This window comes from Cupressus sempervirens, chromosome 3 (assembly GCF_028749045.1).
Source record: "Cupressus sempervirens isolate cs-2001-9-10 chromosome 3, ASM2874904v1, whole genome shotgun sequence".
Taxonomy (NCBI): Eukaryota; Viridiplantae; Streptophyta; class Pinopsida; order Cupressales; family Cupressaceae; genus Cupressus; species Cupressus sempervirens.
In genome coordinates this window covers 994,666,910-994,738,998 of record NC_143120.1, presented here as the reverse complement: position 1 = coordinate 994,738,998, position 72,089 = coordinate 994,666,910, and the positions used below count along the sequence as shown (strand labels likewise).

Here is a 72,089-nt window from a genome sequence, read left to right as displayed (position 1 = left end):
TTTTGTAAGGCATTTGATTTTGTACCTAAAGTTTCCCTTTTTTAGAGGCTCAGAGACATTGGGATATCAAAGATTCTTTGATGACCATTATTAGACTCTATGAGTAGGTCAAGGGTAGATTCAAGACTCCTATGGGGTTCTCTGATCCTATTAAGAGCACTATTGGGGTGAAGCAGGGGTGCCCCCTTTCCTCTACTCTTTTTGGCATCTAAATTGACGAGTGTGAGGGATTTATCAGAGACTCATCCCTTCCAGGTGATGGTTGTTACTTACATCAAGTTTTAGTCTCCATCCTTCTTTTTGTGGATGATGTGATTCTTCTTGCCTCCTCACCCGAGAGCTTCCAAAGAACTCTTGACAACTTAGCCTCCTTTTGTGACTTGAGACAACTTGTGGTTAACTTAGGGAAGACTCGGGTCATGATTTTTCAATTGCTTGAAGACCTCACACTTACATTTCTACTTCCAAGGTCAGGAGATTGAGATCGCCTCCTCATACACTTACCTCAAGGTCAAGTTTTCTAATCCTCATTTTAGTTTGAGATCTACCATTCAACTTAGGATCAGCAAAGGGATGGGTTCCCTTGCCATGTTTGAGAGACAATGCTTTAGACACCATTTCTAGGAAACCTCGTCCAAGGTGTCCCTCTTAGACTCTCTGGTCAAACCTACTATTCTATATGGTTCAGTCATTTAGGGAACATTGTTGCTTGATTCATATTGGGCCTCCATTGAGCATATTCAGACTCTTTCTTCAATAGATTATCAGATGTCATTGCTCCATTTCCCACAATATCATTCTAGCTGAATTTGGAGCTCATCCCTTTAAGTTGGGGGTTATTTTTGACCTAATATGGTTTCTTCACCATCTTCGTTGCTTTGCAAACTCCATAGATGGACAAGATAGATACTCTTACCTTGCATACTACTCTCAATTGTGCTTGCTAGATCTAACACCTCTGTGAGAGCTCGTTGCTGGTATGCTCAGGCCACAACTCTTCCAAGCTCCATCTGGATTCACATTGATTGTTTGCCCTCTTTTGATTCTCATTAGATGCTCCTGTTCATATTCTCCCTTCCAGACAAGAGTTGAACAAGCAAATCAGACTTGACATCTGTAGACAGTACCTCATTACGACTTGGACTAACCCACTTGGGGGGTTAAGTCTGAGGACGGTTTTCTATGATGAGCACTTTTTGGTTTGTAAGAGCACTCATGACTTGGTGGTTGGAATTTTTGAGGGGAGACTTTGGTTTGGTTTAGGAAACTCTTAAACTTGCTTAGGGAATGTGACAACATTAGGGGGTGGATTAGGCTTGGGTTTAGGATTAGATTAGGGATGTTAGAGATGTGCAAGTGGATGGCATTAATGAGGGTGGGTGAGTTAGTGGCTAAGTTTGGTTAGTATGGGTGGATGGGGTGGATTAGGCTAAATGGAGGATTAGGGATAAGTTAGGGGTTTTTAGATTTGAGGATTTTATTTATCAAATAGATTTATTTATTAAATGGGGATTTTTGGAATTAGATAGAACAATAGGATTTAATTGATAAATAATAGGTTATTTGATTTATCAATTAGGACTATAGATGATTAATTAAATTAATAAACTAGGGATGGCAAAGGATTAATTAAATAAAAATTTAATTAATGATGCCTTTAGAGATAACTAAATAGGATTACTAAAGCAGTGTAATCAAATTTAGGTGTCTACATTTTGCCCCTCTTTGACATAGTGTTGAGACAACACTATTTCAAAGAAGTTCAAATGAAGACGACACGAGGAAGATGTTTTAGCAACGAGGTTGCCCCAGTCTCAGATAAGAAGAAGAGAGATTAGACTTAGATGATGCCCCAGAAGGTGGCGAGGAGAGAAATGAGGCTCGACGACTTCTTGAAAAGTACAAGAATTTAAGACGAGCTGAGATGCAGGTTGGCGAAGAGAAGGGGCTGAATTAGCTCAAACTCTCACTACGGGAGAATGATAAAGGGAAATCAGAGGCACAAAAGTAAAGCAAGCTTAAGACTTTCCAAGATTGGGGGGGAGGATGGAGGAGTGGAGCGCTATAAAAGGAATCCATGGTATGGAGATGGATGATGGAATGATAAAGCTAATGCAACGGGATTTCAAAAGAGTCAGATTGGTGGAAGATGGGTTTTAGAGATCCCTAGGACTAGGATTGTGGATCTCGAAAGATGAGGCTTGGTGGATTGATTTGATTGGTGGATCCCTAAGACTAGGATTGTGGATCCTTAAAGCTAAGCGCGAGGAGTGATTCAAAGAGATACTAATGCATAAGCTGGGATAGGTGCTGGATATGGATGGTGGATAATGGAGATGAAGGGAATCCATTGAAGCTTTTTTGAGCAGGGGGATACTTCAAAGAGAAGTACCACCATGTAGTTGAGCACTAAATTTGCTATAGGACTATTGGTTAATTGCCAAGGTTACCAAGAACATCAAGGCCTTTTCACCAACCGTCTAGAGGACTGACGAACTGACTCAAAACAAACATGCAAGGATTGCCCCAGTATCACACATGAATCCTAGAGGAAGCAGTGTGGAAATGACACTAGGTAACCCACAAGCAAAAAAAGAAAACAAGAAAAAGACATGATCAAGACCTTACACTCTGATTGCCCCATTCGCAGCATACCATGATATGGAAGATCGTGGCAACCTTGAGGAGGGAACAAGGAGATTGCTTGGAAAAGATATTTTCAAGACCCAAAAGGGAAGATCCCCAAATCAAAAGAAAGTGAAAATCCAAAAGAGAACCATTTGCCAACGAGATGGGTAGGACGAGGTACTAACGGACCAAGGTCAGACATGAGGAAAGCTATATCCTGCAAGGACCTATCGGAGAGCACCTAAGCTGGTGGATTTGGATGAGTGATGCGTCTAGAAAGCTGAACTAAGAAGGATAACACTTTGGTGATAGGAGATCTAGCTAAAGGATGCATTGGAATAGCTAACCAAGATGTGTGATGTGTGCAAGATGCTGATCAATGATGAACTGACATGAACGTTGGATAGATACAATGGTACTAAGCTAAAGAGGATGTACAAGCTGACGGACCAAGATATGTTACAGATGTACAAGTTTGTATATATTTTTGATTTTGTGAGATGGAAATTTTCGTGAAGGGTGGGATGTTAGTAATAGCTGAGAGGTGGATAGGTAGATGGTTTGCAAAAAGCTTAAGTGAAAATGGGGTCCTTTGTGTGCATGTGATAGGATAAAAGTTAGGATACAAGATTATTTACAAGCGGGAATATGCTACAAGCTTTGGACAAGATTCGGATATACAAGGTATGGTACAAGATTTACAAGGTATAATACAAGCTTTGGTACAAGATTTTACAAGCTGAGGTACAAGATTTTACAAGCTGTACAGGAGGTATTTACAAGCTCCATTAGATTTTGGATATTTGGTTGGAACACCAAGGGAACAAGCAAGTGTTTTATGGCAATGGTGGGTGGATGGATGAGGGATAGGATAGTGATAGATAATGGATTAGTCTTTAGTACACAAGGCACCTGAATTACCAGGTTTTCACCAAGGTACCTATCCAAGGCGCTTGAATTGCCAAGTTTTCACCATTGGACGCTTATTTCTCTTTACTATTTTTTTTTGTATTTTTCAAAAGTTGGGTATACCAAGGAGCTTCAAGCATAAAACTTCTTGAGATGAATGATGTTAGTGGGATCATTCAAGAGTTCTCCTTCTGGTGTAGATAACTGATAGGCTCCAGAGCCAAAGGATGCAGTGACAACATAAGGACCAAGCCATGTAGGTTCAAACTTGCCTTTCTTTTCTCGATCTGCTTGGACTTTCATGTTTTCTTTGAGGACCATGTCACCTGGCTAAAAGCTTCGTGGGAGCACCTTCTTGTTGAAATTTCTTTTGAGATGAGTTTGGTAGACTGTGAGATGGTCATAGGCTTGTTGTCTCTTCTCGTCTAAGAGATATAGCTGGGTGAGCCGAGCTACTCTGTATTCTTCATCTGATATTTGCCCTCGCAAAGATATGCGTAGTGAGGGAAGTTCAACTTCTATAAGTAACACTACTTCGGCACCATAGACTAGGGAGTATGGATTTGTTCCTGTGGATGTACGGAAGGAGGTTCGATAGGCCCATAGAGCCAGATTTATTTGTAGGTGCCAATCACGGTCGGAATCATTGACAACTTTCTTTAGGATTTTGAGGAGGGTTTTGTTAGTTGCCTCTGTCTAGCCATTACCTTGTCGGAAATATGGGCTAGAAAAGTGGTGATGGATGCGGAGGGAAGTGTATAATTCTTCCATGTTGAGATTTTCAAAGTTACCTCTGTGGTCAGTGAAGATGGTGGATGGGATGCTGAAGCGGTAAACAATGTGGTACAAGATGAACTTGGAGACCTGAACTCCTGTAGCTAAGACTAGGGGGACTGCTTCCACCCATTTAGTGAAATAGTCTGTAGCTGTTATTATCCATTTATGTCCATCAGATGAGAGAGGTGTGATAGTTCCAACTAGATCAAGGCCCCAACAAGCGAAAGGCCAAGGTGGTGCAATAGGCTGTAGATCCTGTGTTGGAGCGTGCACAAGATTTGCATGCTGCTGACATGGGAGACACTTCCTGAAAAAGTCACAGGAGTCTTCTTCAATGGTAGGCCAATAGTAGCCTACTCTAAGGATTTTTCATGCTAGGACAATACCACTCGTGTGGGCACCGCAAAGTCTAGAGTGTACTTCTTTTAATGCCATCGTGGCCTCATTTTCATCTAAACATTGAGAGAGAGTATCGTGATAACCCCGACGATATAGGGTATTGGTTATGATAACATAGCAGGATGATTTTTGGATGAGGTTCTGGCGTTGGGTACGTGTGAGGTAAGGGGATATGATACCATCATTAAGGTAAGCGTGAATTTCATGGTACCAAGGGGATTGGGGACCAACCAAGATACAAACACGGTTTGAATCCTCATTCGCATAAGCGGGTGTGAGGAGCTGCTCAACTAAAAACTCATACTGCATAGCTTCTTGGGGAATTTCCAAGAGTGAGCCGATAGTGGCCATGGCGTTTGCTGCCTTGTTCTGTATTCGTGGCACTTGTGTAAACTGAAGCTTTGTAAAATGCTGGGTCAGCTAATCAACTAGCTCTTTGTAGGGTAATAGCTTTTCATCTTTGGTTTGATATTCATTTAGGACTTGCTTGATGATGAGCTGAGAATCACCAAAGATTTGTAACTCAGTGATATTCCATTCCGCGGCTATCTTTAATCCTGCTACAAGAGCTTCATATTCTGCTATATTGTTGGTACTAGGGAATTGTAGCTTGAAGGCTTTTGGAATATAATCTCCTTGAGATGTAACCAACAATATTCCTACCCCTGATCCATGAGATGTGTATGAGCCATCAAAATAAAGCTTCCATGGGGGTTGTTCTTCAATTAGGCAGATATGCTCATCTAGAAATTTGGTGAGCAAAGGATATGCATCTACTAGAGGTGCATCAGCTAGGTGATTTGCTATAGCTTGCCCTTTGATTGCCTTTCTGTCCACATACTCGATGTCAAACTCACTTAGCAGCATAACCCATTTTGCTAACTGACCTATGAGTGTTGTTCTAGAGAGCATATACTTGAGAGGATCAATTTTGGATACGAGTTGGATGGTATGACTTAGCATGTAGTGGCAAAGCTTTTGAGTTGAGAAAACAATTGCCAAACAAGCTTTTTCCATAGGAGTATAATTGAGTTCATAACCAACTAGGGTTCTACTGATGTAGTAGATGGCTCTTTCTCTACCATAGTCATCAAGTTGTGCTAGAAGTGCCCCTAGAGCAGTAGGAGTTGCTGATATGTACAAGATCAAGGGACGACCAGGAACTAGTGGAACCAAGATAGGGGGATTGGTGAGATACTACTTGAGCTGATCGAAGCTACGCTAACATAAAGGATCCCACTTGAAGTTCTCATCCTTCTTTAGTAAATGTGAAAATGGTGTACACTTATCTGCAAGCTGGGAGATGAAGCGTTAGACGGATTGAAGCTTTCCCTCAAGAGAGCGAAGTTGTCGCAGTGTTTGGGGAGGAGGCATGTCTAAGATAGCCTTGAGCCTTTTGGGGTTGATCTCTATACCTTGTTTAGAAACTATGAAGCCCAGAAGCTTGCCAGATGTAACCCCAAAGACACACTTCTTGGGATTTAGCATGAGATGATATTGGGCTAACCTATCAAAGACTTTCTCTAGGTCAGCGAGATGATCCATGAAGGTGTGAGATTTGACTAGGATATCATCCACATAATCCTCCAAAATGCTATGGATAAGATCATGGAAAATGGTTGTCATAGCTCTTTGATAGGTAGCCCCAGCATTCTTTAGGCCAAAAGGCATCATGGTGTAGCAAAAGGTTCCCCAAGGGGTAGTGAATGTTGTCTTATGTTGATCCTCTTCTGCAATCTTGATCTGATTATACCCAGAAAATCCATCCATAAGGGACAAAATTTCATGTCCAGCTATAAGATCTACAATCATATCTATGTTGGGTAAGGGAAAATCATCTTTTGGGCAAGCTTTGTTTAGATCTCTAAAATCAGTGCAGATTCTGATGTCACCGGAAGGCTTAGTGACAGGGACCATGTTGGAGATCCACTCTGAGTAGTCGATAGTTCGGATAACCTTAGCAGCTAACATTCTTTCTAATTCAGCTTTGACCAGTAATGCCACCTTGGGGTGCATTTTTCTAAGCTTTTGTCTGACGGACTTGATCTTTGGATCGACTGCAAGATGGTGAACTACAAGCTTTGGATCCAACCCTGGCATGTCCTGATATGACCATGCAAATCGGCCAATGTTCTCTCTTAAGACCTCAAAGAGGAGATCAGCTTGGTCTTGTGATAGGGATGCAGCAATGTGAACAAGTTTGGGGATCTTTGAAGAACTGATGTTGACTTCTCTAGTATCCTTTATTAGAATAGATGACACCTCTGGTCGATTATCTTGAGGAGGCAATACTAAATCCTGATGTTCTACTTGTGGCTCTGGATTTTCTTGCTGAGGGGTTCTCTTCACTACCTTAGCTAGTCCCAGATTCACCTTAGTTCCAGTTTTGGGTGTATCGGAACTAGGTTGGAGATTTTCTCCAAAATACCCCTTGGGATCTAGCTTATAGATATAGGCAGAATCTGGGTTTGTTTGCTTATGAGGAGTTTCGGCCCCCATGAATCTCAGAAGTGCTTCCTCTGATGTGAACTCATCAATGTGTATGATGCTTGGTTGGTCCCAATCTATGAGTTGTGGATGGGCGAGTGGTAGGTCAATGAGGTGGATGGATAGTTCTTGGAGAACAAAGTCTCCTAGGAAGATTTGGTCTAGGATATTGTCGTAGGATCTCTTTTCAACTTCCTCAGGAATGTCTTTGATTTCGACAAGGTTGCGGTGGATGTTCAAATAAGCGTGACCATTCTCGTTGGTGCCCCTAGTTGTGGGTATGCCAAAGCCAAGACCTAACTTCGTTTCCCACTTATGTGCTTCGATGGGACATTGCATGCCCCTTTCTTCTGGTCCTAGACCACCACCTTGATAGTTCCATTTTTCAGTGATGAGCTTATGTTCTTGGGGATACGTCTAGCTAAAGTGATCAAGGCGTGCTTGATTTCTTGGAGGTGCATCCTTATGTAACCAATTGTTGATATTTGGAGTGAGCTCTTCATGAAGAGGGGCTTTTGAGGACACAAAGGTGGTTGGGCCAAATTGTTTGTATCGAGGAGGTGGAATCTCCTTAGCTTTGTGATATTTCGGTCGTCCATGGGTATGTGGATCAAGTGGGATTGCTCCAACAACAAATGCATCTGATAGACTATATTCTCCATAGCCTTTGTTGTTGATCTTTACAGTAGATAGGGTGGAGGCGAGGATGATTTTTGCATCATTACAAGTGTGGGATGAGCTGGCGATGGTTGTATCGATGTCTATTCCAGGGCAATGATTTGTATATGAAGCTTCAACTACATTGCAGTAAGCAAAGGGTTCTAGATCGGCATGGATGGTCACCTCAGTGCCCTGATGCAGAAATTTGATGCACTGATGGTAGGTGGATGGAATGGCCTTCATAGCATGAATCCATGGGCGACCGAGGAGGATGTTAAATGGTAGGTTTAGATCAACAACATGGCAAACTGTCTCTTGGATGACCGGCCCAACCTTGATTGGTAGCAAAATAGTCCACTCTGTGGTTCTTTCCAAGTTGTCATAAGCTTTGATGGTGATAACTTCACTTATCATATCTGCCTCAGTATACCCAGCTTGTTTTATGAATTTTAGGGTGCAAATGTTCAAGGCTGATCCATTATCTATCATTACTCTTTTCATGGCAAAATTGGATACCATAATGGCTATGCGAAGCGGAAGGGTGTGATCTGGCTCGACCGCGGGTATGTCGGTGGGTTTGAATCATAGGGAACATGAGGAGGATAGGTGTCCAACAAGATTACAAAAATTAGTAGCGTTGATATCTGAAGGGACACGAGATTCTATGAGAGCACTGTCAAGGATGTCTTTGTATACAGGACTAGTACAGAGAAGGTCTAAAATGGAGATTTGGGCTGGCATGTTCCCAAGGTGTTCCAAGATATTGTACCAGCTTTTTGATGGAGCTGATGGTGCTGATGAAACAGGTGGGCCTGCGATGTTAAATCGCGCTCTTCGAGTGGTGACTGCACACTCATTGTCTGGTCCTCGGATATTGATAACATTGACAGAAGGCTCTTTCTCGGATATACAACCTATAAGGCTACCATAGTCTATATAGGATGAAGTGTGGTCATTGTTCTTCCCATGTTGTTGGTTTGGCTAGCGGTTGTTGGTGTTGTTTTGGATAGGTTCTTTTCCAGGATTTTGGTTGTTGTGTGGAGGAAAAGCATTTTGATAAATTTGAGAGCCTGCATTGGGAGAGGTTTGGGCACCAACAATGATTTCTTTTTGATCAATGAGGTCCTGCACATAATCTTTCAGTTTCATGCATCTGAGGGCGGTGTGACCATTTACCCTATGGAACTTGCAATACTCATTGTCCTTGTGCCGTGCAGCTTTGGATTGGCTTGGATCAATTTGCTGGGTAGGAGAAAATTTGATGAGGTTTTCCTTTGCCAATTTCTCAAAAATGACATCCAATGGCTCACCAAGGGGTGTATAGTTTCTAGGTGTGGGTTGGAATCTAGGTTTTTGCCCTGCAGCTACATTGATGGCATTAGCTTGATTGTTAGACCCTTGAAAGTTGGGTCTTGTATTGTGGTTTTGATAGCTTTGGTTATTTTGCTATTGGTAATTGATAGCTTGTTGGTTGTTTGGTTGATATGATGGGTTAGACTGGTTTTGAGAAGGACCAACAATATTCACATGTCTAGTGTCAGTAACCCCATCTATTGCAACATGCTTGTTTTTTTCCAATACCTAGACTTGTCATTGGAATGTGGTTGATTTTGGTTGGCCTCTTTGTAAATCTTGACCACACCATCATTAATGAGTCCTTGTTCAAGGATCATTCCTTTCTCTTTGATATCTTTATAGGTCTGCAAACAGTTCATGGTCATGTGGTGAGCCAAGTTGGGATGGGCATTATCAATAAACATTTTCACCACATGGCGTTCTGGCAAGGTGCAGGATATGCGAGTGGTAAGAGTTTGCCATCTTTGTAGGTATTCGGCAAGGCTTTCTCCACCTTTTTGCTTGGTGTGGACAAGATCAACTATTGATAGCTCTATTTCAACAAGATGGGCATATTGGGCTACGAATGCCTCAGATAATTTAGCAAAGCTTTTAATTGCGCCATAGGGGATTCTGCAAAACCATTCAAGAGTTGGTCCAACCAAGCTTTTGGGAAAAAGATGCAAGAGGAAGATATCATTGTATGCCACGTCTTGGCAGTGCATGTAAAATTCTTTGATATGTGTGACAGGGTCTCCTTTTCCTCTAAATTTGTCAAATTTGGGTACCTCAAAGTGTTTGGGAAATGGTGTCATGGTAATGGCTCTGTCAAATGGGTAAGGACACACATTCTCAAACTTGAATGTCTTCGGATCATTCCCTTCTTGGATGGCTTTCAGAGCTGTCTTCATTTCCTCCCATTCTAAATTGATAGGTGATGGCTGGGGTGCCCCCAATGTAGGAGTGCCTTGAGGTAGGTATGCACTAGATGGGGCCACTGAATATGGATGGCTGTGAGGGATTTGCTGATAGGGATTGTACATTGTTTGGGCAGCTGCATGGTGGATGGCGGGTTGCTGAGGGGGAGGTGGCGCATATTGTTGCATGTGCTGCGAGGCTTGCTGTTGATATGGGATTTGAGGTTGGGATTGAGGAACATAAGCTGGCTGTGGGATAAATGGATTTCTTTGTGGAGGTAAGGTATAAGATGGTTGTGAGGCTTGGGGAAAGGATCGGGGGGCTTGTGGGGTTTGACGAATATATGTGGGTTGTGCCCCCATTTGGGATGGTATCTGCAAATAATTGGTGGTTGGCTGGGGTGGTGGATTACCTCCTAGAAGTGGCATTGAAAAGTAGTTGGTAATAGGAGGTGATGGATTAGTTGGTGGTGGAGGTGGTGGGAATTGAAAGCTTGGGAATGGAATTGATGGGGTTTGATAGCTTGGTGGCTAGATTTGGAAGCTTGGTAGAGTGGTGGCGGGAGCTGGGGTCACTTGGGAGCTTGGCAAAAAATTGGCAGTAGCTTGTGGGATTTGATTGCTTTATGGAGTGAAGGTAGTAGCTTGTGGATTTGTGGCTGATGGTATTGAGCTCCCAAGACCTAATGGAAATGATGGGATTGTGCTTTGGGCTATGGTGAACAAGCTGGGGGTGATGAAAGGTTGATTACTTGGCTCCATGGGCGGCATCCCTGTTGTATATTGCTAAGGTTGGCCAAAGATGCTAGCACTGATTTGGGAGATGGGTGGATTTGGAAGGCTGGGTTGGGGAGCAGCAGCAGCAATAGTGAAGGGGGTGAATGGTGAGGTGTTTTGGGTAAAGGGGGTTTGGAGCAGAGAGGTATGAACCAAGGATGGAGTGGTGGTGGCTGGGTTGGCTTGCGGCATGGCAATTTCAACTTGGGTGGATGATGGTATGTTTGGGTCTGTTGGATCATATGGATTGGCTGGAGGCTCTTCTTTTGGCATATATTGAGGATAATTTGGATCATAAGAGCCTATGGGTGGTGGCAGCTGCCCAAACAATGGGTGAGATGGATCTGATAATGGAGGGGGTCTTCCAAAGTCAAAGGTTCCTACATTGTCCCTTCAAAAATTAGCCATGATTGTCTCTTTGTTCTTGTCTATAATGGTGTTTACCAATACTGCATTTCCTGGTTGGTTCATGAAAGCTTCAATGTTAGTAGGTGATGGCATAGCTTTCTCTGGGCTGAAGGATGGTTGAGTGCTCAAGGGGGGTGAGGCTATTCGATCCAAATGATAGGGCTCCATTGTTTCTTTCTTCTTGGCTAAGCGAGTGACAGGTGGCATGAAAAATGCTCTGAGGGATGAGATGCAATAATGCTGATGGATGCAAAAGGGGGAACGCTTCTCTATGCAAATGATTTCCTAGGTTGAGGCAAAGCTATATGAAAAAACCTAAGGAGGATTGGGTTGGGGATTCTAACTTCAAAGATATGTTGCCAAAGCATGAAAGGTCTGCTTTCCTATGTGCAAGCTTGGTGGTGATTGTGTCAACTTAAGGATAGATTGATGATCCTTTAGGAAGAACACAAGATTGACCACTTATGGATCCCAACCTTTAGCTCAAGGTGATGAGGGATAACAAGTGACAAAGCTAGATTACCCTAGACAAAGCTCTGTCAAAGGGATAACCTTGGTGAGATTGGTGGATTTGAAAGATTTTAGGAATGGCAAACTTTTGGCAAGGTAACAACAATTTTGAAAGCTTAGATGTGCAGATTTTGGATTGCTGGCTAGATGGTTTGGTTCTAAATGAGATGGATGAGCTAATAATGCTTAAGGGGATAACCTACGATGGCTGGCTTTTCTACAAAGATGACTCTAAGATGAAGCTTATCCAAGAAGATGTGGAGAAACAATGGTGTCTAATCATAGAAATCATGCCTAGTTGGTAAGGAATAAGCAGGATTAACTCCTGGATGTTGGCTAAATTTGATGGTGCGCTCTAACCAGGCCTCTTGAAGTGCTTCGTCGGCAACATTGTCCTCTACTTTGTGGAGTTTGGCAACTCGCGGGCTTGGTGTTATTTCTTTTCTCTTGGCTAAAAGTTCTTGGTATGCTAGAGATGGCTTGATTTTGACTTTGTGAAACTTCTGTTTGAGTTTGGGTTGTTCTGACATAAATTCCTGAATTTGCTTGGCTTTGGGAGATTCTGGTTGTTTTGCTTCAACTTTTTCAACTTCTAAAATAGGCAGTGACTACACTAAGTGTGTCTTAAGCTAGGATTGACCAAGTTTGGCAAACATTCATTCAACAAGTAAAATAAAATCAAGCAATAGATAGGAACACCCAGATAGAAGTTTGTGGTTCTCAGAATGTGATACTTGCGCCGAGGAGTGTGTATGTTTTACAAATGTTTTGATCAGTCACTCCAAACACATTAACACTCTAAATGGTTTTCTGCAAGGCTAACAATTGGTTTAGCTAGGGAGTCCTCGATATACACAAGGTACGTGAGGCCCAAATCCATAGATGAGACCAAAAAGATGTCACACAGCCGAGAGGAGCGGTAACCCACTTCTCCTCTTTCACTTCTCAAGGGTATAAAGTTCTTTGAGGCTTAGCCCGAGTGACAAAATTTTGATCCCAAGAGAGGTGTCTTTCGATTCACCTCTTGATTCTTATACTCCGCCGGAACGCTAGAGTTGAGGTCGTCCAAGGGGTGATGAAATCCCCAAGCAGGCCTCCTAAAAAGAAACAAGGTTTTGGATCCTAATCTTATGCACCCAAGATGGCCACGAAAGATGACAAGGGGAGAGAAGACTTGGATGACCTTGGGCTAAAAAAACACGCTTGTTCTTTTACCAACTAACTCTTATGTGTGCTAATCTAGACTTTGTTAGCACTCATGTTTAAGAGATAATGTTCAATTCCAACTTGAAGCACCAACAAAAGTAAATCAATCGAAGAATGCAAACAAGAAGAAGAGTTAGGGTCAACAAAAGCAAACTCGCGCTCTCGGAGGCCTTCCATGTCAAGTATCGATTAATTTTCTTTAAGGCATTCAAGATTGAGTGTGTGTTCATTTTAAACTCAAAACAAAGATGTGTGAGATTCGATTTCAAGCACGCGCCCGAAGGCCCTCCACGTCAATTGTTGTTCAATTTTAGTGCCCAAACTTGAAATGTGATTGATTTAATCTAGAGTTTTGGTCATTTAAAATTTTTGATAAAGCTAAAGCAAACATTCAAAGACCAAGTGAGTTAGTTAGATTGTGGAACACTTAACACCTTTTTCAAGTAGACCCATCCCCATAAATGGCGCTGAGATTGCAACCAATGGTTGAATTGATGAGTGATTAGAAAAGAGGTGAGTCCAAGGAACTACTCAAATTAATTTTTGCAAATTTGTATTTAACTTAACAAAGTTTCTTAATTTTCCAAAAATCAAACTTTGCCTAAATTGCATGCAAAAGAGAGATTTGTTTGTTCTTTTTAATGCCCCAAAAATTGAAGTGTGAGATATTGCATTGATTCATTGATTCTATGCATTCAAGATTGAGTTTGTTTGATTTAAGCATGCATTCCAAGAAAAAATGATTTTAATCCATGGCATTCAAGAGTGTGTTTTGAGAAACATTCATTCAATGGAAAATGTGTTTAACCATTCAAGTTCATTTTAGCAACATGCATTCAAAGACAAATGATTAAACATTCAAGTTCATTTTTTAGCAACATGAGAATCTGCAAGAAACATGGTTAGTGGTTTCATATGTGCTCCAACCTGCAATGAGACAAAAAAAACAATTTAGTTAGTCACCCAAAATCTTCAAAAATGAAATCTTAACTATGGGAAAAAAAATTTAACTTTTTTTGTTGTTTTTCCTATGCGTAAAAATGCTTAGAATGGTCTAAATCCTACGGAACCACTAAAAGTCAAATTTTGATTTATACTCTTTTTTTTTTTTTTTTTTTTTTTAAAAAACTACAAAGTGCAGAAATAAAAATTTTAAAATAGAAGTGCAACAGAGATAGGCGAAGATGACAGTTCATCAGGTGCAGACGCCAAACTACAAAGACGTTGATCTACAAAGATGCTGATCTGCGGAGACGACAGGGTAGCCGACGGAGGCGCTGATCTGTGCAGACGACAGTCCAAGATGCATAGACAACAGTCGAAGACGCCAAACTGCAAAGATGACAATTTGGTTGCGGAGACGACAGAGTAACTGGCGGAGACGATAGTTTGCAGGCGCAGACGCCAAACTGCGGAGACGACACTGCGCGGAAAAAGCTGAAAAATGCGATTTTTTTTTCAGAATTTTTTTTTTTTTTTTTGTTATTTTCAAATTTTTGAGGGTATGTCTTCTTCCCAAGTGCGTTCTTTAACCTGCAAAAATAAGTGAAACACCCTACAACTCACTCAAACAACAAAAAACATTAGATTATTAGAAAAAACAACATATAGATGAAAATGGATGATTAAATGACCCATAGTGGGGTCCCATCGGGCGTGCCAAAATGTAGAACAAGATTTAGTATGCAAAGAACATTAACAATAAGAGAAACATTCACAAACTAAAACTAAATTCACATATAAGCTTAGACAAAGAAAGCAAACAAGAAATGCAAATCTCAAAAGAGAAAACACTCCATGCTCCCTTGATTTTGTAGATGTGTCCTTTGATGTGGATGTATGCTCAATTGCTCAAAGTTGCTTCAGTAGTGGAGATGGATAATAGCAAATTGGTAGCTTTGTGAGCTCTCAATTTGGCATTATAAGGTTAAGATTGATGACTTTGGTTCTCAAAATAGCATGGTAACTTTAGCTCAAAGATTGTTGTTGAAATGGCTTGGGATGGAATTCAATTTATAGGCCAAGGGGTAAAGGGATGGAGGGCTTAGATGCAAGGATGGGGAGATGGTTAAAGAGGGCTAAGATGCACTCGAAGGGGAGCACATGGATTGTGCTTGTTTAGCACCAATGGGAAGGTGACACTTGTCACAAGGAGGATGAGTGTGAGAGGGTAGGGTAAGGAGTTGGTTAAAAGCATGATGAGTGGGGTTGAGTATGTAAAAGAGATGTAAGAGGAATGAGTGTGGAAGAGGGAAGAGTGTGGAAGATGGATGTAAGAGTCATGAGTGGGCTTGTAAGAGTCTTTTATGGTTTGTAAGAGCACTCATGACTTGGTGGTTGGGATTTTTGAGGGGAGACTTTGGTTTGGTTTAGGAAACTCTTAAACTTGCTTAGGGAATGTGACAACATTAGGGGGTGGATTAGGCTTGGGTTTAAGATTAGATTAGGGATGTTAGAGATGTGCAGGTGGATGGCATTAATGAGGGTGGGTGAGTTAGTGGCTAAGTTTGGTTAGTATGGGTGGATGGGGTGGATTAGGCTAAATGGAGGATTAGGGATAAGTTAGGGGTTTTTAGATTTGAGGATTTTATTTATCAAATAGATTTATTTAATAAATGGGGATTTTTGGAATTAGATAGAAGAATAGGATTTAATTGATAAATAATAGGTTATTTGATTTATCAATTAGGACTATAGATGATTAATTAAATTAATCAACTAGGGATGGCAAAGGATTAATTAAATAAAAATTTAATTAATGATGCCTTTAGAGATAACTAAATAGGATTACTAAAGCAGTGTAATCAAATTTAGGTGTCTACACTTTGAATTGACTGTCTTCTACAAATCAAGCCTATCAAAGACTAGGCACCCCTTCATATTATCAATGTACCATATTACTTTTATGTTATTTATGTCTTCTAACTCACGTACAATCTATAATTATTATTGTCCTCTTTGTGCATTCTAAACAAAAGAAAACAATAACCCACTTTAAAATGGTGTCGACCCTATTGGAAAAGTTGTGTTTTGACTCACAACCACTGTGCATGTTTCTTTGGAGGTTAAAAGAATGACCACCCCTAAACATCACACATAAGGAATAGATTAATCATGGAAAAACAAGTCAATTTTGACTATTTAACACTTTTAGCCTAGGAATTTAGCCCTAGTGTGTGATGTTTAAGCCATCTGAAAAAATGATGTAAAGTGGATCAAAACTAACTAAAGGGATTCAAAGTTGAAACATAAGGTCCCTGTGACACTTATGATGCATGTAATTCAAAAGATATGCAATGCATGCAAACATTCAAACACAACCCTTAAGACAAGTGCAGAAGAAAATACACCATAGTTAGAAACATTTCAACATAGAAAATTTGAGACATTTTAGATTGCTAACAAAGTGGAAGAAGAAGAAGAAGAAGCACAAGGATGAGTTAAAGGAGAAAAAAAAGTAATACAACGAGAAGATGAAACAAAATATAAAGGAGGAAGAGGAGGAAAAAAGGACACCAAAAAGAGAAAAAAAAGGAACAAAGTTACAATTCCATTAGTAGATCTTATTAAAATTATAATCTATATTTTATAAGTTTTTATCATCATCATTTACTTCCAATATAGTACTATGTGTAACCATTTAACAATTGCATTTACTTTTGATTAAAATGCAAATACCTATATTATATTTGACATTTACATCCCACGTATTTGAATATATTCTAAATAAAGACCGAGGTCTCACCCCTCATGTATTTGAGCATCTTTCTGCTCAATTCAAGAGGAAGAGAGTGATAATTCTTATAGGCAACTTCGCTATCAATATCGTTACTCTTTCTTAGAGATTTATACCTAGCACTTGCACCAAAAGAGATGCAAGGATTAGTCAATAGGAAATATATAATTAAGTTTGACTAACTTTATTCCTAACCATAATCCAAAAATATAATCATAATCCTTGTGGTAATTTAAATTGACTCATACATTGTAAATTATTAGTCCCTGCCTTTTAAAAGGAGGGAACTAATGTTCTCGTTAGCCCTCCCTCAAATCGGTATTAATTTTTGTAGACAAAAACTAATGTTATTTTAAAACTTTCTAAGGTATGATTTTTTAAATCATTTATGATCTATTAATGTAGATTTTCTGATTGGTCTGTGGATATTTTCTAGGGGAATATTTGTATTTTCATTGGTAAAAAATTAGAAAATTTAAAGGCGGTGCTAGTGTAGCATGTATCAGAACTAAAATTCATAATAAAAGTTTAGCCAGCAAAGTTTCTAGACCATCTCCTTTATTTTCCTGATTGTCGTAGCACTATTTTGAGTAGATTGATTTGCATTGTTAGATCAAGATTATTCCAAATATGTCTAAGACCGTAGAGTTTGCAAACCCTTGAGCAAATGTGGATGTGCAAATAGCGTTAATAGGTTAAAGTCTATTGCCCCTATTTAGCAAGCTGGGTTTCTTTTTATTCTTCCTTAATTTTTATTTAGGATTTTCCATCTTTCTGAGAGACTCTGTATTCATTATATGGATTTGTGGTTGTTATTCAACATAAAGAGTTTGGTTTCATTTCAATTTGACAAACTTCACCATTTTTGCTCAATATTTGTCCCTCAATTTCACACTCAAACTCTTTGATGCCCAAATAATCCTTCAACAACTTCAATTAATTTAGGCTTCCACATAATTTTCATTCTTCTTTTGTGACACAAGTAAATCTCACTATTCTTTAGAGCATGTTGACAACAATGCACAATTGTCAAACCAAACTGAATTTCTACCAACCCAAAAAGAGATTCAGGTGACAATGAATGCTAATTATGTAAACTTCCAATTTTTTTTACACACAAACCTTCTCTCTTCTACATACTAGATCTCCTTACATGGGCACACAAAATACATAATAAAATAATATTCAATAGGGTGCAAGGAAATATGTAGAAAGCATTTAAAATTTCCAAATAAATAATATTAATAACCCTAAAATGATGTTAGTCTTGCTGAGCATGCCTGTCACCTGTACAAAGGGTATTTCCTCCAAGTCAGCTATTTGGAGAGGGATTTTAAGAGTTTTGTTTCATCCAATTAATTTTACCAGCTATTGGAAGGGGATTTTAAGTTTCTTTTTCACCTATGTATTATTTTTTTGAAAAAATGTTCTTTCCCTTTGAGTATACCTATTATAATTCTATTACATGTAATTGCTCTACTTAGTTGTCCATGTTAAATTGATTCACCTGTACATGTAAATAAATCAATATTTTGCAAAACAATGTAAGCTTTAAAATATATATTTTTTGGACAAAAATGTATTTTATTTTTGGAAGGCACATTAAATTTAAAGTTGAGACTTCACATCATCTATACTTATATATGTAATGAAGTGATTTGGTCATATCTATAATGGAGTGATTCGGACAAGTAATATATTATTCTTTAAAAAAGAACTAAACTAAAAAATTTATTGCTAACATCAACTTGAAGTTTTATTATTCAACATTTAATTTTAAAAAATAAAAATTTAATAATATAATTACATTTTTATATAATTGATTTCAAAATATTTAAGTACTACTTAAAAATATAGGAACTATTTTAATTATTCTTTTCCTTATCTAATTTTATTACACATTTCAAAATGTTAAATCTTATTATTATTTATATTTTCCAATTTCATCCCTCCATTTCTTCAAAAGGCAAGGACTCTAGTGCAAAAGAGCTCTTGTATTTACAATATTATAGACTATTACTATACATAATTTCCAAACTAATCATTTCCAAAACTATAAAAATTAATTTGTATTAGTTCCTACTTTTTTAATATATTTCAAAATCACTTTAAATGATATCTTACTACAGTCTAACTATTGCAATTACTAGAATCATAAAATGGTTAGAACATTTTAAATATAAAATTATTTTAAATCATTTTTATATTATAATAGTTTTATATGTCAATGTGCCCTTGGTCTATTAGTGAAGTTGAATGGCTCACAGAGCCCATTAGGGATCAAGTCTTACTGAGTGCAAGGCTCCGACATCATAAGGGATGAGGTCGAGATCGTGCCCCAGGTGATTTTGATGGCTTGGATGCTCCTCAATCCTTGGATCTAAGCTAAAGAGGTTTCAGGCACGAGTGGTCTCATATCAGGTTCCTAAAAAGTCCATGTGGTGGCCTTCACTGGTTGGTAGCTCACAGGTTTCATGCCTCATTGGGTTGTCTCGCAAGTTTGAACCCTCCATCAAAAAACAATAGTCTTATACAATTCTATTTGAATGCATATTCCATGGAATGCTAGACTATAAAATAATTTATCAAAAATTAACCAACCATCACAATAAATCAATAATATTAATGATAAAACAAATGGTGAAGAAGCAAGCAACAAAACCCAACAATAGTGGTAACGGCAGTGTGAACAAAAGTAGCAAACATAAATAAAAAGCAAGACAACAAGAGGAGTATAAGTAGGGGAAGAGATTCATTAACTAGAGGGCCCACTGAGGATTAGAGAGGGTCCCCCGAGGATTAGAGTTTCGTGATAAATTTCCTCCAATTATCACTTTTAAAAAGTCTTAAAAAATACTTGTGCTAATAGCCAATAACAAATGTAGTAATAGCTGATCACACATGTAGTACTAGTCACAAGCAACGGCTACCCAGCTAGTTATTTCGACTGGTTGGGTATGCCATCCTCCATCCGCATCCCATCGTTGACTTCACGGTCATCCCGAAATGCTGTACCTTGACAGATGCTAACAGTCGCAGGACTTCAATGGTCGCAGCTGCTGCAAGACATGATCTGCACAGCATGAACTGACACTGACTTTCATTTACTGCAATTAACTTCCCATCTGCACCTACGTACTACTGGTTTCCACAACAAAACAAGCGGGATGACATAAAACATCTGCTCTTAGATTTTTATCTCCACCTTTCTGTATATGTTTTTATTTCATTTTCAGCGTTCTGTATGCAGCTCTTGCTTGGGCAAATCCCTGCATTCTATCTCATTTGTCCAAACTTCAATGACTGTTGCGTTGCCAAATTCCTCTCCACTCTTCAGCCACTCTAAAGGTATGCAAGTAATAGATATTTGCTTGATTGTAAAGAAAATAATGATTTTGGATCATATTGGATCATATTGAACACCTACCCTGCTATATTGTAATCTATTGTTTTGATTAGATAAAGTGGGAGAGGGTCCGAACTCATTGTTGTGGTCTATTGTTAAGAACACCGTGTTAACTAAATTTCCACAAATGACTTTTCTGATCCATTTCATGTATTTAACATGTTTTGAAAACTTTCCTTTTATATTGGAAACTTTGAAACTTCTTTTGTATTGGAAGTCTTTAGAATAGATAATGTATTTACCATGTTTTGAAAACTTTCCTTTTGTATTAGAAACTTTGAAACTTCTTTTGTATTGGAAGTCTTAGAGTACATACTAGGATTGGGCCATGGAGTGTGATCCAAATGGTAGATGTAAAAAACTCACACCCAATCAAAAAAATCAAAAGCATTTCTTTGCAGAGATCAAATAGAGTGTGAAAACAAATGGCTTTTCTAGTCAATTTCATGTACCTACTTGACTTGTTTTAAAACTTTTCTTTTTGTATTAGAAACTTTGAAACTTCTTTTGTTCTGGAAGCCTTGTGTACGTTCTACATGCTCAATCTGTGTTGAAGTATATGAACTAAAATACAACATTTATTTATTTATTTTTGTTGTGTCATGTATATACAATATTTATTTATTTTATGTTATTATAAATAACAATTTAAATTAACACTTCAAAGTTTTAATTTATTTTATATTGTATAACTAATTGTATAATGTAATTCAAATCTATAAAGGAATAAATTTAATATAATTTAATATATTTTTATTATACGATATTAATATATAAAAATAAGTATAATATATTTTATTATTAATTATAATTTAATAAGAATGCATATGTAATAAAATAAATTTTATACCTAATAGAATATAATAAAGTTAATTTTTCATCTTCAATATTTTTCTTTTTTTAACTTTTTGAAACGTTAAAAATATAATATCCTAATTAAGTATAAATATATTAAAATATATATTTATTAAAGCACTTGATAATAATAAATTGAATTACTTTTTAATTCTTTTTCTTGTTGATGATATTTAATTATGTCCACAATCAAAAATCTTTGATTCAAAAACTTTAATGTAAATTAGAATGACATGTTTTAAAATTTGAAATTTGTAATGATTTTCTTTGCCATATATATATATATATATATATATATATATATATATATATATATATATATATATATATATATATATATATATATAATTCATAAATATTGTAAAAATGTTGCTATAACAAAAATTATAGATCCCTTCTTTTATTCTAAATAAATCAATAGATATATTTTTACTAAATAAGAACATGGTAATACCCCAACTGGAGGTTAGACTTGATGAGATCTAGAAAGCTCTAAAATTTTATATAAGTGGTTGTTAATGCATGCAAAAGATGATACTTACTTTTTATTAATACTTTATTGGATAGATGAAGCTCATTGCAAATTTGTCATACACCACATTTTGAGAAAAGGCATGAATTGAATCCCATAAAAGATGAAGTTTCCCTAACATTTTTCTCAATCAACCAATCCTTGAACTTGGTATTAAATTCCATCATTATCCTAAAATAATATGTGGTATGGTGAACTATTTGAAAGAGGAATAAATTATCTAATATTGTACTAAATAATATATGAGAACTCCTACATTTTCAACTGAGACTTAAATCTAAACATTAAAAAATATTAAGCTATATTTTCGTAGTTGGATAGGCCTTTCTATGTGAATTCCTAAATTATGAACTAGTGTGCATGCATAATTATCTAACTACACTTAATTAATACTAGAGTTAGTTTAGAGCGTGGAAAATTTAGAATACAACCTAAAATACTAATCACATGCATGAACCTAAGATTTTGAATACAAATTAAAGACTAAATCACATTCATGGAGTCTCTGTCAATGAGGTTGTGTGCCATAAGTAGAGGAAATAGCCTAATATGCATTAGGGGGTTTAATAACCATAACCATTTGTCATGTTAGCCCCCCTATTCAGTACTATTAAAGAAGCATGATAACTCGTGCACTAATAGTAGATCACACATGTACTAATAGTCAATCATATTTTTATAAGTTTTTCTGTTTAGTGATTGACCCATTTATGCACCACTATTGGGACATTTCGCCACAAGTACTAACTTTTTTGAGTGAATGAATATTGGTGCAAGAATATAGTGGGTATTAGGAAAAACTTTGAAAATGCCATTTTTTAAAAATCATTTGGTGTTTCATCATCTCTATAGAGAGATCCATGAATACCTAAAAGTTGAAAGCTTGTCTTTAAGAAGTTTACTGACATACTAGCTTCAACCAAAAAAATCATCAAACTCCAAACTATGGTTTAGGATGTGTTGGCATATAAAATTATTTTGTGCAAGTACTTGTTGACTTTCCTTACCTAAATAAATCATAGGAAAATGGTCTATGAAGAAAAATATCATAATGTTATTAAGTTATGATGTCGCATGTGAGTATATTCTACATAGGTTTAACAAAATAGTTAATAGTACTCTAGTAACATATTGCATTTCCATAGTACAACCATTCTAAAGAGTACCAAGGATCTAGATGAGAAAAGGATATGGACTCTAGGGTGGTGTATCTCTCCTTTCATGATGATATTATTTGTTCTCATGTTATAAATAAATATTTGTATAGAATTTCCAGTTACCCAACCAAAAAATGTGAAGATTTTTTTCATTCCCTAAATTATTATTAAATCACTTGCGTTGATGGATTTAGCCTCTTGGTTAGTATCATGATCATCAATAAGAGTTGGTGCTTATTGTGAAACTAAAGTTTTGGTTTCTTAAGGATTAAAGGTCCACTAGGTGGACAAGAATGAGGATGACAACAAAATTATAAAATATATAGTTAATTTCATTATATTATTCTAGTATAAATACAGAGGAAGACTTGGGTTTGGTGATTAGTACTAACTGCTCTTCACAAATTATGACATGGTCCATATTAAATTAAATCCTTCACAAGTTTACATTGCATATAGTATTTATTGAAACTTCATTTTTAACTTTTCTTTACTTGTAGATGCATTGTGAAAAACTGGACCTAAATAATTATGCGTCAATAATTCTATATCAATTTGAATAACTAGAATAATATCATGAGATTCTAGCTTGATCTCTGATTCAAAAACTTTAATGTAAATTACAATGACATGTTTTAAAATTTGAAATTTGTAATGATTTTCTTTGCCATACTTTTATATATATATATATATATATATATATATATATATATATATAATACACTAAAAATGTACATAACCTTCTACATGTTTTTTAATACACAACTTTTAATTTGACAACTTCGTATATAACTTAATTACTCATAACTATATATAAAGTTGACTGAGACTCTCTAAGATAAAATACTACAAATTTAGAAGGATATAGTAGGACTAGTAAATGTTGAGTTCATATCTTAAATTCTATAAAGGGCATTTTTGGGGCTTAGTCATTATTGACAAATTAGTATTAAAGAATATACTCTTTTGTTTTTATCCTTTATATAGATGAAAATGTTCTCATCTTGTAGTTGTTAAATGCTTATGAAGATGGTATTCCATATTTTTATATTAGTGAATTAAAAGAATTTACTCCCTTTTGATTAAATAAAACCCCTCCTTACTTAATTTTATGTGCAACAATTATTATTTTAAAAGAAATAATTAAATAAATGTCACACACTTTATTTTATAAGAAAATGGATTATTTTACATTTAAATTAAATAAAAGCACCCTCATCTTATAATTTTTATGGAGTTTTACACTCCACATCTCTTAATTAAATGTTAATTGCACATTCTCTTATGTGGGTCACACCTTTTCATTTAATTTTCATTCTTCCATTAATCTGGGAATACCTCTTGGCTTTGGTATATTATTGCATATCTTGTGTTTTCTTGTTGCTTTGTTCATTGCGAGCAAGCGTTCAAGCATAAATGAAAGGTACAACAAAGAAAAATGCATTGCAAGGATTACTAGGTATTTTGTTGGATCTCTATAACACTTGGATTTGGAACTAAAATGAATGTCTCATGTATTTGGCTTGAGTGCTTTTACATGCTTTCATACATTCACACTTCATTTGGTGTTCTAAAATTGGATCTAGATTTGCTTTCATGCATATATGTTTCGCATAGTAATTAGGCCCTATGAACATTATTTGGGAGATCTTGAGAGATTGAGCTTCATTCGCTTGCTTTACATGTGAAGCTCCTCTTGATGACAGATCCCCTTGTAGGTAGGGAAGGATATTTGTCATTGTCTCACTATTTTGCTTCGGTTTGTCCTCAACATCCACTAGTACTTTCTCTTTTGAGACTGGTGGTGTTTGTTGTTGGATTTTCCAAAAATTTGGTGAGGTGATATCAAATTAGTGTGTCAAAGAATCTTGTATTCTATGTTTGGGTAAGGTGAAGAGGCTAGAGGAGTATGCTCTGTTCCCTTTTGGGCACATCAGAAACTTGGAACCCTTATATCCAAACCAAGTCCTCATGTGATACAACTTTGTGAGTCTTCCTTGATTAGAGAGGGCTAAACCATAGTGGACATTCCCTTTATTGGGTCAACCACATGGATGGTACCTCAAGTGGTAATAGCCATTTTGACGTGGTAGTAGCAACCACTATATAAATGTCCTTGTGGGGGAAATCCCCACGGGTGTAGTCTTTTGTTGGGTTGTCAGATCTCCTCAGTATCTCTGATTGATTAAATTCTCGGAATATGTCAAAACCCGGGTATGCCAGGATTGGATTTCACCCACTCTAGATTGCAAAAGTTGCAGAGTTGACCATTACTAAGAACCTTAGTGTTGCCAAATTTTCTTTTCTAGGACTATGTGTGTGATTGAAAAATATTTTGAGAACATACACAATAGTGGTTCTAGGGATTAAATTCATACTACGACACTATTTTTGTTCATGTGCAAGGTTGCTTTGTCCCTTGCCCATTGCTTGTAGACATTTGCTTGAAATCCCTAATTGTTGTTCTATGTGTCTGATTATTATTTATAAATTTGAATTTGATCTTAGTTGGTCAAAAAAGGACAACTCATCATTCATCATTTGGATATACCTTAAAAACTATATTTTTTTGAGTATTCGATAACATGTCTTAGATTATTTCTCTAATTTTTTCAATATAGTTTCCAATGTATTTAACAAAAAAGTGCTTGAGAAATAATCTCTCAGATTATTTCTCTAATTTTTTCAATATAGTTTCCATAAATTGTTTTATTAGATGAGTAGTGACATCTCCATCATCACTTATGGCATACATTATCTCACCTAGCCTAGTGAAAATATTTGTTCCAACATCCTTATTGCTTACAAACCTATAATAAAAAATATAATATCAAGCTATGATGTTAACAAAATAACTTTAAATGAATTTTAAGAAGAAATGATTCACTTGTAGACATTCTTTAGCCATGCCCTGCGTACATGCCAGATACATAAAGTACTCGACAATTGAAGGACAATCTACAAGTTACATTATAAGTATTAATAAGTAGCATTCAAACACAATCAGTTATTCAACTAAAATTATATGTTTAAATAATGAAATGTATAGTTTTAAAACCTATATATCAAATATAATTGGAGGATTATCAAACCTAATTGCTTCAATCTCGGCACTAGCATCATCGGTCATGAATGCATTGACTTGCCAATCTTCTTTATATTGCTTTCCTCTTTTGTAAACTTCTGCTAGACACCCATGTATATCATCAACTTTATTTCTTGACGATATGGCCCACGCAATAGAAATGTCGGCCTCTTGTTCATCAAATACAAGTAATGAATATAACTCATACTGCACATGAAAAAATCAATAAATTAAGATTTTAGATAAATTTTAGATGAACTAAACTAAAATATATTAATATAGTTGACATTGGTATACTCACAACATATTTATTTGTTGAAAAAGTGGAATCCATTGCTATAATAGAGTTACGTGAATGTCTCACCATCATCTCTCGCATCCATGGTGTTTGAATACCTATGATAAATGGAATGTCTTCTCCACTATTGGGTGTTTTATATTAGAAGAAGTTGTCTTTCTCCTCCATGTGCCATAAACTTACACTTTTGGCATTATTTTCATTTTTTTGTGATCGAAGGGAACGCACCCTTTTGCATGCATTCATTACATCTTTTCTTAGCAGAAATGTGTCCCTCTTATTCATTAACTTCGTAAGACTAGGATTCAAATAATGTTGCTCACATATTGTGGAAACCCCCACACCCATCAATAACAATGACTCAATATAAGATTTATATTCATTTGACAATCTCGGTCCAACCATACTCCTTGGGTCACCGGAAGGGTCATCCTTTCCATGAAAAAATTCACCACTAGCATCTTGATGACTAAACTCATTATAAGTAATCATGGCAACATTTGGTCTTCCATACATAACTCTAACACAAAAGTGTGTTTTACAATCCCTTTTCTTTGCAAACCTTGGTAACCTTTGCATATTTGTTTCGAGTTTTCTTCTATTATCATGAGGTCCAAATGCACAATGATATCTGTATATACATGTACAACTATATTTATACCAATTTACAATCAATAAATTTTATAAAATTAGAATATTGCATGCTTAATTATTATACTAAATCTAAACAAACCTTGAATACATTTTGGTAGCATGGTTAGTAGGGTTTGTCAAGTTCTTCTCATGATGTTCTTTTCGTATGAATGTTGTTTCTATACCATCCAATAGACCTTCTCCCTTGACAAAGTGAGAGAGTCTCTCAAGAGGGACAGTAGCACATAAATTCATAACTGCATTATGATGTCCAATAGGTGTCCACTCTAGTTGTGCACTTGAAATTTCACTTCCTTCATTGGGGACATCTTGCACAGGTAGTTTGATGAGTGATTGCCATTTAAACTTTGTATCCATTTTGAGGAATATTAATATGGTTAGCGATGTTTAACTTGTTGAAACATGTTTAAAAAAACTAATAGGGATTATTACATATATCCTCAATAAAACAATTAGTATATTGAAATTACAATAAATACAATTATATCCTTGATATGAAATAATTTCACTATACCATCAATGAAATGATTTCGCAAAATTATATTAGAAGTTTGATATTAGATATTTTATTCTATATTTTTCTAATCTTGTGATCTAGTAATGAGATGCATGTTAGTGCAAGCCTAGGACACATGATTCATATTGCCCTAGGACACAAACTTTAAATGGTTAATAATCATATTAAATATGTGTGTTTAATAATAAAAATCATCTTTATATTATGGTGATTCACACATATTCTACTCTTTTTGCCTTGTTGCAAATTATTCTTGAATAACTTCAAAATGTATTATCTCTATTTCCCAAAACCCTACGATTTTCAAGAATAAGGATAATGAAGCTAGGAGTTACTTACATTATGGTATTTAATGTGTTTCTAAGAAATGATATTATTTTGCTAATAACCAAAATTCATCTCTACATTTAGATGAACCAAGTGTTCGTAAAAATATCCACTCTATTGAATGTTCAAGATTTTTCATCCCAAGATAATGATAAGGTGCTAGATTGTGTTTCTATGTTGGTCTCTAACAAACATAACTCTATTCTCATGGAACTTTTCTCTCTAGATTCTTGTATATTTAAAGGGATATTAGATTTTTGTGCAAACATAGGGTGTTAAGGTGGAAGATTATGTATCCATACAAATAGAGGATGATATCCCAATTTCATCATGGAAGGACCTATCTAGTGAGCCTATATTAAAGGTTGATATCTCATACCTCCTCAACATATTGCAAAAGTGAATGATTTTTATTAATTTTGATAGGAGAGACTAATTTGACAAGTTACTACATCTTGAAAGCACCCACTGAAGGAGGGTTATAGATCAATTCAAGTGTTGGGTCAAAGAGATAATGGGTAAGTTAAGTGTTGTCTTAATATTTCCAAAAGCGGGGGCCTTCTTATTGAGGTCTCTTCAACTTAGAATCCTTATCAGTGATAGGTTGGAGAGGCTTGGTATAGATAACAACTTTAATTATGTTCTTTGTGGAAATGCAATGGAAGATGTAAATCACTTGTTACTGAATTGTGAATTATCTCAATCATATTGGAAATGGTTTTGACTAAGTTTGGATGCTATATTCCTCTTCCTTGCGCTCTCTATCTCTCTCTCTCTCTCAACATTTGGTGGGATGAGAAATTTTGAATAAGGGCTCTATCATTTTTGAGATATGGAGCATTTCTCATTCGGTTGTGGTAAGGGCTAACTGGTGGGAAAGGAATAAGATGATATTTAGGAAGGAATTAGTGTTAGTGGATAAGGTTTGGGATAGTATTAAAGCCTTAATTTCTAAATCACTCAATACATTTTTTATGTGGTCCAATTCTCTCTCATCTCCCTTTTCCTTGCTTATGTTTTGAATAGAAGGAAGAGAGAGAATATCCCACTGGAGGGGTACTAGTTGATAACATGGCTAAATGAGAAAATAGAAGGAAATTTAGATGGGAAAGGCCTAATGGATCCTTTACTAAATAAAAATTTTATGGGACCTCCAAAGGGAACCCAAAGAGGTTAGAGATTGGGAAAGTTCTAAGAGACAATAGGGGCAATTTTTTTAAGGATTTAACTGTTAGAATTCAAGATGGCTCAAATAATTTAGTAGATGCTTCAGTAGAGTTGGAGGGAGTTCAAATATCTCTAGGTACGAGATTAAACAAGATTTTTATTGAAGGTTTAATATCTCGAAAGATCATCAGTTGGGAGTTTCAATATGTCTTGGGTGAAGTGTGGTAACTTCTCCCCAGATTCAAGGAATTTAAGATTACTCATTGATTTAGGGAGGCTAATGCTATTGCAGATTGGTTGGCTAATTGGGGCACCTCATTGGAGTAGGATTCATGTAAATTAATTGGTTTGGAAATGAGTTAATGGGTTTAGGTACACAAGATGTCAAGTTCTCTATGAAATGACGCGGTCTAGAACTTGTAAAATGGGACACAAGGACATTTTTGTGTGTGTTTTTCATTGGTATGCTATGGGGCTAAAGATTTCTAGAGGGCTCATTCATTATGCCCACATCTAGGATTCCATAGCACTGGGGACTACACTTTCTTCTATGGATATATGAAATGTTCTCTCTTAATACAACTCATTTTGCAAAAGGGTAACAAGCTAGCATGAAGATACAAATATTTGTGGAAAGAAGAACAAAGATCTATGTTGCCCTATGATAGTACCAAGAAGACATGATATAAACTTGTGAGAAATGATGATACACCAAATATCCACAATCAATAGATTCTTTCAATATGGAGATCTGATACTGATTGCCAACCCATTATTTCACTTTTTTGTTAAATACATTGGAAACTATATTGAAAAATTAGAGAAATAATCTGAGACATGTTATGGAATACTCAAAAAAATATAGTTTTTAAGGTATATCCAAATGATGAATGATGAGTTGTCCTTTTTTAACCAACTAAGATCAATTTCAAATTTATAAATAATAATCAGGCACATAGAACAACAATCAGGGATTTCAAGCAAATGTCTACAAGAAATGGGCAAGGGACAAAGCAACCTTGCACATGAACACAAATAGTGTCATAGTATGAATTTAATCCCTAGAACCACTATTGTTTATGTTCTCAAAATATTTTTCAATCACGCACATAGTCCTAGAAAAGAAAATTTGGCAGCACTAAGGTTCTTAGTAATGGTCAACTCTGCAGCTTTTGCAATCTAGAGTGGGCGAAATCCAATCCTGGCATACCAGGGTTTTGACATATTCCGAGAATTTAATCAATCAGAGATACCGATGAGATCCGACAACCCAACAAAAGACTACACCCATGGGAATTTCTCCCATAAGGACATTTATATAGCGATTGCTACTACCACGTCAAAATGGCTATTACCACTTGAGGTACCATCCACATGGTTGACCCAATAAAGGGAATGTCCACTATGGTTTAACCCTCTCTAATCAAGGAAGACTCACAAAGTTGTACCACATGAGGACTTGGTTTGGATTTAAGGGTTTCAAGCTTCTGATGTGCCCAAAAGGGAACAGAGCATACTCCTCTAGCCTCTTCACCTTACCCAAACATAAAAAACAAGATTCTTTGACACACTAATTTGAAATCACCTCACCAAATTTTTGGAAAATCCAACAACAAACACCACCAGTCTCAAAAGAGAAAGTACTAGTGGATGTTGAGGACAAACCAAAGCAGAATAGTGAGACAATGAAAAATATCCTTCCCTACCTACAAGGGGATCTGTCGTCAAGAGGAGCTTCACATGTAAAGCAAGCAAATGAAGCTCAATCTCTCAAGATCTCTCAAATAGCGTTCATAGGGCCTAATTACTATGTGAAACATATATGTGTGAAAGCAAATCTAGATCCAATTTTAGAGCACCAAATGAAGTGTGAATCTATGAAAGCATGTAAAAGCACTCAAGCCAAACACATGAGACATTCATTTTAGTTCCAAATCCAAGCGTTATAGAGATCCAACAAAATACCTAGTAATCCTTGCAACACATTTTTCTCTGTTGTACCTTTCATTTATGCTTGAACACTCGCTCGCAACAAACAAAGCAACAAGAAAACATAAGATATGCAATAATATACCAAAGCCAAGAGGTATTCCCAGATTAATGAAAAAATGAAAATTAAATGAAAAGGTGTGACCCACATAAGAGAATGTGCAATTAACATTTAATAAGAGATGTGGAGTGTAAAACTCCATAAAAATTATAAGATGAGGGGTGCTTTTATTTAATTTAACTGTAAAATAATTTATTTTCTTATAAAATAAAGTGTTTGACATTTATTTAATTATTTCTTTTAAAATAATAATTGTTGCACATCAAATTAAGTAAGGAGGGGTTTTATTTAATCAAAAGGGAGCAAATTATTTTAATTCAATAATACAAAAATATGGAATACCATCTTCATAAGCATTTAACAACTACAAGATGAGAATATTTTCATCTATATAAAGGATAAAAACAAAGAGTATATTCTTTAATACTAACTTGTCAATAATGACTAAGCCCCAAAAATGCCCTTTATAGCATTTAAGATATGAACTCAACATTTACTAGTCTTACTATATCCTTCTAAATTTGTAGTATTTTATCTTAGAGAGTCTCAGTCAACTTTATATATAGTCATGAGTAATTAAGTTATATATAAAGTGGTCAAATCAAAAGTTGTGTATTAAAAAACATGTAGAAGGTTAGGTACATTTTTTAGTGTGTGTATATATATATATATATATATATACATATACATATACATATACATATACGTATACATATACATACATATCTATACATACATACATACATATATATATATATATATATATATATATATACATATACATATATATACATATCTATATGTATATATATATATATACATATCTATATATATATATATATATATATATATATATATATATATACATACATACATATATATATATGTATGTATGTATATATATATATATGTATATATATGTATATGTATATATATGTATATGTATATGTATGTATATGTATATGTATGTATATATGTATATGTATATGTATATATATGTATATATATATATACATATATATGTACATGTATATATATATATATATATGTATGTATATATATATACATATATGTATATATATACATATATATACATATATATATGCATACATATACATATATATGTATATATATGTATATATATGTATATATATACACATATACATATACATATACATATACATATACATATACATATACATATATATATGGCAAATAAAATCATTACAAATTTTAAATTTTAAAACATGTCATTGTAATTTACATTAAAGTTTTTGAATCAGAGATCAAGCCAGAATCTCATGATATTATTCTAGTTATTCAAATTGATATAGAATTATTGATGTATAATTATTTAGGTCAAGTTTTTCACAATGCATCTACAAGTAAAGAAAAGTTAAAAATGAAGTTTCAATAAATACTATATGCAATGTAAACTTGTGAAGGATTTTATTTAATATGGACCATGTCATAATTTGTGAAGAGCAGTCAGTACTAATCACCAAACCCAAGTATTCCTCTGTATTTATACTAGAATAATATAATAAAATTAACTATATATTTTATAATGTTGTTGTCGTCCTCATTCTTGTCCACCTAGTGGACCTTTAATCCTTAAGAAACCAAAACTTTAGTTTCACAATAAGCACCAACTCTTATTGATGATCATGATACTAACCAAGAGGCTAAATCCATCAACGCAAGTGATTTAATAATAATTTAGGAAATGAAAAAAATCTTCACATTTTTTGGTTGGGTAACTGGAAATTCTATACAAATATTTATTTATAACATGAGAACAAATAATATCATCATGAAAGAAGAGATACACCACCCTAGAGTCCATATCCTTTGCTCATCTAGATCCTTGGTACTCTTTAGAATGGTTGTACTATGGAAATGCAATATGTTACTAGAGTACTATTAACTATTTTGTTAAACCTATGTAGAATATACTCACATGCAACATCATAACTTAATAACATTATGATATTTTTCTTCATAGACCATTTTCCTATGATTTATTTAGGTAAGGAAAGTCAACAAGTAGTTGCACAAAATAATTTTATATGCCAACACATCCTAAACCATATTTTGGAGTTTAATGATTTTTTTGGTTGAAGCTAGTATGTTAGTAAACTTCTTAAAGACAAGCTTTCAACTTTTAGGTATTCATGGATCTCTCTATAGAGATGATGAAACACCAAATGATTTAAAAAAATGGCATTTGCGAAGTTTTTCCCAATACCCACTATATTCTTGCACCAATATTCATTCACTCAAAAATGTTAGTATTTGTGGCCAAATGTCCCAATAGTGGTGCATAAATGGGTCAATCACTAACCAGAAAAACTTATAAAAATATGATTGACTATTAGTACATGTGTGATCCACTATTAGTGCACGAGTTATCATGCTTCTTTAATAGTACTGAATAGGGGGGCTAACATGACAAATTATGGTTATGGTTATTAAACCCCCTAATGCATATTAGGCTATTTCCTCTACTTATGGCACAAAACCTCATTGACAGAGACTCCATGAATGTGATTTAGTCTTTAATTCGTATTCAAAATCTTAGGTTCATGCATGTGATTAGTATTTTAGGTTGTATTCTAAATTTTCCATGCTCTAAACTAACTCTAGTATTAATTAAGTGTAGTTAGATAATTATGCATGTACACTAGTTCATAATTTAGGAATTCACATAGAAAGGCCTATCCAACTACGAAAAATCCTCACATTATGCAATTTTGTACATAGTACATTACAACAAATCTAGCTTCATATTTTTTAATGTTTAGATTTAAGTCTCAGTTGAAAATGTAGGAGTTCTCATATATTATTTAGTACAATATTAGATAATTTATTCCTCTTTCAAATAGTTCACCATACCACATATTATTTTAGGATAATGATGGAATTTAATACCAAGTTCAAGGATTGGTTGATTGAGAAAAACGTTAGGAAAACTTCATCTTTTATGGGATTCAATTCATGCCTTTTCTCAAAATGTGGTGTATGACAAATCTGCAATGAGCTTCATCTATCCAATAAAGTATTAATAAAAAGTAAGTATCATGTTTTGCATGCATTAACAACCACTTATATAAACTTTTAGAGCTTTCTAAATCTCATCAAGTCTAACCTCAAGTTGGGGTATTACCATGTTCTTATTTAATAAAAATATATCTATTGATTTATTTAAAATAAAAGAAGGGATCTATTATTTTTGTTATAGCAACATTTTTACAATATTTTTGAATCTAATATATATATAAAATTATGGCAAAGAAAATCATTACAAATTTCAAATTTTAAAACATGTCACTCTAATTTACATTAAAGTTTTTGAATCAAAGATTTTTGATTGTGGACATAATTAAATATCATCAACAAGAAAAAGAATGAAAAAGGAATTCAATTTATTATTATCAAGTGCTTTAATAAATATATTTTTTAATATATTTATACTTAATTAGGATATTATATTTTTAACGTTTCAAAAAGTTAAAAAAGGAAAAATATCGAAGATGAAAAATTAACTTTATTATATTCTATTAGTTATAAAATTTATTTCATTACACATGCATTCTTATTAAATTATAATTAATAATAAAATATATTATACTTATTTTTATGTATTAATATTGTATAATAAAAATATATTAAATTATATTAAATTTATTCCTTTATAGATTTGAATTACATTATACAATATAAAATAAATTAAAACTTTGAAGTGTTAATTTAAATTGTTATTTATAATAACATAAAATAAATAAATATTGTATATACATGACACAACAAAAATAAATAAATAAATGTTGTATTTTAGTTCATATACTTCAACACAGATTGAGCACGTAGAATGTACACAAGGCTTCCAGTACAGAAGAAGTTTCAAAGTTTCTCATACAAAAAGAAAAGTTTTAAAACAAGTCAAGTAGGTACATGAAATTGACCAGAAAAGTCATTTGTTTTCACACTCTATTTGATCTCTGCTTATAAATGCTTTTGATTTTTTTGATTGGGTGTGAGTTTTTTACATCTACCATTTGGATCACGCTCCATGACCCAATCCTAGTATGTACTCTAAGACTTCCAATACAGAAGAAGTTTCAAAGTTTCCAATACAAAATGAAAGTTTTCAAAACATGTTAAATACATGATCTATTCTAAAGACTTCCAATACAAAAGAAGTTTCAAAGTTTCCAATACAAAAGGAAAGTTTTCAAAACATGTTAAATACATGAAATGGATCAGAAAAGTCATTTGTGGAAATTTAGTTAACACGGTGTTCTTAACAATAGACCACAACAATGAGTTCAAACCCTCTCCTGCTTTATCTAATCAGAACAATAGATTACAATAAAGCAGGGCAGGTGTTCAATATGATCTAGTATGATCCAAAATCATTATTTTCTTTACAATCAAGCAAATATCTATAACTTGCATACCTTTAGAGTGGTTGAAGAGTGGAGAGGAATTCGGCAACGCAACAGTTGTTGAAGTTTGGACAAATGAGACAGAACGCAGGGATTCGCCTGGGCAAGAGCTGCGTACTGAACGCTGAAAATGAAATAAAAACATATACAGAAAGGTGGAGATAAAAATGTAAGAGCAGATGTTTTATGCCATCTCACTTGTTTTGCTATGGAAACCAGCAATACGCAGGTGGAGATGGGAAGTTAATTGCAGTAAATGAAAGTCACTGTCGGTTCATGCCGTGCAGATCACGTCTTACATCGGTTGCGACCATTGAAGTCTTGCGACTGTTAGCATCTGTCAGGGTACAACGTTTCGGGATGACCGTGAAATCAATGATGGAATGCGGATGGAGGATGACATATCCAACAAGTCGAAATCACTGGTTGAGTAGCCGTTGCCCTAGTCACATTTAGTACTGGTCGATCACATCACATGTACTAATAGTTGATATTTTTTAACTTTGTTGGTTGTTGATTGATCCATTTGTACCAAAATACTACTTTTGTAGTGAGCAGCTATTAAGAGGTAAACACGACTGGTAAACCGTCTTGGCGTGAATGAGGGCGACTTACCATGAAAAATAGCATCCGGCGACACAAAGAGGAAGAGGTCCAAAAAACGTTTGCGTTCGAATAGCGTGGGCTGTGCCCCCATGAGAAAGCCTATCAGCTACTGAGCAAATTGCAGATCTCTTGGAGCCAAATCAAAAGAATCTCCAAATAAGGGAAGACGTGAAGACGTGTTTATGTGGAAAATTTGACAGAGGATTGTCTCCAGTGTAGCTGATGTAACACAGATTGCTCTCGTAGGACTTGCCAACGGGAGACTTGGGGTGAGTATGAATGCTGAAAGCCCTCGTTCACTCTTGTATGTAGTTTGAGAACCAGTAGATTAATCTTGTAGGCCTAGCTGGATCAGAATGTCAAAAATTGACAGGAGCTGCTGGAAAGGGGTTAAAGGACGCAGGAAACATTAACCCTTCACTTTCCCAACTCGGGAATTTGATAAAAAATCTAGCAGCGGTTTCGATAACAGGAAAGCAGAGACACATTCACCCCTCTGGCGTAAATATTATAAAACATAATTCATAGTGAATTGTGAAACGGATATAGCAGGGGGTGCAGGAGAATGGATGAAACCATAAATTTTATTCTCCAGTCTGCTTCCGCCTTTCCTCCACCACCAGGTGATCGACTACCTTAATTTCTTTTTGTTAGATCTGTTTCTTCGTGTTGTGATCTGTCTTTTGCTATGAAATCATCGGCTTTGACTATGATCCCTGCCCATTAAAAATAAAAGTAGAGATTCACTCACCTGTTAAGAATCATAGTTTGGCATTTCACGCATAGGCCGACAGGAATCAAATTATTATTTTTGCAAAACATGAAAGCTAAACTGGTCGCATTCTTCAAAAAACCCAGTTGAAATTAACCTCGGAATTTGTTAATTATAATCACTGGAAATCTCCCGAGTATTATAAACAAGATTTAGGGCAGATGTACAACACTGATTGTACTATATAAAACCGTAGCTCATCAAGGCATTTTGTAAAATAATTTGCGTGCATGCTGCAGTCTTTTTACCATGATACAAGATTTGCACAACTATAAGCTTGAGTTCGCATTTTTTATGTTTATTTGCTTCAAAATCTCGAAGCGTGAAATAAAAATTAGATCTTGTTCAATAATAATTGCTCGTCAATAAAGCCACTGAATGCGCAACTGGCAATCCCCATCTCCTGTGCGACAAAAGTTCAGTGTGGTATTTTATCAAACACTTCCACTTGGTTTTCTATAAACCTTCACACTTTACAGATTTCAATCAGTCAAGTCATACCTTTGACATCTTCAAAATCTATTTTCTCTTGTAATCTGTATAATTTTTATATCCTGTTCCAATTGTTTCACTTTTGTCACACTGCAAAGGTACTGACGGAGTTTGTTGAGTTTTGCTTCACACCTTCTGAATGTTTTTATTTATTGCAATTGCGTATTTCGCTTTTTATAACAGTAATGTTTGACTCCACAACTCGAGACTTTCCCGTCAAGTTCTTTATCTGCTGTGCATTAGCACAGCCATCATGAGCTTGAATTTTCCCGCATCAAGTCACCTGTATATTACCAGCCCGAGTTGATAAAAATCAGCTTCTACTTCCGCTGGCTGAATCCATATCATAGAATTTTTGATTGCCTGCTTTTTCCAATGTAGCAATTGGGATCTCCTTTGAGACGAATATAACAATTGGAATCTTACAGTAGTGCACCCACATAATAAGAATTAATACGAAGACAATATTCTCTTTGTAAAAGTGTAATTGGTATCGGAACGTAACTAATGCAGACTCATATTGACCAGTGAACACCCACTGAAAATCAGAGCCGAATACCACCCAAACACATTGTCGAACTAAACAGTAGCACTAATTCTCGAGTATTTTAGTCAAAAAAAAATCTGTAACAGGCTAAGGTAAATGTCCATATTCAATCATTTTTCATCCGCATATATCAGGGCTTTTTATTTGAATTGTTTTTAGTTATTACAGAGAGATTTGTCTGTACACCTGCTCAATGCATATTCAAAATATCCTATGCATTGCTGAATCCATCAGGCATAGCAGCTTGAAAGAGCATATTTTAATGAAGTTTGATTTAATGTAGGCTTGTGGCTTACCAAAACATATCCTTGAAAAGCCGTATCTAAACAATATATTTATCAAAAACGTGCGTGCCTGCTGAATTCTATGACAACTTCTCAACATGTCAGCCATGACTTTTGAAGCTACATCAAACACAAATCTTGTATTTTACATGAAGCTTTATAACCCACCTTAAAGCTCTAAGTTTGGCATATACATGCAAATGTTAGAACAGATATAAGAAAACGATAGCACTGAAAAAATGCAAATATGGTACCTGGTTGGAGAATTCTTTTGTCAAAGACTCAAATGTAAGCTCAAAACTACCTGAGCAGGATGTTTCTTTTCTTAACCATTTCAGAGAGAAGCTGACTGTTTCAAAACATTTTAATGTCCAATTTTCTATATTAATGAGTAAGTTGTTAACATTTTTGCTGTCATACACTTCTCTTCATTCCTTATTGCTTTATCTTAATTGTGATTATTTTTACATTATATAAGATAAGTATATTCCAGTGAGGTTAGTATTCATCCAATCAATGGAAATAGTCATTAACATGTCAGTAGGTGGCATTTAGCAGTGAGATCAGAACTCATCTGCTGTTTTTGCACAAACAATAATTAATTCAGTGTATGCCACCATATTCTGGATCTTCTCTGCTTGATTAGTTATGTTATATAGTTCCTTCTTTCTTATTTTTCTTAGCTTGCTTTGCATGTATTTAGGGGTCAAATTTGCTTATGGAAAGCAGGGTTCTGATCAGATGCTTCACTCTTGTCATTAACAGTGTTCAGGGCTGGAATTGTGGCTGCTCTGAGGTCATTGAAAACCGGATCTTGTTGTCGGTAAAAAATATTATAGCCGACGTGTAGAATTGGTATCCGAAAGGGCGCGTGACGGTTGAGTCACTCCTTCGGGAAAGTATACGTTCATCGTTCAAATGGACTATTGGATAATCATTGTAATCATTGTAATTGGAATTGCATATTGCTCATATGAATAAAGCCTTTGTTTTGTGTTACATTCTAATATCTTAATGCGATAAACATCCATTTACCCTGTACGGCAAACATTTGGTGCCGTTGCCAGTTGAACCTGGTATATAAGAGGTGTTATGAAGGTTAATGCCAAATCTGCTCAATAAAGATAGGAATAAAATAAAAGACAAGGATGATGTACGCACAACACGGGAAGCACTAATCTTAACACAACAGGTGGAGTGCAGGCAAAAGTTTTAGCAGCTTGCCAATGGACACCGAGGGGGTGAAGGAGCACTGATGGAGGGAGTGCATTTACCTAGTAGACCAAGGAGTGCCAAGGACTTGCTTGAAGAAATGCGCCAAAGATTGAATTTGGTAGAAGAGACAAGGGAGGAGTTCCTAAACTTGTATATGCCAAGGATAGAGAATTCGAACAGAAGGGAAGGAACCCCCACGGCTCGAAGTGCCAAAGGAGCACGAGTGTGGGGTGAACTCTTCATTTCCGATACACCTGACGAACAGGTAAAAGTAGAGAATCAAACAACTTTGCTTGAAGAAGATCTCTTCACACTGAATAACGCAGTTATCCATAGTAAGATGATTGTCCAAAGTAGTGCGGTGGTACAAAACAACACGGGTACTTAGAACAATGCGGGTATGCAGAACATTGCAGGTGCGCAACAAGTACCATAGATTCAAAATAAATTAACAATGGCAAGACCAAAGAAAACACTGTCGAAGTTTTAATGCTGATGGGATGGCCGATCTAGTTTGACACTATAAGACATGTGAAACAATCTAGATAGCGAATGGTGTAACTGACTAGGATGACTGGGTCTGAAAGTTTCCGGCAACCCTACGGGGTGTAGCGATTGATTGGTTTTCGGATGCTGATCCGCAGAAGTTAACTTCATGGCTAGATGTCAAGAAAAAAATCATAGTAGAGTTTTGACTACTGAGGGATAACAACCGGATAGTAGCGGAAATCTATAGTACTAAGCAAGGAAAAAGTGAAACAATTTGCATATATGCAAGGAGGCTGAAAGAGTTAGTAGGAAAAATGGAAAGCTAACCAGTTAATATATTGAAGAAAAGGTGGTTTGTTGATGGGCTATGACCAACACTGAAGAAGAATATGAAAATTGTACCCCCAACATCATACGTGGATGCATATAACCGGGCAATGGACCTGGAGAATGAGCAACAAGAAGAAAAAAAATCATCGGACTCAGACGATTCATCCTCCGAAAGCACCACAACGACGAGGAGTCAAGTAAGAAGGTTCGAGCACGACAAAAGGACATGTTACAAATGATGAAGGAATTCAAAACCATGAAAAAGAACCCTGGCTCAGTGAGAGAAGGGGAACTGTGGTGTATGGATTGTAAGGAGGTGCACACAAAGGGCTCTTACCCGAAGAAACAATTTTGTGATATCTGCCAAATTGCAGGACATTCCACCAAGGAATGCCTATTCAATATGAAAACGAGGGGACATCAACAAGTATTTCTAACACATGAAGTGTCTACCTCAGGAACAACAACGAATATGAACAATGACGCAACCTCAAGAGGGTAACAACAATAATAACAATAATGGGGGCCGAAGCGGGATACAGCATGATCTAAGTGGACGGTCGATGATACAATGCTGTGCATACAACCTTTGGGGACACTTCACCAGAGGCTGTACCATGAAGGGAATACCACAGCTGTTGTCTGGGAGACCATGAGGATTCAAAATGCCCAAAGCGAGGGGTGAACCTGTTAAGTATAGAAACATGTGATTAAGAGACACTAGCTATCGCTCGCGATCAAGCAAAGAAGAGAAGCACAAGCAGCATTAGAAAAAAGAAATGGAAGCTAAAGAATCACAAATGAAGGACATTGCCGGCACCTAAAAGAGGAACCCGACATAACAAAATATCATACGATAGGTAATGCAAACTGAGGTTCCCATGAAGCTGAATGACCACCTTACAATGCCTCAGCTACGGATTGCAATCTTGAACATGACACCACTCTCGAAGGCAATGGAAGAGTTAGGAAAAGACACACAAGGTGGAAGTGAAACGATTGCGGTAGACCCAATACTATTTGCACTCACCACGGGAAAACACCCTGTAGTAGTAGAGATGGGTATTCTAGGAACCATCCTCACGGATACAATCGTAGATGGAGGATCAGGAGTGAATGTATTACCGAAAGATATATGGAAGAAGTTGGGGCAATCTACGTTGTGGCCACCTACATTTCAGTTGCTCACTGCCGATTAGCACGGGATTAGGCCTTTAGGGACCTTGATGGCTAACCTGTAACCATCGGGAGACAACCATTCTTACTGGATTTTGTGTTTATACCATTAAAAAGAAAAGGGTATGACGCCATCTTCAGATGGGATTGGCTACTACAGGCGAAAGTAAACAAGACTAGAAACGAAATACTCTGTTCATGGAAGGCGGAGGTCGGAGATTTGTAATTGACCTACATACACAGATGGTAGGAGAGGAGGTAGCATTATCGAATTTCGAAGGTGAAGGCGAAGGTAACAACGAAGGGAAAAAATAATGGAACCCAATGAAGAAGGTATCCTTAGACTAGAAGGAGGGTCCAGTGATGATGATTTGGATTTGGTGAACGGCTTACTCTATTGACAAATGGAGGACTGTGAGCTCTTTCTGAGTTGTAACATGTTAGGGGTCGAGGATGGAAATAAAGGAGAGGAGAATGAATTCCGGAAGGAGTATAGAGAAGTGAAGAAAGGAGAAGTAAAGATAGATGAAACACCTACGCATATGTTTAGTGAAGACAAACCTATTAAATACGAAGAACCTACAGTAAAGACGATGAACTTAGGGGACGAAGCTAACCCGAAGAATATATTTGTGGGAGATGACTGGAAGCTAGTCTTGAAACCGACAATGTTTAAAATCTTTATGGAATATAAGGATGATTTTGTGTGGATGTATAAGGACTTGAAAGGGGTACCGCCGAAATTATGTGTCCACCAGATTCCATTGATAGGAGCAGTACTCGTATGGAAGCGGCCGTACCGGATGAATAAAAATTATGCCGCACGGGTCATTGATGAGATCAATCGAATGCTTGAAGCAGACATTATTTTTAGGGTGCAGATGAGTGAGTGGGTATTACCGATTGTGATATCTCTGAAGAAGGACACCACTTAGATAAGGATATGTGTGAACTTTCGATGCCTGAATGCAGTAACGATCAAGGCTCCATTCCCGACACCATTCACTGATAGTATTTTGGAAGAAGTTGCAGGGCACTAAATCTATTCATTTATGGATGGATTTTTTGGATACAACCAGATATCCATCATAGAAGAAGATAGGCTCAAAACAACCTTCATAGTAGAAGATGGAGTAGATGCCTACAATAGAATGTCATTCGGACTATGCAATGCCCCAACAACATTTTAGAGAATTATCTTGCACATCTTCGATAAGATGTTAGTTGGAAACTTCAAGGTTTTTGGATGATTGGTCAATTTTCAGTGCGGAGGACAAAAATTTGACCGCACTTAGAGAATGCACAGAAAGATGTAGATGAGCGAGACTGGCACTAAAACCGAAGAAGTGCAGATTCATGGTACTGTAGGGGAAGCTATTGAGACACATAGTATGCAAAGAAGGATTAAAGACGGATCTTAACAAAGTCTAGGTAATCTTAGAGATGACACCTTCGATGAATGTTACGGAGGTAAAATCATTCTTGGGACACATAAGATACTACCAAAGGTTCATTAAGAGCTTTGCAAAAATATCCTACCTGCTTGACAAACTAACTTGCAAGGGAGAACCCTACAAGTGGGATACAAAGTAGAATGAAGCCTTTGAAGAACTGAAAACACGAGCCACAACGCCTATCTTGGCTTATCTGAACTGGGATAAGGAGTTCCATGTCCATGTTGATGCATCGAACTATGCAATTGGAGCAATGTTGGCACAGACAAGTGATCACGGATTAGATCATCCAGTGTACTTTGTGAGAAGACTACTATCTAAAGCAGAGAAGAATTATAGTACAACAGAGTGGGAGGCTCTCGGAATGGTGTACACCATATAGAAGTTTAGACATTATCTACTAGCGACTCCATTCAAATTTTATGGTGATTATCAAGCACTGTTATATCTTGTGAACAAGTCGATCATCCAAGGACGGATAAGCAAATGACTATTACTATTACAGGAGTTTACATTCAAAATTGTGGTACAACCTAGAAAAAGCCATGTAAGCGCGGATCATTTATCAAGGATCAAATTAGGAGAACCACTGGAGGGAGTCAACGATGATTTTTCTGATGCACAACTATTCTAGATTGCTGTACTACCATCCTGGTATGCAAGTATTGGGGAATATTTGTCAATAGGACAATTTCCTAGAGAAATGCCGCCGAACGAGAGGAGGAAATTGATGCTGAGAAGTCATACATTTCAATTGATCAATGGGTTGTATAAGATGGGACTTGACTAGATTTAAGACTGTGTTCTAGAAGAAGAAATACTAAAGGTGTTGAAGGAAGCACATGGACCCGCAGGAGGACATGTATTGCGCGAAAAATACTTTTGGCAGGTTTATGGTGGTCAATTGTGCACAACGACGCTAGGGAGTGGGTCGTTGTGTGCGATACATGTCAGAGCGTTGGGAAACCATTGAAGAGGGATTTCATGCCTCTGAAACCTTCACATGCATAGGAATTATTTGAACGTTGGGGGTTGGACTTTGTCGGACCCCTTAAGGTAAGTAAAACTCGGAGGTGCAGGTACTTTGTGGTAGCGACATAATACCTTACCAAGTGGGTAGGTGTGGACCCTACTAGACAACTCTACAGTAAGCACGACGAGATTCATTTACGAGCAGAGCTTCACACAGAACGAAATTTTGCTACAGTTGACAAGCGATCGTGGGGGGCATTTCTTTAATCATGTCATCCGACTACTGACCATAGAGTTAAAGATGTACCATTCCCTATCGAGCCTGTACTATCCTAGAGCAAACGGACAAGTAGAAGCTACAAAAAAATCTTGGTTGTAGTAATCTACAAGTCCTGTGTGGTCAAAGGTGAGGATTGGGAGGAAAAGTTGCCATTGGCGTTATGGGCATACCGTACTTCATACAAGGTAATCACGGGACACACTCCGTTTCAGTTGATGTATGGATAGGAGGCTGTGGTACTAGTGAAATTCATGGTACTGAGTTTAAGAATCACGATTGAAAACAAATTAGGAGATATGGAAAATCTGAGGGAAAGATTGTATAATTTAAATAAACTTGACAAATGACGACTGCAGGCACAATGAGCCACTGAAGTTACACAGTGTAGACGTAAGGCATGGCATGACAAGCACTTAAAGCTCAACAAGTTTCAACTGGGCCAATTAGTATTGAAGTACAATGGGCGCATCGAGATCAAACCCGACAAATTTAAAGTGAAGTGGGTCAGGCCATATAAAATTCGTGAAGTGGGTTATAATGGAGCAATAAAATTATGGACACTCGGCAGAAAGGAAGTGCCCGATGCAGTGAATGGGTCGAAGTTGGAAGTCTATCATGAAAGAAATAACTTGCCTCCGTGGTCGAACAACTCAAAGAGTATAAAAATAATAATAAGTAGTAATGTATATATGTAAAATAAATAAATATAAATAATAATAATTAAGAATTTATGAGTAAGAGCACATTAAAATTTCCATTCGCCATACGACCATAGATAGAAACAAGCTATTAAATGGCCTTGCAACCATACAAAATACTGTACGGCCAAATAGAAGACAATTAGAGGTACCTTATTGGAAAATAAAAGGTGTCAGTACGGCATGAAGGAATGTGTAGAGGCGACCACTGTACGACAGAAAAAGCAAAGGTGCCACTGTATGACCAAGTAGAAGAGAAACAAAGTAGATAAAAAGAGCGAATATTGTATAGTGATTTGCAGGTGATTGTTACAAATAAAAAGAGCATATATCATATGGTGAAAGTTATTTGGGACACTGTATGGACAAAGGGAGAGGAGAACAAAGGGAACATTGTCCGTACAAGAGAACAAAGAAACACATACTATATGGTTCGTACGACCAACATGCATATAAACTTGTCACCACCGTACAGACCTGATAGAGAGTAATAACCCCACCGTACGACACTGGGAGTAAACAAATAGAATATTGTAACCGTAGGACCAAAACAAAAGTTGGAAGCTTCGTACTGTGACAATTACAGAGCAGTCTCAGAACAGAATAGTAGAAGGCCATACAACTTAGAAACATAAGTTGTGAAGGGGCATACCATACGGCTAAATATGAACTCCATATAAAAAGTTCGTATGACCCAAAAACAAAACATTAAGAGTGCAGTGTGGAAATATTAAGAGTGTCGTACATTAAGAAGAATTGAAGCATGCAAAAGTGATCACCGCACGACTACAGGCAGTCCACGAAAAGGAGTCTAGGGAGCAACAAAACAAGACACCGTACGACAAGGCAAACAAGGCAAACAAGAGGCTGGAGGCACCATTGTGCGGGCTGTACGAACAAGGCAAGGGATCAATGTGCAGACATTGTAGTTGTATGACCTTTTAAGGAGTAGGAAACCACCATACAGCAAAGCAAAAAGCAGGAGGCTACCGTACATCCAAATGGGAGACCACCATACGACCTTTAAAGCACAAACAATGTATGCTGTACGGATCTAGCAGAGAGCCAATCATATCGTACGGGCCTAGTAGAAAGCAAATTATATTCACGCTGTACGACGAGCTTAGGCAAGGGAGAAGACAGGTACTGTACAACCTAAGTAATTTAAATAAAGGACACCATTCTAGGATAACGTACGACTGTAAGGCAAGAAGTGTCTACCATATGGTTGGGGATTATATATCAAGGCATAAGGAAAGAACAACACCATCGTACGACCAAGGAATCGTAAGTACCACCACAAGGGATCATCTGAAAGGGAGACAGAGATAAAGTGTATCCGTATAGTATTGAATAGCTTCAAATAGCTGCATAAGTAGAGAAAGCGAGTGCACTGTACGACCCCAATTAGAAATAGAAGGCAGAGAGAATGGTAATTAAAGACTTTCTCATTTCTTGTAAGCACATAGCATAGGCATTGTATGGATTGGAGGTATAGCATCCTGTATGACAGCAAGAATAAGAGAGGTTGTACCAGCACAAAAGCAATAAAATTCAAAAGACTAGTCCCAGGAGCCGTACAGAAGCAAAAGTGTGAGCAACTGACCTAACGGTTTTTATTCTCTTCACACAAAAAGACAAAGGAGGTGATAGTTATGCATTCAGTTGGAAAGAGAGCATGGAAGAAGTTGGAAGAAGATTCATCAAGCAACACAATGAACAAGAATGTACAGGCTTTACCATCGAGAGTGCGGATTGTAGGCAGTACAAGCAAAAAGAAGGCAAGGGCATAGTTGGCTGCAACTACACACCTCACACCTTAGAATGTGACCTTTGAAGGTTTGAACGGGCTGGAGTGTAGAAAATGGTGGCAAGAGGCCCCGAATGACCACTTTGCGAAGGAAAGCATACAAAGGGCATAGGTGGAATGGGCGTTGTGGATGCCAGTATCTTGCATTCGCGACTTTGAGGGTTTTCTACGTACCATGCTAGAAACCTACGGCCGATTCTCGTGAACAAGCTCATTTCCATACCTAGGGTAGAATCTCGTAATATCATTTAGAGCCACAGACTTCACCAAGGCATTCAGCATACCAAGTCATGCGTAGGGAGGAAAGAAAATCAATAACAAGCCAAAGAAACTCGATCGGAGAGTCAAGGAGCAATTGGTAGAATTAGTATGTGGGAAACAGCCGGAGGCAGAAAGCGAAGCCTTAATGGATTCTTCAAAGGCAAGGGGATTGAAGAAATCCAATGTTGAGGAAGGATATTGGCGTTGTTTGATGGACTTAGTAAAGAGTAGACTCACTGGTTCGAGTAGGGCATTTGACATCTCATTTCTGTAGGTGACCATGATGAACGGTATCGTGCATGGCATAGTATATGACTGGGCATCCTTATTGGCTGAGCACATGCAGGAGTTCATGATGCTGCAGCACAAAAAATTTTATATGCTACACTATGCCATCGGCCTATTTCTTGACACTACTGCACGGATGATAGCCAATAATAGGTTGGAGATCAAGCCAGGTTCGACAGAACCAGGAGAGCCTCAGATCATGCAGTGGAAACACCTGGATACTCCTGGAGGGCAGAAGGCCATCGGATAGAAGAGGATGTGATAGGAAGTGGAGAGTTCTAAGCACAGGAACACGAACAGTGGGAGATAGGACACATCCTCTGGAGACACAGAAAATGCAGAGGAAGAAGTCAAGGATGAGGAGGATGATGAGGAAGTCAAAGTTATTACAGCACTGCCACTTTTATTTCCGAGGTCCCTCACAGTTACATCCCACTGAAAATTAGAGCCGAATACCACCCAAACACATTGTCAAACTAAACAGTAGTATAATTCTTGAGTATTTTAGTCAAAAAAATCTGTAACAGACTAAGGTAAATGCCCATATTCAATCATTTTTCATCCGTGTATATCAGGGCTGTTTATTTGAATTGTTTTTAATTATTACGGAGGGATTTGTCTGTACACCTGCTCAATGCATTTTCAAAATATCCTATGCATTGCTGAATCCTGCAGGCATAGCAGCTTGAAAGAGCATATTTTAATGAAGTGTGATTTAATGTAGGCTTGTGGCTTACCAAAACATATCCTTCAAAAGCCATACCTAAACATTATATTTATCAAGAACATGCGTGCCTGCTGAATTCTATGACAACTTCTCAACATGTCAGCCTTGACTTTTGAAGCTACATCAAACACAAATCTTGTATTTTACATGAAGCTTTATAACCCAGCTTAAAGTTCTAAGTTTGGCATATACATGCAAATGTTAGAGCAGATATAAGAAAACTATAGCACTGAAAAAATGCAAATATGGTACCTGGTTGGAGAATTCTTTTGTCAAAGACTCAAATTTAAGCTCAAAAATACCTGAGCAGGATGTTTCTTTTCTTAACCATTTCAGAGAGAAGCTGACTATTTCAAAACATTTTAATGTCCAATTTTCTATATTAATGAGTAAGTTGTTAACATTTTTGCTGTCATACACTTCTCTTCATTCCTTATTGCCTATCTTAATTGTGATTGTTTTTACATTATATAAGATAAGTATATTCCAGTGAGGTTAGTTTGCATCCAATCGATGGAAATAGTCATTAACATGTTAGCAGTGGCATTTAGCAGTGAGATCAGAATTCATCTGCTGTTTTTGCACAGACAATATTTAATTCAGTTTATACTACCATATTCTGGATCTTCTCTGCTCGATTAGTTATGTCATATAGTTCCTTCTTTCTTATTTTTCTTAGTTTGCTTTGCATGTGTTTAGGGGTCAAATTTGCTTATGGAACAGCAGGGTTCCGATTAGATGCTTCACTCTTGTCATCAACAGTGTTCAGGGCTGGAATTGTGGCTGCTCTGAGGTCATTGAAAACTGGATCTGTTATTGGACTAATGATCACAGCCTCACACAATCAAGCTTCTGACAATGGTGTGAAGGTTGCAGATCCAGGAGGTGGCATGTTGACCCAGGACTGGGAACCATTTGTTGAGGCCTTGGCAAATTCTGTTGATCCAGAGGATTTTGCACAAGTGAGTTTGAGATTGTTAATATGTTGCAAACTTAATGTATCTAGCCACAGGACCAGACATCTCTTACATTCTTTTATTCATTGGAGTGAATTAATTGGAAGATTCATGTATGGTTGGTATATACTGGTGCCTGTAACTTTTTATATTTATCTAGTATATTTGACCACATTGCTTCTTTTCAGACAATTAAGGAGTTCATGAGGGATGAAGGTATATTATTCAAAGAAGCATGTTCCGGGGAGGTACTTGTAGCAAGAGACACAAGGCCTAGTGGAGAATCACTACTTGGTGCTGCGATGCAAGTATGAAGTGGTATTTCTACATGCATGTTTAGAATATGTGCAAGATAACAGATCTATAATGATTTAAATTATATCTTCTAAACCGTAGAAGTAAGGTAGTTTTGTTCCTTTTTGAAGGGAATTAGAGCTGTAAAAGGTGTTGTAGCTGTAGACATGGGTATCTTGACAACTCCACAACTTCACTGGATGGTCCGGAACAGAAACAGATCTATGCCAGCAACAGAGTTTGATTATTACACACAACTGTCAGGCTCATTTAGGTAAACTTTGTCTGCAACTTTGCACAATCTTCATGTTAGACATGGCAAAAATGTAGTCTTATCTGTGAAAATGCACTAAGGGACATGATTACTGAAATACTTTGTTGACTAATTTTTCTACAAGTATGCTTGAAAGTGGAAAAATTTAGAATCTGGTAAATATAAATTTTATGCAGGACTCTAATGTCATTGAGCCTCAAAGTGCAAGAATCAGAACGTTATACTGGAGATTTGGTAGTAGATGGAGCTAATGGAGTGGGTGCAGAAAAGTTGTTTCTATTACTACCATTTCTGGAGGGTCTAGAAGTGCAGATTAAGAACTCTGGCAAGGAAGGGGAAGGTGGCCTCAATGAAAGAGTTGGGGCCGACTTTGTGCAGAAAGAGAAGGTTATTCCCTGTGGATTTGGAGTTGGTGATGTTGGAAAAAGGTGATTACTTGTCCCTAGAGTCACCCGGGCTAATGCATTATTTCTGTGTCTTACACAACTCGCACAAGTACTGAAGGTTCTGTAAATTAATGAATAGGTGTGCAAGCTTGGATGGTGATGCAGACAGACTTGTTTATTTTTATATCTCATGCCTGGAAACGCAGAGCATTAATCTTATTGATGGTGATAAAATCTTGACTCTATTTGCTATTTTCATCAACCAACAGTTGAACTCTCTCCAAGAAAAATGCCATTCATTTAAGCTGGGAATCGTGCAGACTGCTTATGCCAATGGAGCTTCCACAAGTTACTTGAGGAATCTGGGTTTGGAAGTTGTGTTCACTCCCACTGGAGTGAAATACTTACATGAGAAGGCTGCTGAATATGATATTGGAATTTACTTTGAAGCAAATGGACATGGAACTATTTTGTTTTCTGAGAAATTCTTAGCATGCCTAAGAACTTTGAATGAAGAGCTTGGCTCTTTTTCAACAGGTTGGTTTTAATGTTTTTGAATTCTAAGAACTGTATTGTGACTGGTTTTAGCCAAGTAATCTAATTGTTGAGAGTAATCTAATTGTTGAAGCCTTTATTATTCTTACTTTTTGGCTGATTTTTTTAAATTCCAGGCTTGGAGCAGCTCAAGGCTATTCAAAGATTGTTGGCAGTCAGTAAGTTGATCAATCAAGCAACAGGAGATGCATTGAGTGGCATATTGTTGGTAGAAGCTATACTTCACTACATGGGCTTCTCCATTAAAACATGGAACAAACTCTATCAGGACCTTCCAAGCAGACAAATAAAGGTTGGTTTTTTATTTCATTGGACTCTTATGGTTTTTAAGAAAATAAGATACTGAAATGCCTTTCTAGTTGGAACGGTTATTGGGCTTTGTACATTTGATGACATAAGCAGTAATTGAGAACTAGTGTGGGGTCAATGAATAATTTTTAATGATTTTTTCACAATTTTATAGACCTGTGAGGAATTCTTCTCAGGGTGGATGCAATTGATGTTTGGGCGTTGTTCACTTTTGTAAGGATTCCTGGAGATGTTATTGTGATGCCTGTAGAATTGGCCAGAATTTTCTTACGAACTTTAACAACACTTATGCTTATCCTTGGCATGCAAAATGCACAAGGCTTCTATTATCTAACCCCTCACTAATACTCCAATTTAATGATTTGCAAGCATTCCGAACTTTCAACTTAATGCTGTTATCCCTTAAAGTTAATGGTGAATACTGTTTATGGCATGCTAGAAACTTATTTTCAGGATTTTGAAAAAAGAATTCTTTCCCATTCGCCTAGAAACTCCACAATGTTTCTGGCAAATCAAAATTTTCCAGAATTTTCTTGCTGTATTAAATGCGGCATCTTTAGTATTTATTGCACAAGTAAGTTCGTAGGAAACATTGATGCAAGGCAGTGACTATTTGTAGTGAACGTTACGGGAAACAGAAGGGATAGTGCAGAGTACATACTGAATATTAATATGCAGAGAGCAAAGACTTGCATACATGCATGCGTAGAGGTAAAATTGGATTTGCATGTGGGTTAGGAGTGAGATTTTATAGTGACAAATCAGGCTAATTTGAAGGTTTGTTACACAAAATTGATTAATTATAAACTTCATTCATGTAAGTCTCCAAATTTTATGATCATAGTTTTTAGATCAATTGACACTGGAAATCAAGCCCAAGGCTTCAGCAAAAGTCATTGGAGATGAATACTTTAAAAGTGGAGTAATTTGCTCCCCAAATCAAATGAGTTCCTCCATGAGATGCATAGGAAGATGAATAAAGCTTCAAAAGTTTAGCAGAAACACAAAATATATGTAAAAGAAGCATGCATGATCGAACAGACCCATATGAAGCATAAGGGAAAATGTGTTACACTTTTTAAAACTCTTAAATTTGCAACACAAACAAAATAAAAAAAAAGCTGTAGAGGATAAATCATCCTTGCTATCAAATAATCGGTCAAACTGAGAACTTTTTTATTTTTGCATGAATTCTGAGTTCATTTAAATGATCCATTCTGAGGCTGAGTTGCCTTGGGGGACCACAGAAAATAATTATCAGCAGAAGTAAATGTATCTTTTGGTAAAATTTCTAACTTCCATCTGGAGTTTGGTTTGGATCACCATAGAAGACGAAAGATTTCAAGATGCTCTGGTCTATCTACCATGAAATTTGATGTCATTCTGAAACTTATCTTTGTGGGCACACCTTAAAGTTCACAATGAACAAGATAAGTAACACAAGGTAGAACATGAAAAATCTGCCAAGGATCAAATTCGTGAAATGACTAGTACGAGAATAATTCAATTATTGCTATAAATTCATCCATATATGAAGAGGATAAGTCATCCATTTGAGAAGAGAAGAGAAGAAAAAATGTTGGACGGTGAGTGAAATCCTCAGTTTTAGAGTTCTACCAGACAATCTTCTTCACATGCCAAGAGGGATGGTGGTTGGCAATCAAAGAAGAAACAATAATGATAAAAGTGAAAAAGAACCTATATTTCGTTAGCAATGATGTATATTTATAGTTAAATTTGGCTTGGAACTGCTCTGATCTGAAATGATAGATGGTGAGTTGCAAGGAATGAGAACCCCAATCAGGCAATATAGAAGTGAAGATCAGCAATTGATTGGAGAGATCTCTTCCCTTAGCTGAATAGAGACTCATGCAATGCTTGTTTGTAGACAAAGCAGTTGGATTTTTGTAGATAAATGCCAAAAGCTTCCCTAGCGTTCATTGTTCTTTATAGAAAATTCCAAAAATGTTAAACTCAAAAAATTGTAAGTGCAACCAACTTGTACAGTAAAAAGACAAGACTCCGAGTCAGGTATCTTTTTTATTGGATTTTACCCTAGTCACTGTAATGAAGAATCCCCCTTGCCAGGTGTTTTTATTTCAAATCAAACAATGGATTAGTAACAAATTTAGTGCTTTTATGCATCCTATTTTCATCTCACGTGGTCATACTGAGGAATAAGGATTATGGTTACACCAGTGAAAGACCAACACACAACAGTGAAAATAGAGGCTTGCGCATTTTCAAAGCATACATGGTTGCTACTTTTTATCATTGTGCACAAGGGAACTCTCACGTACTCTCACTTTTGTCATGAAAGGATGAGCCATATGCTATTACATTGACTCTACTGAGCAGTGGATTGGAGAGAATGAGGGTTGACCATCAAAATGGTAGGTAAGGTAGGTGAACACGAGCCAATGAGATGCTTGTACATGGATCATGAAGAGCAATATTATCATAGCCTATAGGAACATTTTTTTATTACTTGATGTGCATTGACACAAAACAATATGTTGGACCCAGCTAATCTTATCTGATCTCCTATATCTGACATGTAACTTCCCCCCTGCTTCCACCATCCTCCAATCATCGTAACACTCCTTTCCTGACTTTGAAACCTTCTCTCATTTGGAGTTGATATTTATTAGTCCTTACTCTAGAGGTTTGTTTTACCGAAAGCTTTATATTTTATTTTATATATTTATAAGATTGTAAAGAAATAACAATATTTTATTATCAGATGAGATTGATTTTGGCTCATTTGACTTCCATTTACTATTATTTAATTATAGCTATGCACGTGTTCAGTCTGGATAAGTTTGTTGGTTTGCATCCAGGTAAAAGTTGCAGATAAAACATCTATAGTCACCACTGATGCGGAAACTAGGGTTTTGAGGCCCTTGGGGCTTCAGGAAGCAATCGATTCTGAAGTTGGTATGCATTGCTTCTTATATTCTTAGCAGAGCGCTTCTATGTGATTTTGTTTTAACAACTTTCTTGTGATACTTGCTACTAATGTATTTTACTTACGTTAAAACTGTTGATAAGTTGTTCGTTAGTTGACTGATTTCATGATTTTTTGGATTATAAATTAATTGTCTCTTTTTGCAGCAAAACATTCTCAGGGGCGGGCATTTGTTCGCCCGTCTGGTACAGAGGATGCAGTTCGAGTCTATGCTGAGGCCCTATCAAAAGAGGCTGCAGATGGTCTGGCTCAAGCAATTGCTGAGCATGTGCACCAATTTGCAGGCCTTGTAAGTACTCCATGATTAATGGATGCTTTCAGAAGAACATGCTTCTGCAAAAAGAAGCTTAATCTTAACAGAATTTATTTCTTTATCTTCTTTCAATCATTTTTATAGATGGAGGGTTTCATTACCTGGAGCACATTCCCATCCCATATCATGTAACTGTTGCTTCTTTGGATTTTCATTGTTGATTTCCTTTGAACTGCAAACTCATTTTTCATTGCTGGTTCTGAGACAATTAGTCATGAAAATGTGGAGGAGTTACCAGGCTTTTTTTTTTTTTTTTTTAACTTGTCAATTTTGCAACTGCTTTGTCAGTCATACTATATCACGTGTCAATATTTGAAATTCCTTTGAAATTACTATGGTCTGTATTAATAATCACTGGGAAAAAAAATTATACCCCACAACTAGGGCTACTAATTGAATAAAATAAAAGTAAATATGATAAGATCCTATATAAGGTACCGCAGCTGTGGCTGATTGTATGATAGCTCAGGAACTTGGAATCTAAAGGTAAGGACTTAGTTGATTTTGATGGTTGATACAGAGTTGTTCTCTATTTTGATGACAACTTTTTAATGATGACTCAAAATCGTTCCAAATTCGATTTGTTGGAAGCATAATGACAAAATGTAAAGTTTAGGCTGTCCACATGATTTCATGCTGGGGACACAACTGCTGCAGTCTGGTCCGGTTAATGCGATTCCATCTTAGGTGGTCTGATTTCATCATTTGTAAGTCTAATGTTTTCTATTTGTGGAAGATGCTTAGTGGTGTATATCTAATAAGGAAAAAGTTGGCTGGTGCTAAGAAGTGGCTTTTGGATGCGCTACAGCAATGGGGAAAAATAATTGACATTCTTGGTAACAAACAAATTTGAGACTAATTCAACATTGATAGGGGGTAGAGAATGGACAAAGTTGATGGATGCTAATAGACAAAGTAGTTGATAGCCGAACCTGCAAAGTGCTGTCCTATACCAACTATATACTCTCTATTAGACTGATCTTGACAGATTTCCCTTTGCACGTACTTTGGTTATATTTTGTCATTGTGTCTCTATTTGAGTTCCAGTGTCTATGTGATCTGGTTTGGCCACTAGCCTTGAGTCTTTACCATTGTCTTTCAAAGCTTTTGGCAGCTAATATAAGGTTTTAGTGATGCCTATTGATTGCAGTTAAGAAATAGATGAACGGATCCTTGTTTTGATTAACTGCTGCTCTTGATAAACTACATTGTGTCAGTCAAAAGTTTATGAACTTGTTTTGATACCTAGTTTGTTAATCGTGAACTAATGTGAACTAATGTTCTATAGATCTTCAAGTTAGCCTGGGTAGTGAGTTCTAATCTGTAGATCTTTCAAGGAGATCTCAGGCAATATTGAAACATTTTACACGTGATATTTGTCATGTGATGTTTGACTAGTCACATTTTGATTGGTTCATTTAGAAGTAACTGTCACTTGGTGAAACAAGATTGGTAATGGTGGGTTTTCGTGTTCTAAAATGCTAATAGTGACATGGAAAGTCATAATTTGTATTTGTAACTCCATAATCAATAAGGACAGTCTTGAGGGTGAAAAATAAATCTTTTGTTGGTTATTCATCTTCAAAATTTGGTTAGTAGCTGAATGGCACTTGGTTGAATAGAAAAGGCTGTGTTGTAAGCACCATCTTAGATGGTGCTGAAATCAGAACTTCAATAACAAAAGAAAAAGAAAATGGACTGTATTTTGGTTGCTCATTTGTTAATGGTGTATATCTAGCATGCCAAGAGTAGAGCCATGCATAAGTTGGATTTTGAAAAATGCATCTTTGGGTAAAATAAAAGTATTTGGCTTGTGCCATGGAAATTTATAATGTGTTATTTGGTTGTGTCCATTCATTGCCACATTCCAGGGTGCACAACTAGCAACTTCAAAGCACCTTCTAAGGATCTATGGATTGGTAGGTGGGGCCTGCACTTGTTAGCTAATAGGCTTCTCCTTTGAAATTGCTTGCAATTAGAAGTTGTCTCATGTTGATAAGTAATTGCTGAAAAGTGGTTTTCAAATCATTGTTTTTAGATATGACTAAATTGATGTTCCTAAAAACTTCGAGCTCCCTCATACTCTAGATCACACCAAACATTAAAGGAAAATGTGTCAGTTTCTTAGGATGCAACAAATTCATTAAATTAGGTGTACCAAGTGGCTTTTGGCCTCTCATGTTTGCCAACTTGTATATCTTCTTCTACTGATCTTTGTACGCCATTCGATGGAAGTACTACCTACCTTCATTAGTTTTATGTAAAATGCATTTTTTAGAGAGAAATGTCTTTCTTTAGGAAGATACCTTCTCCTTCGCTGTGACCACATCGCTAACAAGGACTGATTCGACAGGGCAGGAAATTATGCAACTATGTAAGGCCCAATAAGGGAAAGGTACAATTGCTAGACTATATTGCAATACTGGCTCCATACTGGGATATGTAGAGGTAAATAGCACGCATAGGGTATGGTTCATCAAGGCAAAGGTTGGGCCCATATCATACCTAAAAATTCTAGGCTAGGCTAGGGGTAGGGGCCATAAAATTATAGGGCACTGGGGGCTAGGGCTAGGCTAGGGTAGGGGCCCTTTGCATGCACTATCAAGCCGGCAATTAATCTACCTCTTATTCATGAACCGTCCTGCAACCTAGGGGTCGGGCCCCATGTGGATTGATAATACATCGGTGACAAAATTGCATTGTTGTAAAACCTTGCATTGTTGACAACCTTGCTTTGTTGTGTAATGTCTTTCTTTAGGAAGATACCTTCTCCTTATTCTCCTTATTCTCCTCATGTGTCATTGATGTTGCTTTGGTAATATAATCTCAAGCTATGTAATTTCTTGTATTTTTCATTAGTTTATGCAAATATAGGCACTTCAAATTTTTCTCATGTAGATCTGTTTAAAGAAAAGTAACGAGAATCAAAATTAGATTGGAATCGGCAAGGCTGAATCAAATCGTGAATCGGCCATGAATCAGCTATGAATTGACAAATTCAAAAAAATCTTTTAAATTTAGAGATTTTAACAATTTAAAACTTATTTCATGCACCCTTTATTGAATATAACTTAAACATACTATAACATCATCAAATAGAAATTAACATACATAAACATGGAACAGAAATGATAAATCCATCACACACTTAACTATGTTACACACAAAATGTAAATTGTAGGTTGTAGCTGAAGTGAATAGAAATCATATGATCATAATTATTCAAATCATAGAATGTATGTAAGATGAAGATCCATAAGACATTAAATCATAAATGTATGTAAGAATTTAAGATTAAGATTCATGAAACATATGTTTATCAATATTTGTAAACAAAATGAAAAAACAAGGCTCCAACTCAAGCCTCATCATCATCCTCAAGCTGGATTGCAACCTCAGCCTCAACCTCTGAGTATCCAGTGTGCCTACTAGAAAGGTATCTAAGTTAGGTCCTAGAGGACTGTCAAGCCATAGCCTTCACATGTAAGATGACCTTGCGAACATCACTAAAGCCTATGTTTGTGCGTGTGCATGCGTCTACCAGTGCTTGAATGTGCTCTAGCCGCCTCCTCTGTCATGACCACAACCTTAACCTCTCTATCCATGTGGTCAACCCCTTGTGGTCTTTTTTGGTGAAGATTGGATCCAGAACATCAATGAGCCACTCTGGTTTTAGATCAATCTCCTCCAGAATGATCGGAGAGGAGTTAGTGCTCAAAATCTGTCTGATCTTAAGACAAAGGTTGTAATGAACAAAGACAAGATCATTCAACCTTTGTACATTCAACCTATTTGTCCTCTTCGAGTGGATGTGCTAGAACATGGACCAACTGTGCTTACATCCAGAAGCGTTGCTTCGCTGACTCAGAATACAAATGGTAGTTTTTTGAAGTTTTGGGGTTGTGGGCACAAACATTTGCCACCATCTATCTGAAATTAGGGAAAACAAAAACAATTAGTCTCATTTACAACTATAAAATTACATAATCAACAATTAAAATAACTTTAAATTCATGAATATATTATTTAATTTTTACTTGGCTGTATTGTTGTTTGAGCATCTATGGCCATCCTACTAGAGAAAAGTGGCCCTTATTAATTATCGAACTTGTTAAGTTCAATGGTTGCAGTTGCGCTATCCTCATCACTACTCAACCTCTAGATCACTGTATATAAGCCGGTGAGAACCTCCTCATCCACCTTAAAGTCCAGACGGAAATGAAATGCTAGATTCAAAAAATAAGTTGTTGCATAGATGGGTCGGTGGAGCTGATTCTGCCATCTCCTATCAATGATATCCCAAATAGGAGCATACTTCTCCTGCACTCCTACATATTGGGCTCTAATGGTCTCCTTGGCCCTATGTATGCCCTCGTATATGTAGCCCATAGAGGGCTTCTCCCCATCAACAGTTCGTAAGAGAGATACAATGGGCTCAGCAGCGTACATATAATGTAAAAAAAAATGAGTCAAAATTTAAATATAAAATAATATAACTAAAAGTAAAACTAAATCATTAAACAATTAAATATTAATTATTAAATACTAAAAGTAAATAGTAAAATACTAAGTGTTAAATTGCAATAAATTTACCTTAAGGATTTCTTTAGTAGGTTTCCAAAAACCATCATCATTAAAGATGTAATTCACCACATCTACCCCTGCAGTGGTCATAGCATAGGAAGATGTAATCCACTCCCGCCCAACAAGCATGCTCCTCAAATCATCCCCTGATGTCAACAACGACTATAGTGTGATAAAATTCGAGACAAACCTTGTGATGCCTAGATGAGCTAACTCCTTGCCCCCTGTGCAGTCCCTCATTGTGCTAAGGACAAATGAATGATTATAGATAAACTTGCATATATTTTTTGCCCTTTTGACACATGATTTGACCCACTCAAGCTTGTCAATATCTTGCAACACGAGGTCAAGGTAGTGTGTCGCACAAGGAGACCAAAATATGATGGGGTACCTCTCCATCAAAAGTTTACTTACAACAATTTTAAGTTAGAAATTCAAACATGTTAGAACTTAGGAAACTTATAATTATAAAAAGTTCAAAAGTTCAAATAGATTTATTTTCAAAACTTGAAAAGTTAAAAGTTTACTTGTAGCAACATAACTTGTTGCATTATCCGTCACCACTTGCACCACATGTTGTTCCCCCACCTCTGCTATGACTTCCTCAATAACCTCATGTAACTATGTGACATTTTTTATATGAGCGGAAACATCAATGGATTTGAAGAACATGATACATCCTACAAAACAATGAATTATCATGGATCATTAACAAATCAAAATTTGAAATATTCAATCACGATTCACAAGTCACAATTAATGTAGGAAAGTAAAATGATCAATCACCTTTATGGGAAACAAAAAAATTGAGGAGTGTTCTATTCTTTCTATCTGTTCAACCATCAGTCATGATGGTGCAACCCTTTTCAGTCCACTCCTTTTGGTGGTCCTCTAGCTCAACCTTAATATCCTCTAGTATTTCATCCAAAAGGTATCCACTCAACTTAGCCTCAGTTGGGGCTTTAAACCCTGAACCACAAATAACAACTGCATCTTGTCATGTTTTGCCAATAAAGAGGCCTTTCACAAATAGAATATGATTAGAAATTTAGATGCCGAATCATTATGTAAGCTTGTAAAGTGAAACTATGATTAATCAATGAATCATAAAATAGATATGTATAATTAAAATTGTACTTTAGCTTTAAAGAAAATAAAGAAAAAAGAATCATTTACCTAGCTGCAACAAATAGAATGTTGTAGAAGTACCAAATTATGCAAATTTATTTTCTGGCAATATCACGAATCTTCTTGTTCAAACCTATGCCCTCAAACTTGGGTTGTGAGCCAAGAGTAGTATGGGGTACAAAGTAACTATTCAATCTGTTCTTCTGCACTCTAGGTTGCAATAGGTTGGACTCAATCTTAGTGTAAGATCGACTAGCACTAGCACGGGCACTAGAACTAAGATGAAAAGGAGGCCTGGAAGAACCCTCTACAACACAACCTACGGATGCAGATGCAGATGCGGATGCGGATGCGGATGCGGCTATAAGAGCATGCGAGCCAATAACCCTTAACCCTTCAAGTTGCCTTTTCTTATTCAATTTATCTTATTCTTATATTTTTCTAATGCCACTAAACAAGTGCATTTTGCCTCAGGAGTTTGTAGAGTGCAAATTATAATATCATGTTTAAGTATAGCAACAATGTGGTATTTAAATCTATAAATACCACTAGAATTTATTTATTTACAAAACATACATTTTGTTTGAAATTTGTTTCTTCTAGGAAAGTCTTCGGTATATTTCCAACATTCATCTTTTTTACCCATTATGAAAAATGAAAGTTAAGGCTGTTGCAATAATAAAACTCAAGTAAAACCTCAAAGTTTGAAACTAATAAAGGAAAGTTACAAAATAATAAATCCTACTTTGCAATTTAGTAAAACTAAAAAACACTCAAGATTAATGAAAACAAAAAGAAAAAAAAAAGAAAAAATGCTTAATATATTAACATGCAAAAAAAATTCAACACTTACCTCTTGCAAATAAGTTAAGGAGTGTTGCTATTGACTCTTTAATGCTCCCAATGCAATCTTATGGACTCCCCAAATGGACTTTTGATCTCTTTGGTGCTCTTCCTTCTTGCTGGTTAGAAACCTATGACTTTTCTTTTATTTTCTTCTCTCACTTTGCCTCTCTTCTACTCATGCTTAACAATTAGAAGGCCTTTTAGGGTTAAAACAAAGAGGAAAGGCCAAAAAATAAATTAAAAAAATCAGTGTTCTAATAAAAAAATGAGTTCACTTTATGCCTTGCTGTGAGATCAATTCATGTAGCCGATTCAGGCGATTTTTTTCCATGAATCACATGAATCGGCGATTCATGGAAAAAATCGTCTTAAACAATTCACGGCTCCAAACAATCGGTAGGCCTGAATCGAATCACCAAATCAACGATTTTCAGGCGATTCTTGGAACTATGGTTTAGAGTATTAAAAATGATAGGTTTCAACAAGAGTTACAGTTTTTTTAGGTATGTGGATATATATCTATATTTTTTTCTCATACAAAATTGATTGAAAAACTCATTTAATTTTTCTAATATGTGAAATTGCTTTAATTTTTTTTTTGATCCTCAAGAATTGGTCATCATTGTTTTTTTTAGATTAACGTAAAAACAAGTTTTGAAAGGGCCCTGAAACCCTTTACATCAAAAAGAAAGATATACCATGAAGCACTACCAGGTTTTAAAAGGACCTGCAACCAGCAGAATATCTAAACCAGGGTTTACAGGGACCTGAAACCAACAGATGAATCCAGAAAAAGCAACCAAAAAATACATTGAAACCTGGAAAGTAAACATATTGGAAGGCGAGGCAACCAGTAAAACCTCCCAGACCAGTGACCAGTGAGCCAGAGCCACACCCCACTCACCATCACAAAAAAACTAGTCAGAACAGGGGAACTTAAGATTTTTCTTTTGACTTGAAGTTTCCCTTACGATCGAAGGTTCATATCTAAAAGGGGAGCAAAAGGCTTAGTTCTCTTACTCTTTACTGCTATCCACCCGTCCTCAATCTTCCCAGCCTCAGCAACCCGAGCCTCAGAGGAAATAGAACATTGGAACCTAGGGGGTGCCGAAGCCGCAGCAATCTCCCTATGAGAATCAGACAACAACTGGCCCTTAGGAAGAGCATCCGAAACAGGGGAAGAGACCAGAGAGGGGACACCCTCCTCTTTCGTCGGCTCCAAATGATCGCTAGGAGGGACCTCAGCAGCAGAATCCACAGGAGCATCCAAGGATTGTTTCACCATATAGTTCTCAGAAGAGGCCCTTGACCACCACTAAGGTGGTCGCCTTGATTTAGACTTCCAACAACACACCGAGCAGCAATGTGAATAGTCAAGTGACAATTCCTGCAACGAAAAGGGATACCTTCGAAATTCAACATTTGTGTCCAAGAACCCCTCGGGGAATCCAAGCAAATTGCCTCAGGGAGGCCCTTAGAAACATCCAACTCAACAAGAAAACGTGCACAAGTCGAGTGGAGAATATCAGACGTGTCAGAATCAACATATAAGAAATCACCAATAGCATTCCCAATAGTTTCAAAAATCAAATCATGCCAAAGATGTATCGGGAGATTCGGAAGCCGGACCCAGATAGGGAACTTGTTAAAGAACTTGCTTTAAAAGTTACAATCTTCATGAAAAGTTAATCTCAGCTTCAATTTTGAAGATGCTGGGTGTTCTCAAGTAAATAAAAATAGTTGCACTTTGTCGCTCTTAAATAGATTTTTTACAGCTCATTTATAATTTTATCCAAGTGTGCAAAATGGATTTGTAAACCCACTTTAAAAATGAAATACATCTATATGGACAATGAGGCAATCAAATTGCAGTAGCATATCTCACAGATGGTACAAAAATTGCTTATGATATTTTGCTACAATAGGCCCTACAAACAATAACCAAACTTTCAAATTCACTCACGTTGTTGAAAAATTGAATAAAAATCAATACACTTACTTTGCTAGAAAGTTTATTGCCACAATCAAAATTCAGTGTATGGTATTGAAATATTTAGGTTTCTATTTTTGACGTTGAGAATTCAAACAGGAATAAAAGTCAATACACTTTGCTAGAAAATTTATTGCCACAATCAAAATTTAGTATATGTTATTGAAATATTTAGGTTTCTATTTTTTAAGTTGAGAACTTAATGGGTTATTGTTACGAGGGTCAGGTGAGTAGTATAAAGGTGCTAAACTGAACAAGCTGGGGAAATAAGGACCACTAAACAAGCATATGGAAGATAGTAGAAATCAAGCACATCACTTAAAGTAGTAGCTTTTGCATTCTTTCTCCATGCTACTTTCTTTTGGTAACTTCTCAATGAGTAGCTTCTATGTTCTTTCTCCATGCTACTTGTTTTTGGTAACTTCTCAATAAACTTATATTTCAAGTTGTTGCCCAAGTTTTAGTTCAAATCTTTACTCTAGGGTTTTGAGTCAAGTGAAGTGTCAATATTTTGAGTTTGAGTCTAGATTGCCTATAGGATGATCTTTCTTCTCATCATTCCTTTGAGTCAACTTAATGTGAGAATCATATGAGCAAATCATCAATCCAAAGCTAGGTGATTAGGGTTTGTTATACATTATCCTAATGAGAAGAAGGTCTGGAATATTCTGCTAATTCATATTTCCCTTTTCTTAATCATGTCGAAGACAAAGATTCATGTTGAGAAGTAGTTCTTCATGAAAGCATTTCTAAATCTCAGAGAGATTCTAACTTCATGGTTAAAGGTCTTTCTCTAAAGAAGAATGCATTTAAAAGAGATCACATGCATATTCAGAGCAAATGCAGTAGAGAACATTGAAGACTGGGGCTAAAAGATTGATGTGCAAATCATGAGAACAAGTCAGAAGTAAGATTAGTTGAATTCAATACAAAGTGAGCACTCAAAAATGTAGAAATGGCAAAGGAACCAAGTCAAAAGGTGGTATGACTCTTTCAAAAATGAAATTGACAATTAATATTTGATCCATGTGTTGCAAATTTGAAAAGTCAATTGAACAAGAGAACACATGCTATTGCCCAGTTGAAAAATCAAATGCTTACTTGTCAGATTGGGTCCCGTTCAAATATTAAACAAAAATGGAGAGTGCATTCCACTATAAGATCAAACAATATCTATGATCATCACTATGTCATCATGAAAAAGATGCCCGTTTGATAATCTGACATGAAGACACATGTCCTGTGGGCCATCACATTTCACGAAGCATAGTTAGAATCTAGTCTCAAGGTGCCACGAAGCAAGAAAGGTCAACGTCAATTTCTTCGGACGATGAAAAAGTGCCGATTGTTCGCCACAATGTGTATAGCTGGAAAATGGACCCACAGTGCAAAACAAAACAAAGGGTTAAGACCTTTTTCATCACCGTCAGATCAAAGAAGATCTACAAAGGTCGTTATGTCATCATAAAAAAATGCCCGTTCGATAATCTATGTGACAAAGCGACATGAAGACACACATACACTGAGGGACCCGTGAAGTAAATTATAGAGGAAGGTCATAATGTTTTAATCTTGATCATTTTTTTGGAATATGAAATACATGGGCTTGGCATGAAACAAAAAAAGATGAAGAATAAACAATTTTGTATAGGATTTTCTAAGATTGCATGAAGTTGAAAAGTCATGGAGTGTTTTCAGGAATATCACAGATTCATAATTATCAATAGAAAAGATACCACGTGCTCATATCACGATGCACATTGGATAATTTCATATTTTATTCTTTTTTTTTAGTATGACTATTGCTTTGCCATAATTAATAAAGGATAGAGAACTATAAATGTAACCTCATTTGACAATACAAAGGTCAGCAAACTTGATGGTGAATTGGTCTTTAATTCCATATACCCTATTTGCTTGTCATGTTTTGTTGCCCATGCATAGATTAGATTTGCATTAAGAGTTGAAGGACAATTATATGTGACCTTGTGGTAATTAGGTGGTGTATACACTTAAAATCATCCTAAACACTATATTAATTGGTTTAATATCTCCTTTGACACTGTAATTATTAATTAATTAATTAATTGTATTTGTCATATTACTCTACTTATTTAATTAAATAGGTTCACTTCCCTAATGTATTTAAAATTAATTTAAATGCATCCCCTCTAATGCATTAAATTTATTTAATACATAGTGCTCCATAAACCTCATTTTAAATAAATTTCAATTTATTTAAATCCCTCCACTTTATTAAATTCTCTAATCCTATGATTAAGTTAAATCATATTTAATTTAATCTTAATCCCACCTAAAACCTAGTCTACCACCCATCACTCTCATCCTTATAAGTCTACCCACTAGTTAATCCCACTTAATTAATCCTAAACACCTTTCTAAACACTTTTTAGCTCTGTGTGAGAAACTCAAGATCCAATAAAAGCTTTCATTTTATTAATTTATTCAAAAGTGTCTTACACTCTTACACACTTGTCCCTCATTCCTTTCTTTAAGGTTTTTCACACGTGTGAGCAAACCTTGAGCCATCCCTTTTACCCAAAAGACTTATGTTGACCTTTGCATGACTTGTCCCCTTACTCCATCTGTCTCCCTTGTGGCACCTATATAGATACCGCATAGATGCCACCTCCCCCAGGCCTCTCTCAAGTCTATGAATAGAGCCCTTGTCTCAAACATTTCCCATCTCCTCTATATGCATTGTTATAATGATAGTTTAGACTTAGAGCTTTCTAGTAAATTTAGAGATTTTCATGTTTTATTACTAACCTTTTGGTAGATGTTAGATTTCTTGCATTTATGCTTACATGTTCATGATAGAATTGCACTCTTAGTTTTACTTCTTGCATCCATTCCATTATCCATTGAGTGCTCTCAATAATGGTTGCTTCCATAACCATCTCTTGAAGCATTCTTCATCATTTAGCTTAGTTTCATATTTATTATTGCATATCATTTATCAAATCATGGGATTTCATAGTTGTGTTTGGGAGAGCACATTCACATCCCTCCAATTAGAGCACACCAACAAGGTTCACATTGAGTGCCCTTGTTGAACTATTTCAAGGTTGCATGGGAATCATATTTGTCAGTTGTTTTGCTTAGTAAAATACAAGTGATTTAGTTGTTTTTGTTAGTGTAATTAAATATTAAGAAGAAGGAGAAGAAATTGATGAGGGCAACTAGATATTGTTCTTTTGAAGAATGGGAGTAAGCTCATCAATCTTCTTATGGAAACATTTATGCTCATCATGTCCATTATCAATAATAGCATTCTTGCATCTTCATGCAATTGTCTTGCCAATCTCTTGTGGAAGTTATCTTGGTCTTTCATTTGATTTTGGGGGTGCTGTACAGTCATTTAAAACTCTAACAGTTTTATTTGCTTGGATCTTTCTCCTCTGAACATGTACAACTAACTTTGCTTTGTTTGAGCGTGCTCCCCATAGATAGGTTTTTCATGTATACAGGTGGATTCCATTTCATTTTGATATTTGCAGTAGAGGTGATTCCATTTACTTTCTTCATATATAATTTTGCTTCTTCTCTTGTTCATTTCATATTATGCTAGATAGTTTCATTGGGAATTCAAAGGATAGATGTGTGTGAATCTATTAGTAACTTGTTGAATTCCATTTCATTCAAGCCTAGTAGTCAAAGCAAGTCCATTTTCCCTCATGTGCATTCCTTACTCTCTTCCTCTTTTGCATTTAGATGGTTAACTCTGCATTTAGAATAGAAGTAAGGGTCATAAATCTCAAGATAGTCTATTACAGTCATTCCATTGGGTGTCATAGGTTGTCCAAATCTATTTTTCTTGAATTGTTTGTGCTTACAAACAATTTGGTTATCCTTTATTGCTCCCAGGTTAAGAGCTTATAATGTCAAAACTTTTGATCTTAGAAAAACATATTCATTGCAAATCATAGGGTGTTGTACCTAGTCAATTCAGAGGGTAGTGATAGAATACATACATTGAACCATTTGTTGGTAAACATCCTTTTGTCTCTCCAAACATTGGTTATCAAAGAGTCAAGATTATAAGATCTAATAGGAGAACAAACTATTAACCAACACAAGTTTAAGGTGATTTTTTAGAGGCTTAGAGTACTTTAAAAGTTCCTTGCAACTATATATTCACAATTAGATGAATGGATCTAATAGTTGAATGCATTCTAATAGATATGATAGCAGTTGTTGATTTAATACTTACATGTTCATCTAATGTCCAATGGTTTTTTGAAAGCATTGCAAATAATAGTTGTGACTTTAAAGTCATTATTGAAATGATGACCACCTATGATTGAATGAAATGAAACCTTAGTTGTTAAAAGAAACCAATCATTTGATGATACATCAACTAAATAAGTATGGATATCTTTTTTGTGGGACCATTAGTCTCACCATTTTCTTCGTTGTTTTCAACAACTTGACAAAAAACATGCTATGGTGGCATCTTATATCATAATGTGACCTTGAAACCTTAATTATAGGAAGGGGCATGCAAAGTAAGCTATTGTAAAAATTTGGAAGTGGTTTGAAATTTTCATGTGGGTTTTGAAGTTAGGGTGCTTAACTATTGGATCATCACTTAAGTGTTTGAAAATCTTTTTTAAATATAATATTTCACATTTTTTAATTCAAAGTCTTGTTTGGAGGAACATCATTTGAAATGTTAATGTGTAACGAACTTATGACCTAGAGAGAACACACTTCAAAGAAGTTGATCATGTTCGGGAAAAACTAGATTTTCATTCTTTCCAATTCTAATGATAGACTTATTAGATACAAATTTCTAATACACATAACTCATGATTATCTTTACTCTAACTTTATGATTACCTTATACACAATTCTCTCATGTATTTAAATTTATTTAGGGATTATCTTATAATCAACTTTTGAAATTTACTTTGCCATTTACTTGAACCACTACCCCTTGGCTTTGGTACAAGAAATCATTATGTTGCACTTTGGAAGATTCAAATTTAAATAGATTGAAACAAATAAAATCATATATGTGCATGCAAATTTCATCCGGCTTCCTATTTTTTAATGTATTACATATTATTTTTAGTTCCTTGCGAGGCGCCAAACATTTTTTAACAAGTGATTAAACTATGTAATTTTAACCAATCTTTTATTTAAATAATTTTGTTAATAATATCACATTTTGATATTTCATAAAATATTTTTTTTGATAGAGTGAACGTAGGATTTGATGGGACCCTGGAACTCAATAGAAAGCAAGTTTTAAACAAATGACCTAAATCCACAATAAAATCACAAAGAGAAATGGACCAAAGTCAAAAGAGGAGATATATAATGATAGGGTAGCAAAGAAAAACCCTTCCCCCACAAGGACATAACTAGCGGTCACAATATAAATTGACCAACAAAGAGAAAATAACATTAATTAAGATTTCCTCTTTTTCTTTTCATGTGGGATCTAAGGGTTTTGTCAAAAGGAGATAATTTCTTTTAAAGTGTTTTCCTTTGCTTGTGATCCATCTTTCTTCAACCTTGGCAACCTTAGCTTGCCAAGACAATAAGTCCACAAAACTATCAAAACTAGCAATGGTGGGGACAACATGCTCTATAGGGGCAAGGACAATTGAAGAACCAACACTACCAGATGAAATAATGCCTTCAACAACGATAGGGACAACAAACACCTTAGGAAGAAGAACATAAATTGAGACAACAACAACAATTGAGTTAACATTATTACTATTAACATGGACATCAATCACACCTTTAGTTTCAATATTGCAAGGGACAAAAAAACAACAAGCGACTCAACATGGTTACTATTTGTAAGGAAACTTGCAACAAAAAATATAACTGTTTCCACATAATTCATAATAGATCTGAAATATATATGCAATTAAAATCCACATGCAAGGACAGCATACCCACAAAAATGTGACACAAGATATACCCTGAGAAACTCTCATAGAAGGAAAAATTCAGCCTCCTAAAACATCCATCACCATGTATTATTCAATAAAAATATCATTGCAATACAACCATGGAAACATTCAAAACCATAGTCACAACCATGCAATCTATGTGAAGAAACATGAATCCACACATCCCATGTCATGCTTCCAACCTTCACAAACATTCACTTGACGAACCTGTCAAGCCTTGTCTTGCTCGACTCTACTTTTTGCTTTTTGCCCTTTTGTCTCATTTCTACAACTATCCTTGTAGCTGCTTATATAGTAGCAAGTCCCACGAAACCACCAAGTGGTATTACATAAACCATGTGCTAAAACCACGTGCTATCTAAACCCATTGACCTCACATTTAGTATTGAAAATTTAATTCTTTTCCCCAACATTAAATAATTGCATCAAATATTATCACAATGTTACAATACAATTCATCAAGTATATCCCATGAGAATCTTTAGATGTTGCACATCTATCTTTGTGCTCTTAGGAGTAACATTACATAATAAAATAAAATAATACAATATAAAAATATTATGCAATGTGTGCAACACATAATCTCAACAATCTCTCACTTGTATACATTGCATAGGGTCAATCTGTAGCCACATAAATGAACAATGAAACAATCCCTCCTAACACATCCACCATCATGAATCAAAATAAACCATGTGCTCCACCTTGGTACTTGCAACAAAATTAAAGTATCTAACATCTCAAACATGAATGATCTCACCTCCTACTATTCCATTGCCACTATACATATATAGAAGCCATCTAAAGAGAAAGCTACCCAACCCGTCACTTAAGAATGATAAAATCTTGTACCAATTATAATGTCAACCACAAAAACTTGATCCAAAGGTAATCACATATATCTGTAGCCGTCAAAAATTCATAGCTGAAATAACACCCACAGGAAGTACTGACCCGTCCAACTATCCATACCTCCAAAAGGTATACCAAGTGAATCTCACATCATCAATATATCTGATCTGTAATCTGCAATCACAAGGCTCAAGAGAAATAATTGTCATATATACACCAAGAAGCTTCCATTGCAAAAGATAATGTCAAATCTATAACCAATCCACTCACAACATCTCAAAGAAGTGAATCCATGTAGTATCAAGGTAATCCACAACACATAAACTAATAAACTATAAGAACTCTCATAATAAGTCTCCAACACTCTTTCAAATTCTCCACAACCAACAAAGGAAAAAGATAAATGAATTCCATGCCATCTCTCACATGACATAAATGAATACAAACTAGTGATCACAATCACTAACCAATCTCAAATCCAATGTAAGTGAAACCAAATATCTAGAAAGATAACCAAGACCAACGAGAAACCATGCAAATCATAACCTATATCATGTCCTTCCACACACACCTCTAGATGTAAACTTTGCAAGTAAGATCTCTTCATAGAATCCCAACCAAGAAGCCACAACAACACCCAAACCATACCTGATGTAGGAGCATCCTGGGGTAGTTGGCTATCTTGCATGATTAAGAGATTTTAATGGAGTTGAGTGGACCTATCTGGGTCTTGGTTAATTGTTTTTAATGTATTTAGTAAATGGTGTAATCCTTTAAAGGCATTTGGTATTTAATTTTTGTTGGAGGCTGACTTGTGGCTCTTCATGTAGTTAATGTAAGGGATATTTAATTTTTAGCTTATTGGGTCAACTTGTGGCTTGGTTGGGTATAAGTAGGGGGTATTGTGAAGTCTTTAGTCATTATTCATTCATTTAAAGGAGGAGTTAGTGTGGAGAGTAGCTGGAGAGTGAGTTTTTCCTAAGTCTATGGATAGAGTGCCAAATGTGAGGCTGTTTCCAACAAGATTGTGATTATTGATCCATCTTGGAGAAGAGGAGGTGGTAGAGGAGAAAATTTTGAGAAGGGCTAGTAGCTGAGGCTTGGGGAACAAGGAGATTTTTTGATGGCCTTGTGAGTACAAGTTGAGATCTTTCTTGGAGGTTTCTACTAGAGTGTAGATTTGGACTAGCTAGGGTTTGGATTGGATCTTGAGGAATCTTGTAGAGCTATTATTTTCTTTGTATTTGGCCATAACCGAGAAGGCCTTATAGTTTGACACATTGCATGTAATCAATTATTCTATGAATAAAGAGTTGTGATTTGTTATCAGATCTTGCATTGTTGTTTATCTTCCACTGTGTGGTTATTTGCTAGGGACTAGGGCATCTCCTTTGAGGATTCTCCTACCTTGTACTGCATTAAGTGGTATTAGAGCCAAATTTTTTTCTGAGCGTGCAGATAGATCGCCAAAGTTGAGGCAATTTGCTCTAGGACCTTAGGAGGACATGCAAATGGATCTATGTTTGCGGAGATGGAAGGTTGATCTTGTTCGAGATAATTGATCTATTGGTGATTTATTGTAGAGGGTTTGTAAAGATCTTGGAAGATGGTTTTGAGAGGATTGGACCCTAAGGTGATTACAAATCTCTTTGATGAGGTGGAGAAGAGGTTTTTAAAGATGTCTACTCAGTTTGAAGTTAGTTTGATTGATCGAGTTAACAAAGGGATGATTGAGTTTTGTAGAGATTTTTGGAGCTAGAGTCTACCGATCTAGAAGAGAGTTGTCTGGCCGGTTAGAAGACTTGTTCGAGAGAGAAGATGGCATAGCAAGGTCAAGGTGGAAGAGTTTGGTTTTGTTGATAAGTTTGTTGAACCTAATAAAGAACTTGTAGAGCGACTTGAAGTTGTTGAAGATATTCCTAACCTTGATGCTAGGATGGAGATTGGTTTTCATGATTAGTTGATTGAGTTTGACATGGAAATTGCAGAACACTTGATCGTGGAGGACCAAGTTTTTGTTGGTGATGAGTTATGTGTTGCAGAGCATCTTATTGTGAGCAATGAAATGGTTGGTGTTGAGAGTTTGACATATGTTGCTGAGGGGTTACATATTGCCATTGATATCAAGTTTGTTGTTGGTGTGGATTCACTAGTTGCTGATGTGGATGAGATTTTGTTGATGAAGCATTATGTTCAGTTTGTTCTTGGGAGTGAGCATGCTAATTGGATGGTTGATATTTTGGTATTTGACAAAGTGATGTAGATGTGGATGATTTATATGTTGGTTTTCTTATCCCTTTTGGAGTGCAAGCCTTTGGTGAAGATGAAGATGGTTGTGGATTTTTCATTGGGCATCAAAGCATGGGACACACTTTCCTTTTCGCACTTGGGGAGTCTGATGCAGGAGCATCTTGGGGTAGTTGGCTATCTTGCATGATTAAGGGATTTTAGTGGAGTTGAGTGGACCTATATGGGTCTTGGTTAATTGTTTTTAATGTATTTAATAAATGTTATAAGCCTTTAAAGACATTTGGTATTTAATTTCTTTTGGAGGCCGACTTGTGGCTCTTCATGTAGTTAATGTAAGGGATATTTAATTTTTAGCCTACTGGGATGACTTGTGGCTTAGTTGGGTATAAGTAGGGGGTATTGTGAATTCTTTAGTCATTATTCATTCAAAGGAGTGAGTGTGGAGAAGAGTAGCTAGAGAGCATGTTTTTCTTGAGTTTGTAGACAAAGTGTTGAATGTGAGGCAATTTACAGTGGGATTGTGATTATTGATCCATCTTGGAGAAGAGGAGGTGGTAGAGGAGTAAATTTTGAGAAGGGCTAGTAGTCGAGGTTTGAGAAACAAGGATATTTCTTGGTGGGCTTGTGAGTACAAGTTGAGATCTTCCTTGGAGGTTTCTACTAGAGTGTGGATCTAGTCTTGCTAGGGTTTGGATTGGATCTTGAGATATCTTGCAGAACTATTACTTGCTTTGTATTTGGCCTTAACCGAGAAGGCCTTACAGCCCAACACATTACATGCAAT

The 72,089-nt window shown here is 36.1% G+C and overlaps 1 protein-coding gene across 4 annotated transcripts; it reads left to right on the top strand.

The window, feature by feature from the left end:
- Positions 1 to 35,835: 35,835 nt before the first annotated feature.
- On the top strand, positions 35,836 to 53,955 carry DRT101 (phosphoglucosamine mutase-like protein). Of its 4 annotated transcripts, none has more exons than XM_089822746.1 (10): positions 35,836 to 36,120; positions 36,207 to 36,474; positions 48,346 to 48,608; positions 48,791 to 48,910; positions 49,028 to 49,170; positions 49,347 to 49,598; positions 49,696 to 50,093; positions 50,228 to 50,403; positions 53,261 to 53,357; positions 53,535 to 53,955. In XM_089822746.1, exons 2-10 carry the CDS (start codon positions 36,417 to 36,419, stop codon positions 53,690 to 53,692), a joined length of 1,665 nt encoding a protein of 554 aa, XP_089678872.1. In that variant the 5' UTR covers positions 35,836 to 36,120; positions 36,207 to 36,416; the 3' UTR covers positions 53,693 to 53,955. The 4 variants fall into 4 exon arrangements, with proteins under 4 accessions (XP_089678872.1, XP_089678871.1, XP_089678874.1 ...); XM_089822745.1 differs by having other exon boundaries at positions 36,192 to 36,474; XM_089822748.1 differs by lacking the exon at positions 36,207 to 36,474.
- The last annotated feature ends 18,134 nt before the right edge of the window (positions 53,956 to 72,089 follow it).

Bases quoted from the DNA above. Each gene is read 5' to 3' on its own strand.
- DRT101 (XM_089822746.1), top strand. From the start codon at position 36,417: ATGGATGAAACCATAAATTTTATTCTCCAGTCTGCTTCCGCCTTTCCT. The intron at 49,599-49,695 runs GTGATTACTTGT...ATTAATGAATAG, and splicing joins GTTGGTGATGTTGGAAAAAG to GTGTGCAAGCTTGGATGGTG. The intron at 53,358-53,534 runs GTATGCATTGCT...CTCTTTTTGCAG, and splicing joins AGCAATCGATTCTGAAGTTG to CAAAACATTCTCAGGGGCGG.